This window comes from Leopardus geoffroyi, chromosome C2 (assembly GCF_018350155.1).
Source record: "Leopardus geoffroyi isolate Oge1 chromosome C2, O.geoffroyi_Oge1_pat1.0, whole genome shotgun sequence".
Lineage (NCBI taxonomy): Eukaryota > Metazoa > Chordata > Mammalia > Carnivora > Felidae > Leopardus > Leopardus geoffroyi.
The window spans coordinates 154,051,695-154,122,979 of record NC_059333.1 but is presented as its reverse complement, the minus strand read 5'-3'; the positions used below and the strand labels follow the sequence as shown (position 1 = coordinate 154,122,979).

General features: G+C 51.5%; 1 protein-coding gene across 1 annotated transcript; it reads right to left on the bottom strand.

Moving 5' to 3' along the window:
- Nucleotides 1–16,310: 16,310 nt before the first annotated feature.
- DCLK3 (doublecortin like kinase 3) lies at nt 16,311–65,615 on the bottom strand. Its single transcript, XM_045436634.1, has 5 exons — nt 65,574–65,615; nt 41,011–42,845; nt 22,510–22,642; nt 19,000–19,167; nt 16,311–16,893 (listed from the first exon to the last, which is right to left on the bottom strand). The coding sequence occupies exons 2-5, from the start codon at nt 42,418–42,420 to the stop codon at nt 16,700–16,702; spliced, it is 1,905 nt and encodes a 634-aa protein (XP_045292590.1). The 5' UTR covers nt 42,421–42,845; nt 65,574–65,615; the 3' UTR covers nt 16,311–16,699.
- Nucleotides 65,616–71,285: the final 5,670 nt, after the last annotated feature.

The following is a 71,285-nucleotide window of genomic DNA, read 5'->3' as shown; positions in this document are numbered from 1 at the left end:
CACGGTAACACTTGGGTGAAACTTCCAGTCACCCCAGCAGAATGGAGTTCAGCATTAGAAAACAAGAAAGGTGGGGCGCCTGGGTGGCTCAGTCAGTTAAGTATCCAACTTCAGCTCAAGTCATGATCTCACGGTTCGTGGGTTCGAGCCCCGTATCGGGCTCTGTGCTGACAGCTCAGAGATTAGAGCCTGCTTCGGATTCTGTGTCTCCCTCTCTGTTCCTCCCCCGCTCGTACTCTGTCTCTCAAAAATCATAAGTCAAGACTTTAAAACATTTTTTAAAAAAGAAAAGAAAAGAAGAAAGGCGATCCTCCCCACACACCCTAGTTAAAAAAACTCAGATTCAACCACTCCAAACATACTGACAGGAAGCAGCTTTGCAGGAACCTACCACCAACATTACAGAGACCCAGGAGGAAATCGAAAATGGGGACTGGAGGCAAAGCCTCAGAAGTATGGGATTAAAATCCAAGCGTTGAAAGCCCAGGGCCTCGCGCAGTGCCCGCGGAGGACCTAGACGGGCCTGGTGTGGACCATGCGGGTGAGGGTGACTCCCAGGCTGTTAGCGAGGGCCGCCTGGAGGCATAAATCAGACCTACGGTTTACAGCAACAGGTGCTTGGTGTGGCCCCCTTGTCTCCTGAGATCTCAGCGACGCTGGCCAGAGCATCGTCTCCTACAAGCTGTAGGAAGGACGGTGAATTCCTGGGGTCGCACAGCCAGGGGCTGCCCCTCTTAAGAGATCCAGGAGAACTGACAGGGTCGCTCATGTAAGTCTTTGTCCCTTTCCAGACAAGCCTTGAGACGGTGATTTTCTTTCCCTCGGATACAAATTGTATTACTCCATCCTCCTTAAGACTTAGATCTATAGTCAGGTTTGTCCTCCAAAAGCAATTACATGGTTGTCAAAACTCATCAAGCTGAATACTTAAGACTGGTGCATTTTATTGTATATTAAATAGTCCTCGACTTAAAACACACACACACACACACACACACACACACACACTTGCTATGGGCATCTCTAAAATCTGGAAACGGACAAATATATATGTCATCAAAGACGCCTTCAGTCTATAAAAATGCGACTGCCACACTTTAGGACACTAGAAAGTTGGATTGGGTTAAGTAACACCAAATCTATATAATATTCTCGTTCTTGGTGTGGGCTCCCTCATTCTCAGCACTAGGAATTACCTGGGTAGGAGAGAGCAGATGAGCAGCCCAGAACACAGGGCTGGGATGGTAGTGGGCATACAGTTGGGGCTATCGTGGAGGAAAACATTCATTACGTTTTAATTTTTTTTGTTTTTAAGAACTTGATGGGGATGGGAAAGAGCTAAGCTCATTACCCGCTCACCGTGCCCCCTTGAGCAAGTTTATTTCCCCTCCCTGGGCATCAGATGTTCAAATGTAAAAGAGTTAAGACGCAGAAGGTGATCTCTGCCTCTTAAATTTTATGATCGAGTCTGCATTTTATCTGTCTTGAAGCACTCACGCGGCTTGCATTAAAAATCATATAAGTGAGGCATCCTGTAAGCGACCGTCCCTAAGCAGATGCTGCTATCCCAAGTTTCTGAATGGAAACTCAAGGCCACGTAGCAACTTGAAAATGAAGTGCCTGATGACCGCCACCCCCGTGAAGAAAAACGCACGGGCTGGATTGCCATGTTGCTAAGGGGGAATCATCACCCCTGCATTTTCACGGACTCCTTAGACTGGTCGAGGGCCAGAACAGACCCGTGCCTTTTCCTTAGCACTAGAACTAACCCGCCAACCTACAGGTGTGGGGTTCTGGAGTAGACCAGGGCCAAGTAGCTGGCTGCCTGTGCTTAAGAGGGTCCAAAAATCTCCTAGCAAAACCATCAGCGGTGAGGAAAGGGCCAGGACTGCTTTCATAGGCTAGAAAAAAATTGAATGCAACCTAACGACCAAACCCCAGCCCCGTCACCAGCCTGTGCTGCATGAGGCTAAACTTGGCCCAGATAAGGTTATCCCAGGGAGAGTGTTTTTAAAGATAAAAAGACAACAAACCTACTGCAATGCAACACCGGCAAATTCTATCCAAAGCTGACCCTGCGCTGCAGATTCCAAATGTCAAGAGCGCCACCTGCTGCCCAAGACTGGGAAAGGTCTGGTTTGTCTGTCTCTGCCTGTCTGTCCATGGTCTGTCCAGCAACGTCAAACCGAAAGTTGCTTTCATCTCAAACTGGATGGGATGCTCAGGATCCGAAGGCTCTCTCCCAGATCCGTGAGCTGTTTGTATGTTTGCATGATGGCCTAAAAACTTCCTGCAAACTCATGCCGGATCACGGGACTGATAAAATCATCGAAACAGACGCCTTTGTTTTGCATTCGTGAAGACAGTGCTGGGAAGTTTGTGCCCGGTGCTCCATGTTCATGGAACAGAACAATGGTGGGCTAACTGCTCAAGGAAGTGTTTATACTAAGTAAGGGCCCAAGGGCTCAGCTTCGAACTCCATAGTGATGGTAGAAAAATGGGGTAAAAACAGAGTCATCACAGGGTTCACGATGGTAAGTACACCTAACTCCAAAGAGTGTGGACAGAACAGTAAGGACCGTAGTTGCAGTGAAGGCAATTTAGGGGAAGCAAAACATCACCCATGCCAACAGGTTGCCATAAATTATGATGTAGCTTTATTTGAAGTTAATTTGCAATTTTGTTTTGCTTTTATGGTTGAGTACGAATTATAAGGATAAGAAATGGATATCCAGCGTTGTCTGAAATATTTATTAAATTAAATAAAATGATTTACTTCTGACTCCTAGCTGCTCTTCTCATTTCTACCCCTCACCCCTCCGTGCAGGACGGGCGTGGGCAGAGAGCTGCACTGTAAGAGGCTACAGCGGCCAATGGCTCCCGCCTCGGCACCCTGCAGGCTGGGGAGGGGAACTTGACCTTGGCAGCTTTGGTCTGCTCAAGGGGACGTGATGGGGAAATGCCCAACAAAAAGGAGGCACTCCCATGGCGAGACGGCTCCCTCTATGGACAGAAAGACTCTCAGCCAGTGTCCAGTGTTGTACAAAAGAGACCGGTCTGAGCTGTGCAGATAAGCAAGGGGAAAAATGAGCAGAAGGGGAGAGGGCAGGGGAGAGGGCGGGGGAGGGGCCACAAAGCGTGAAGGGGAGGGGGAGGTGCAGGCGTCCAGTTGTGGAGTAAGTCACGGGGCCGAAGGGCGCAAAATAGGGAATATAGTCGGTGGTACTGTAGCCCCGCTTCAGGGTGACAGATGGGAGCTACCCCAGTGGTGACCCCAACATGGTGTATAGTCTTATCCACGCGTTACGTTGTACACCTGAAGCTAACGTAACATTGGGTCAACTGTGCTTCAATCAAAAAAAAACTCACTGGATCTACAAAGTGACTCTAGTTTAGAAGCAGTGGCCTGTAGTAATTACAATAGGGTACATGGGTTAACAGGTGAACGAAACTCAATATAGTTGACATATATTGATTTATATGCTGATTGATTTCATGCATCAGAAAAACAAATTTCTTTAATCGGATGGGGTACTTAAAAACTGAGAACAAACTGAGGGTTGATGGGGAGTGGGAGGGAGGGGAGGGTGGGTGATGGGCATGGAGGAGGGAACTTGTTGGAAGGAGCACTGGGCGTTGTATGGAAACCGAGTTGACAATAAATTTCATATTAAAAAAATAAAAAAAGTAATTGAATGGGGTAAGTTGAAAAATTATGTCAGGGCAGCTGGCTAGTCACCGGCGGAGGGGGGGGGGGGGAATAAAATTGAATTCCCTACCTAACTCCTTGCGCCAAAACAAATTCTGGATAGATGAAATATTTGTAGTTTAAGTGTTGAATAAAGATATACATAGGAAATCGTTTTAATATTTAATCCTGGCGTTTGGGGTGGGGGGTGCCCTCTAGGCAATGTGTCAACATCAGAACCCAAAACAGACAAGATCACAAGATCGGGGAGCACTGGAATACCATCAGGGTTCTTTGAAAGGGAGGCTCATCACGGGTGTGCCCCTGAGCACCGGACAGCAAGCAGGAGATGACACTCAGCGATGGCCCTGGAAGTGCCAGTTCTCTCCTGCCCAGCCCACTCTGTCCTCTTGGAAAAACTGCCCTCAATTCCTCCTCCAGAAGGTGCCATGTGCCTGCCCCAGCATCGCACACAGCTGACGGGGTTAGGGGTGGACACCTGACCTAAGCAGACTACCAGAATTCCTTTCCCAGGAATTTGGGGACAGATCCCTGTGGCTGAGCCAGCCAGTTCTGAGGGGACACGCTATAAGGTCACGGAGAGTCCGGAGCCAGAGCTGACACAGCACACGCGCCACCGTGAGCCAGCAAGCCCCAGAAGCCGGGGTGAAGCGGGCTGGGACGCAGGGGAGGAGAGGACACCCAGCCAAGGCTTAGCTGAAAGCCCCTGGTCCACGGGGAAAGGCTGGAGAGTCTGTGCAGGTGACCTCTGGTTCCCATGCGACCTTTTCAGCGGGGCCCCCATGACCTTGCGGTAAGCGCCCTCTCTCCCTGAGTCGCTTGGGGGGCGCAGTGCCCTTGCGACATCACGATTCCTGTTGGGGATGCACCTTGCATGGATGTGCATGCTACCCGCTGCCGTGAAGGAAGGAAGGAACGAGTCAGAGCTAAGGGAAGCGGGGGGAGGAGAGGTCACGGCCAGCTCCATTCTGTTGAGGGTGATCAGACCGAACAATGGAGGCAGAGCCTGAGAAGACCAGACCCACATGCAGTCACTCAGAGCCCGCAGAAGGTGGCCCGAGTCCCACAGCCTGGCCACGGAAAATACTCAGAAGCCACAAATGTAGGACAAAACGTCCCACGGTGCTTCTGCTATTTTCAAGGGAGTAGGCAAAGCAGAGAAAAAACAGCAATGTTCGGCCCTCGAATGATTCTTCGGAGGGCTGAAAAGCCGTGCAGGGCAGTTTGAAAGAGGCTGCCTCGCAGTTCCAAAGGCTGGGCCCTCTGATTCCAGGCTGGGGAACAGCCCTGCTGACTTCTCACAACCTTCCCCGCTTTCCCTGGGACTGGCTTCCACCCCCGAGGGCAAGTTTAAAGAAAGAAGCACCATCAAAGGGATCACCCTCCGGTCTGAAGATGCTGGTGCCTTTGGGCCAAAGGCAGGCCTTTTATAAAATCAGAATCAAACTCCTGCGATCACATTTTGGAGAATGGAGACGCTTCTGGAAAAAGGGTTTGCAGTTTTGTTTTTTAATGAGGGCAAAGGGGCAGCGCAGCCACAACCAGAAAGCAAGCAGGTGAGCCTCAAAGAAATGAGGAAGACGGAAGTAAGAACCTTCCAGCAGGGAAGGGTCCACACTCGATCCTGCTGTGATGTTTCTAGCCAGGGATGCTTTGTCAAGTGGCCGCATCTCCGCAGCCAAGAATCTGAGCTGAAAACAATTTGGGCGGAGGTGGGTGAGGATCAAGCACCTTCCTTGTACACACCTGCCCACCAGCTTCTCCGTGTGTCTGGAAACACAGACGGGAAAGCTGGAACGCTTTTGCGATAGATAGAACCCCACCCTCCGCCTCTGTGTGGCTAGATGTGCCTTTTTAAAAAAAATATTTATTTATAATGTCTTTTGAGAGAGAGCGCGCGCACAAGCGGGGAAGGGGCAGAGAGAGGGAGAGAGAGAAACCCAAGCAGGCTCTATGCTGTCCACGCAGAGCGCAGAGCCCCAAGTGGTGCTTGAACTCATGAGCCATGAGATCATGACCCGAGCCGAAACCAAGAGCTGGATGCTTAACCCGACTGAGCCACCCAGGTACCCCTACATGTGCGTTGGCATATTAATTGATGGTTTGTCCTCCCTGAATTGCCCTCCCTCTTTCCTTCAATTCAAGCTGGTTCTCAAGGTACATGGCAAGACAGAAAAGACAAGTAAACCGTACGATCTTCTGGTTTTGTTTCCAAAAGCCATGGTCAGCTGTAGGGGGAGGCAGGTGAGGCTGCAAAATTTAAGGAGTCACCAAAAAAAAAAAAAAAAACAAAAACAAAAAAACAAAAAACTCGGAAATCAGGAAAATTAATATTTTAATGCAATCGTTTAAAAAATCGAAATTAATACCCTAAAAAATCTGCAATTATTAAGGTGCACCCTTAAATTTAGCAGCTGAGATGGATCTCCATTCACTTCACCTTAATCCCAGCCCTGCCCAGGGGAGAATTTGGAAGATCTATGGAGGGTGTAAGGAAGGAGAAAGGAGCTTACAGAGAGAAAAGGAGAATCCCCCTCCCCAACCATTCCAAGTGGTCCTTCCTGGCTTGAAGACATAGAATCCTATAGGCTCCAGAAGCCCCAGGGATCCAAGTGGAGGCCCACTGGCGGGTCAAGACTCCAAAGAAGATTATGGACTGTTGAACAAAGGATTCCCAAGCCCTAGGGTGGCAAGGGAACAGCAGACAGGTGGGCTGGGACGGAGGTGTGTCAGCAGTAACCCATGGGACTGATCATTGAAGCCTGCCGCCCTTGACGTGGCATTTCATAAGCCCCCACGGCTGTGATCAAATGCGGAATGAATGGCTGAGGTCACTGCCCACTGCAGCCTCAGCCAGCAGACTGGGAGGACACAGTCGAAACATCATTCAACTGACAGAAAATAAAATGACGCACATCCCTTGTTTCAGACTAATATTCGTACCAGCTGCCTCCAGATAGGGAAACTGAGGTCAAAAAGTTAATGAAGCAACTTGCGTTACGCGCAGATTAAAAAAAAAAAAAAGATTGCATGAAACTACATTTGATGGAGAAACATATCGATTTCAACATATCAATTTAAAATGACTTCCTGGGGCGCCTGGGCGGCTCAGTCGGTTAAGCGTCCGACCTCGGCTCAGGTCATGATCTCGCGGTTCGTGAGTTCGAGCCCCGCGTCGGGCTCTGTGCTGACAGCTCAGAGCCTGGAGCCTGCTTCTGATTCTGTGTCTTCCTCTCTCTCTCACCCTCCCCCGTTCGTGCTCTGTCTCTCTCTGTCTCAAAAATAAACGTTAAAAAAAAAAAAAATAAAATGACTTCTTTAGTTTTAGCAAGAATGCTTATTAAAGTATTTCCTGTTTCCAGAGTTACCTCCATGATGCTCCTGTATAAATCTCTCTGTCAAAGGCCAGGGAGCCCTGGTGAGGGCTGGCGTGAAACGAGGACAATCTAAGAACCGTCCGTCTTCCCCCACCCCCACCTTCCTCCCACCAAAGTTCTTCTGGGGAGTTGGAGCAGAGAATGTATACACATGCTTCCTTCTTATCAGATCAAGGGAGGGCCCAAGATCTCTCAAGTGAAATCTACTTTCCGATCTTGATGAAGCTATTGGCTTTCTGTTGACATAAATTACACGGATACCACAACAGACAGAGCATCATTTTCCTCTGTGCTGCACGGTTTTTATAACAGCAGCTGGGTTTCTCAATGTAATTTTTCTTAAGGTCAAATATTCTTTTCCAAGTATATTCGGTGATATGAAACTTGTCAGAACAAATCTAGATATATCTTTATGTTCTTGTATTATTCAATTCCCAGATTCTATCAGGAAGATAGACAAGGAGGAAAAAATACACCGTTAACAACAAAAGAAATATCTGAGGCTGCTCTGTATGGTATCTGCGTACAACAGAAAGAAGATAACCCACAGGAAAGAGAGAAATCTCCGCTATTTATTCTAGTACCGCTGCTTTCTTGAAAACAATTAGAGTTTTTACTGCAATTGGTTTCCAGATTCTAGGACACCATCACTGTGGGATATACCCTAGGTTTAATAAGAGCTTTCAAGGGGCAAAGGAGCCTATATTAAATGCTCATCAAGCGTAGAATGCACTCCAATTAAAGAAATGTCACCATATGGAAAAGTATCCCTTTTAGAATGAAAGAGAACAGCCATGGAGATTCTACCTCACAGCGACTCAGCTCTTGGTATTTGCCATTAGAGGGACGGCCACGGTGATCCCACCCTGACACCAAAGGCAAGGTCGTAAAACGTAGGATCAAAATACAGAAAAGGGGAGAGGTCTGCGTTCCCAGGTTCTCTAAGCAAGATGGCATGGAGGGAACGGCCATGGATGGCTTCCACAATTATGGGTTCAGATCCCAGCTCTGCCGCTTACAACCGTGTGACGGGGGTCCTCAGGGTCCTCATCGGTAAATCAGGGGTTTCTTCGTTCATGCAACAAGTATTTATTATGAGCTTCAAATTGTCCAGGCACTGGTCTAGACGTGGATGATACCTTCGGGAACAAAAGAGAGAAGGTTCCGCCCTCCTGAAGGGTATATGCTAGCGGTGCGAAGGATGGGGAGGCGCAGACGAGTAGACAAACTAAGCGCTGCAGACACTGAGAAGCTCCTTTAGTGAACTTTAGCGCAACAGGTGGATGGGACGGCGTCTCGGGGAGGCAGCTTCTCAAGGAGAGAGCATTTGAGCTGAACCCTCAAGGGCTGGAGGAAGATCATTCCAGAGAAAGCAAAGGACCAGTGCAAAGGCCCAGAAGGCGCTGACTGTGCTTGAGAAGGCACGACGACGTCTGTGCGAGGACAGCCGCGCTAGCCCCTGGGAGAGGGGTGGCAGGGAATCGGGAGGTTAGTTTCCTTCCGCTTCCACAGGCCACAGTGAGGAGCTCGGTTCAAAACATAGCAGGAAGCCATTTTTAAATGGCGGTGACATGATTAAATCCCTGCTTCAAAAATTCGCTCTGGCCAGGGATGCAGGGTGAGATAATAAAGCCTCTATCCTGTGATTGTCTGGGATTCGCTGAGAAGACATCAAGGGCCTGTCACAGATCCTGGCTCTGTGTCCGTGCTCCTAAATGCCCAGCATTACTCATTACACACATGGAACTCTGTGAATATCTCCTTCATTCCACTTAATACGCTGCATGAAATGATCAGCTTTGGGGCCTGTCTCCCCCACAAGATGGAGCTTCTTGACAGCTGATACGATCCCGTATTGCACAAGACGCCATTGTATCCCCGGGGCCTGGCACAGGGCGGGACTCAGGACAAGCACCCTTATCATGACAAGCTGAGCGAAGACCTGAGTGCACACATGATTTTTTCCTGATGACTGAGGAAGGAGCCCACATAGTTCCTGCCCTTCCACCGTGAGTGTTAAGAGGCGGGAATTCAGCTTCGCAGAGGTGAGTGGGCCCGTAAGGACGGTTAGTCCTCCGTGCTGGGCACGGGAGATGTGGTAGAATGCCATAGTGGCCATAGATTCTATCCCCCAGGAAGCTCCCACCATTGAGAGGTCAAGACTGTTTCCTCGCCCCTTAAATCCGAGCTGGCTGTGTGAATCGCATCAGCCAGAAATGTAGTGTAAGCGATCGCACGGAGTTCCAAAGCTGAACCTGAAGAGAACGGAGAGCTACCAACCTCGTGCTGGGGACCCTTCCGCTGCCATGTTACCAGGCCCAGGCGGGCCTGCGGGAGGCGGAGCAGCCACACGGACTGAGGAGGACCCAGCCATGTCACCTACTCTAACCAAGAACAACAAAGCACTGCCTAGGTCAGGGCCACCCAGCCCAGCCCAGCCCACGATCCCAGCCCAAAGCCATTGAGTTTGGTTGTTTTGCAGCAACTGTTAACTAATATAGCAGACCTGGGGTAGAAATCCAGGGTAAGTCAGCAGGGGAAGAAAGGCCAGTTAAAAGCAGGAGAAAATACAAAAGGCAGTGAACTCCAAAGCATGAATTCAGTGCCAGACTCCTCTTGGGGCGCCTGGGTGGCTCAGTCAGTTAAGAGTCCGACTCTTGGGGCGCCTGGGTGGCTCAGTCGGTTGAGCGGCCAACTTCGGCTCAGGTCACGATCTCGCGGTCCGTGAGTTCAAGCCCCGCGTCGGGCTCTGTGCTGACAGCTTGGAGCCTGGAGCCTGTTTTGGATTCTGTGTCTCCCTCTCTCTGACCCTCCCCCGTTCATGCTCTGTCTCTCTCTGTCTCAAAAATAAATAAACATTAAAAAAAAATTAAAAAAAAAAGAGTCCGACTCTTGATTTCAGCTCAGGTCATGATCTCACAGTTGTGAGATCGAGCCTCGTGTCAGGCTCCGCACGGAGCATGGAGTCCGCTTGGGATTCTCCCTCTCCCCCCCTCTCTCTCTGCTCCTCTCCCACTCGAGTGCTCTCTCTCTCTCTCTCTCTCAAGATAAACAAATAAACATTAAAAAAAAGAGCACCACGCCTCTTTTACTCCTAAATGCAAATGGCACACCACCCTAAACCATTTTAGAATGGAGCAAGTCCTCATAGCCCCCCGCTTCGCTGAGATGGCTGAATCCTCTCTGCCAGTGCCCGTGACTGGTCGAGTTGGCCAAGAACCTGTCCCTCTACAGCAAAGTGCCCTGCCAGGCCCCTCCTACCTCCCTACTCGTCTATAAACGCCTGAGCTTTATCAATCCTAAGATGTCCATGGTGGCACCTGCCTTTATTCCCCATCACAATGACCAGAATTCCCCTGCCTCGCTGGACTGGAAGAGATAGAAGCCATCATTTTTCCAAGTTCCCCAAATCAGTCTCCAAAAACCATGCAGGCAGAAGCCTCGGGACTCAGTCTCTCTGGGCCACGTGAAAGCTGTCACCAAATGGGCTCCCCTCTGGGGATCGCACGTGCTCTGACTCCACACGTCGGTGGAAATAGACGGGAACCCCAGTAAGCGATAGTCCCGGGGGATAACTGAACAGCAGCCGACAGCAAGCCCCAAAGGCCACAAACAAGTTCCACTGTAATGCCCTGTGGACTTTACGTAAAACCTCTCCAGAGTTACTTTGATCCAGTTTTTTTTGGTCATCTTTGTCACCTTTACCATGCCCCTGCCCCACCCCCCACGGCTCTGGGGGGCTGAAGGGAAATGATGTCGGCACCAGTGAACGTTTGCCGGTGGACCAGCTTCCGCATCCCCCAGCCTCACGCCGACACCACGAGCGCCTTCCCCAAATCCTGGAGGTCCTGCCTCCCAGGTTCCTGTGTGTGGCGGCACCCCCACAGCATCCTGTCAGCGACCCAGAGGTCGCCCACAGTGGCTGCTACAGATGCCACCAGCTTCCTGGGACTCTGCGAGAAGGCATCCCCCGGACGTGCAAGCTTTAGCCCCAAACAGGCCAGAAGTGGCAGGGAGTTAACACATCAGGAAAATCCCCCCACCAGCAAAAGACACGAGCTGGTGGTTAAAACCCCAGCTGTCTTGCCCAGGAATGGACTGATTCTGGCACAATTTACACGGTGCCTCGGGGACCCCCTAGTAGACAAGGCTCAGTTGCCCACAGCAGTCCTCAGGCGTGGACACCTGCTTTCTGGACCTTTCTCCCTTCCCAGACTCCCTCCCCCACTCCCACCACACTTCTTGGGGTGGCCTCCCATAAACTATCCATCTAAATCCTGGTCTCAGCCTCTGCTTTCGGGAACCCCATGCCCCCAGAATTTTCCCAGATGGGGTTAGCCTCCTCCTCTCCAGGCCAGAAGCCTCACCACCTGCTTGAGCTTCCCTTCACTCCACAGCACGGCCCCAGGGCTGGAGCCCAGTTACTCGCACAGGCCCTGAAAGTCTTGCTGACACACTGGAAGTAGTTCTGATCGCCCCCTTGGAAGAACGAAACCACAGTTGAGCCCGTAACCCCGCTCTGAGCTTGCCGGTCAAAGTCACCAGGCTCCACTCATCCGGGACGCCTGGACCCAGAGCCATTCTGTGCCCTGGTCCCCTGGGGTTAGCCTCAACGCGGGCAGCCAAGTATCGGGGGCTCCATTCCAGGTCTGGAGGGGAAGGTCCCCCGATGCAGCTGCCCCCTGCTCTTACTAAACTCACAGACTGTTTCCCAGGAAAGCAGGCTCTGAGGGGAGATGGGTGTGTGGGAAGTTTCCCGGGGGCTGTTCTCGGTATCGACACATTTCAGGGAAGGGGTGTAAGCCACACAGAACTCAGTAGAAGAAAAAATGTGGTCCCACAGGGAGATATGGGAAGGCCCTGAACAGCTGTCCTGAGTTGAAGCAACGGGTCTGGACCTTTGTAATCCACGATGACCAGCCACTGGACACGAGCTGCCCCAGGGCTCACATGAGTGTAAGTGAGGAGATTTAGTTCAGCTGAGGGCAAGTCTAGAAAAGCAAGGGCTAGAGTCCAGGAGCAGGGCTCCTAACGCCACACCGCATCCATCACACCGATGTTAGAATATTCGGGGGGCGGCACGTTCAGAGACTGCTCTGCCACCCGGAGCAGATGAGGGCCACAGTGACTGCCTCATGATAAGCCCTAAGGAGAGGGCACGAGCCACTTGAGAGCCCCCCGGCCCCGGGGGCTTCTGCACCAGAGGCACCTCCCTGGAAGGACCAACCATGACTGCTAAGCCACCTTCAGACCCACCATCAGCTCTCAACCCACCTGCTGGTGGGGTGGGTCTCGTGAGATGCCCCAGGTCCGGGAATACAGGGACTACTTTCAAACGCGGCCTTTCTGCTCTCACGAAGCAGGAGTGGGAGGGGTTCGTGAAGCCTCTGGATGAGTACCTCTGTTGCGGAAAGGAATCTGCCTGGAATCACTCATCCGCAGGCACTGAGGACCCAGCCTTGCAGGATCAGGGCAGAGCGGAGGCTGGGAACTAAAGCGATGGCCCTGGGGTCCATACCTGGCAGCTGGCGAGTGACATTGAGGAAGGGAGGTCACTTCTCTGAGCCACTGTCTCCCAGATGATTAAGTGGGGCTGATAACTATACCTCCCAGTGCTATTGGTTTAAGGTTAGAACGAGATACTTAATAGGCATTCACGCCAAAAGCTATAAAGTGCTGGGGCATCTGGGTGGCTCAGTCAGTTGAGCATCAACTCTTGATTTTGGCTCCGGTCATGATCTCGGGGCCGTGGGATCAAGCCCCGTATCGGGCTCCATGCTGAGCATGAAGGTTACTTGGGATTCTCTCTCCTCTCTCTCTGTCCCCCGCCCCTGCTCGTGCACATGCGTGCTCTCTCTCAAAAATGAATAAACATTTAAAAAAATGCTTAATTCAGAAGCCATGAAGTGCTACCCAAATGCCGGGATAGAAAGCAGCTTCTGTGTTCCTACTTTTCGGGTATGGCCAGAGGGTAACATTCTAGCATTAAAAAACAAAAGTCATGTGGGAATCCCTAAGGGAAAAGAGGAAACTTTCATGGATCTCTGTGAGGAGGTAAAGTAATTCAAAATCAACGTGGCCATATCCTCTACATGTAAGAAATGTAAGTATCCTCTGTGTGTAAGAAGAGAATCTCTCCCGTGTCTCTGGGCACAAGGACACGTACACACAATGGTGAAGGCAGTGTGTTTGTAACAATAAACAACGAACAAGAAACAGCCTTAGGGCCCATCAGGAGGGGAACCAAGGAGGTTAAGTGGCTAGATTCAAGAAACACCAAGGAAGTAAATTCAATGGGGATGGGCTGGTTCGAGGTGGCAGATGGAGGGATCGAGGATGATGCCAGTGTTTCGAACTCGCCCAGCAGACCCGTTCTGTGCGATAGGGAGCAACGGAGAAGGGCCAGGTGTGGGTGGGGTGATGATCACACATGCTGGCCTGGAGGAACTTGAACCTACACCTGGCTGTGTCACCGGGCCGGTAGGACAGACGGTCTGAGCCGAGAAGCCTGGGCTGGAGACATCCTGGGGGAGGCAGGCAGACGCTCACCTGCAAATCTACAGCCAGTGCAGGTGAAGCTGCCAAGAGAGAGTACAGGGGCAAGGAAGAGGGTCTAGGACTGGTCTTGAAGCAACTGCAACTATATTTTTTAACAGCTTTATTGAGGTGTAAGTGACACACAATATACAGCACAAAGCGAAAGTGCACAATTTGTTAAGTTTCGACGTGTATGCGCCCACAGACCCATCATTACATTTGAGATAACAAGCATATCCCTCACCCCCAAAGTTACCTGGGGTTGTTCCTTGGGGACCCCTCCTCCCTCCTGTCCCCGGGGAACCCCAACCTGCTCTGTGGCTTAGTTTTCAGCTTCTAGAACTGTAGGCAAAAGGGATCACAGAGAACATAAGCTGCTTCGGTCTGGCCTCTTTTGTTCAGTCTAATCACTTTTCACGTTTTTCTTTTTGTCCGTGTTGTGGCTCGTAGTGAGAGTTCATTCCTTGTTATTGCTGAACTGTATGCACCGCACAGATGCACCGTAATTTATACGTCACCAATTTATGGACATTCAGGCTGTTTGTACGTTTGAGCTACTACAAACATAGCACCTATGACTATTTGTGCGTAAGCCTTTGTGCGGACACACACTGTAATTTCTCTCAAAAATACCCAGAGGGGGAATGGCTGCATCACACAGTCGGCATACGATTAAAGGAACTGCCAAGTTGCTCTCCAGAGGGGGAGGACCACTGAAAACGCTCCCCTGCCCCTTACGATAGTTCTGGTCGTGCCTGGGAGGCTCAGGGTTAAGCGCCCGACTTCGGCTCAGGCCATGGTTCGTGAGTTCAAGCCCCGCGTTGGGCTGTGTGCTGACGGCTCGGAGCCTGCTTCAGATTCTCTGTCTCCCTCTCTCTCTCTGCTCCTCCCCCACATGCGCTCTCTCTCAAAATAAGTGCATATTAAAAAGAGAGAGAGAGAGTTCCGGTTGCTTCAAATCCTCACCAACACTTGGTATGGTCAGTCTTTTCACTGTGGCCATTAACTTCTAGCCATTCTCATAGGTACACAGTATTATGTCATTGTGGTCTTAATTTGCATTTCCCTAGTGATGGATGATGAAACAGCTTTTGGCAACTGGAAGGAGGTTGAACCTGGTGCAGGAGGCCCAAAGGAGAAGACAGAGAAGCAGGTAAGAAGATCAGAGAAACGTGGCATCACAGAAGTCAACAGGAGAAATGGCTCAGAGACAGTGGTCAGCAGAACCACCTGATACCAACCAACGCTAACGCCAACTGAACCTTCTCACTTGGACTTAGCGCCTCTGGTGACCTTCCAGGAGCAGCTGGGCTCCAGCTTCCAGCCTCTTTCGATGTTTGCAGAACAAGAGTTCATGTACCGAGCAGCATCCCCTCCTCAGGTGTGTGGGTCCCAGCTCGCCCTTCGGAGCCCCGTCTCCTGGGAAGCCAACCGTGGGATGGAGATGGGCAGACGTTGTATCAGGGCGTGGTCTCCCCTGTCACCTCCGAGGACAGAAAGAAGCAAGCCTGGGCCAGGTGGATGCTGGGCTGGGAAGGAGCAGTGTCACGGAAGGGCTCAGCCGACGCCCACGAGGAGCCCTGAGGCTGGGATGGCCCTTCGGCGTTGTCCCCACGGGGGTGCGGGGGCTGAGCCTTCGTCCCCTGCGTGGACCAGTCATTGGACACAGCCTGCCCCGGGGAGGGAGGTGTGACGGCTGAGGGCTGCCAGCCCCACAACCTGTTTGTTCCCTTCGGTCTTCAAGGGGGTTCGGGGCAGCCTACTCAGCATCCGCAAGGCGATTCTCCTCCAAGTTGCCAGGTTCTCACGGCCCAGGCTCTTCCTTCGGTTCCCCACCCAGGATCGGAAGCCGCTTCCTGCCGTTTCCGCTGCCAAATTACTTCAGAGTCTCCCGGGTGTTTTTGTAGGTTTCGATACCCGGTTAAGCGATTCCTTGCACTAAACGCTCTCTCTGGCTCCTCCCGTTTTCCCGATGTGCATCCTCCACCAGATGACTCCAGCATCATTAGGGAAGGAGGGGGCTGGGGGAGAAACCCACACTTGGGGGCTGGTTCTGTGTCCCACTGGCCGAGTTACATAGAACCCAGAAAGGTCCATTCGGGAAACATGAGAATTACGTTTTGCTTTCAGCTCATGCGTATCCCGCCCCCGAGGCATCTGAAAAGCCCAGCGTTTCCACCCAGAAACCTGGACTGAAATAATCAGAGAACACGCATCCCGTGCCCTCCGTGTGTCTGCCCTGCAGGTAGGAACATGCCTGAACTCTCCGAGCAACTTGGAGCCTGAGTGTAATCCATTGACTGCATCGCTGACACATTAATGCACTAAGTGGCTCCCGGGTGATCTGAAAATGTTAACACAGTCACAGCCTGGGTGCCTAACTTCATGTGGAAATGACTCGGGCTCAGGTACACTCGGCTGAAAAACAGAATAAAGGGGTACTGAAGGGGCAAGAATAAATCAACGATTTCTTTTTTTTCCATTTCTCCGACAGCACCGGAATGGATTTTCAGGACACGCTGGACAGCGAGACGAGCACATCCCAAATGAACGCGTCCTGCCAGTTAGTCAAGTGTCCATCACAACATGTATATGTAGTCACATCGGTTTTAGGAAGCGTGTCGAAACTAGAATTCCCAGGCTCCCATCACCAGCATGAAGAAGCAAGCAGAATACAACCCACTTCTGTCAGTCAGAGCACGTTTTATTAACAGAGAAAGAGCACGATTTGCCTTGTTAACCTCGCAGGGGGAGTTCAGATCCTGGTAAGCACCACTCAGGTAGTATACCATGGACTGGCTTACGAGGAGGAGGCAAAACGCAGCATTATTACCAAAAAGTCCTCACCGACAGCCTCCCCGCCCCCCGCCCGCAAAATGGATTAAAGTCTCCAAATATACAAATCTAAAAATATGGTACAACGTGTCACATTAAGACTCAAGTTTGTTTTTGTAAAATAGGCTTTAAAACATACGAAGCATTTCTCCCCCTCTCCTGATTCTGTCTGTCTCCTGGACTTCTAGCTCCTTCTCTGCCCTTGGAAGAGAAGGGGGCTGACCGGTACCCGAGGCGGGGGCTATAAGGCTTTCTCCGCAGACCGCCTGTGCTGGCTCCGGACGTGCCCCTCACTGCTGGGGGGCACCTCCTTTGGTAGGTTCGCCGAGCTAGTCTTTCCCGCCGTTTCAATCCAGGGGTGCTGAAGGACCTGGTGGGCGGTGTAGCGCTTTTTGGGGTCCACCACCAGCAACCGGCTCACCAGATCTTTGGCAGCTGTTGAGGTGAGAGAAGGAGGGGGAAAGAAGTGAATGCAGGCGGCTCCGAAATGGTTCTCCCCACGCAGGAGATAAGAGCACAAACATCCGTGTCAGCACCGCCCGAGCTACGCTGGAGCCACGCTGTCCTGCAGAACTTTCCGGGATGCTGGGAACCTTCTAGGTCTGCACTACCCACTGGGCGTCTGAAATCCGGCTAGCGACACCGGGGGACCGAACGTTTCTTCTGTTTACTTTCAGCTACTCTACGCGTAAAGTTCCGCAGCCACGTGCAGCTACGGGCTACCATGTTGGGACAGCACAGCTCTAGAGGACGACTGTTCATTTCTAGAGTCACAGGCCAGGCCCCACCCGTGATAGCCACGGCGCCCAGTGCAAGGGAACAAATGGGGGCCACCTACCATATGTCCATGGATCTTAAGTTGTGAAATCGATCGTCGGGCTGTTAAGTAAAGTATGTTCAATCTCCTAGGTTGGTAAATATGCCTTCACATTGACAAAACTGAGAAACGTGTGAAAGAAACCGGAGTAAAAAAGAGCACAAATTCAAAATGAACTTCATTTTCTGCCCAAGACCATGACTGCTTCTAGAGAGATGTGGTGGCAACTGGTGGGCCAGGTGGCTCTCCCTGACCAGCTCCCTGAGCCTCCTTTTCAAACACGTGAGAACCTTTCTTGGGGGATGACCCTTGGCTCTCGATCAGCTGCTCAGCCACCAATCAGCCCCGCCTCCACACCCCTGTCCAACCACCTCTTGGGCCTGGAAGCCACAGGATTTCTCCTGCCCCACCCACTTCAAGCTCCGCCCACAAAGTGCCCTGGTACCCATCCGGCCAGCATCACTCCGTCAAGGTCCTCAAAGGACTCAGCGGGGAGCAGGTCAGGTTTAAACTGGAAATTCTCGGACTCACGTGGACAGGTGTGGACAACTGGACACCTGGCCACATGTCCAAGGGCTCTCTACCCCTCTGAACAGGCGCCCCTTGGCTCACTGTGGGGAGTGGCTGGGAAAAGAGGTCTCCCCAGTCTTGGGAGTGGGCCTGAGCCATTTGGCCAGGGGATTCTGGGGTCCTGATTAAGGGATCTAGAAGCGGGGGGAATCTGGGCTCTGGGGAGACACATGTCCTTGGCTCCAGAGTCTCCTCACTCTGTGGGGCAGGTGTAACCAGAGCAGGGCCCTCTAAGGTATGGGGCTCAGGGCAGGGGCCACCATACCCAAATCTAAGGACACTGCTGCACAGAACTTTCTAAAATGATTTTCAGCTCTTCAGTTCCCAAGTCGCCGTTGGCTTGATCAGCTCAAGACCCTCACTCCACCATTTTTTCAGGAAAAAATGAAGCTTTCTCCTTCCCTCATCTCCCAACCCCAAGTAAGGAGGCTGAGGCTGGGGGTGAGGGCAGTTTGATAACTAATCTTAGATGACGTGGTCAGAGGAAAATCGAGGCAAAATAAAGTTATCACTGCTACGTTTTAAGCGAAAGACTCAAAGACTCAAACTCCCTGAATGTCTAGTTCCCAATTCTACAAGGGCGCTGGGCGACACCAACCAATCAGTAGCAAAAAGGGGGAAAGTTGCATTTGAAAGGGCCAAAAAGACCCCACGTGCTTCTGCTCCACTGAAAGTAGCTGAGGCCTTCACGCCCTACCTGCCAGAGCCCCTGTGTCCCAAGTATACCCCTCCAGGACCCCTGGCTGTTCACGAGCAAGATATGCACTCCTCGTCTGTTCAATTCACAGCACGTCTATACACGAGAGGACTTGGATCTTTCCAAATGAGGGATCTGCATTGTCAACATTTTTCCGTTCTAAGGGTCCTCCGTTGCCTTAAGAAAAAGTTGTCTAGTGACTGCAACCAGCGGTCAAACTTTTTCACTGAACCTAAAGCAAGTCATGTTTTCAGAGAGCCACACAAAGAAATCTTCAGGAAGCTTCTAGGAGACAAAGGAGGAGGCACCTGCCAACGGCCCGCGTCTGTGCCCAGTTCCGTAGTGGGCCCTCTGCGCGTCCCATCCCACACCTAAAACCTGCTTTGCGGTCGGAACCCAGGACAGGCTCCAGCTCCCACGTCCCCTCTCCTCCTGCTCGGGGAAGCCCCAATCTCACCGTCAGAAATATTGTCCCAGTAAGGGGCCAGGAACTCGAAGCGGCCCAGCTGGATGATGTTGAAGAGTTCATCCTGGTCCCGCTCCGGGCTGCGGAAGGGGGGGAAGCCACACAGGAGGATGTAGAGGATCACGCCCGCGGCCCACATGTCCACTTCCAGCCCGTAACCTGTGTGACAGGCAGAGACACAAGCGAAAGGGAGGCCAGGCCGGGTCAGAGCAACTTGGCACGACTGTGACATCCGACCGCATGATCGAGGACACATCTCCATGAAGAGAGTATAGACATCAGAGTTCGGGGGTCGTCGAACACACGTGGTAACTCGCACGTGGCATGAGCAGTGATCTAGTCGCCCTGTAGCAGGGTCCCCACTATATTAGAAAAGTTAAAACCTTCACCAGAGATGTTTCGAGAAGGCTTGGTCTGCACCAGCAGCCTCTACGTCCTAGGCATTCATCGTCTCCTCACAGTTAAAAAGTATTTTTACTGGGGCGCCTGGGTGGCTCAGTCAGTTAAGCATCCAACTTGGCACAGGTCAGGATCTCACGGTTCGTGAGTTCGAGCCCCGTGTCGGGCTCTGTGCTGACAGCTCGGAGCCTGCAGCCTGCTTCGGATTCTGGGTCTCCCTCTCTCTCTGCTCCTCCCCAACTCACACTGTCTCTCTCTCTCTCTCTCTCTCTCTCTCTCTCTCAAAAATAAATAAACATTAGGAAAAAATTTAATATATATTAATATAAAATTTTTTACTGACTCTCTTCTATGATTATAAAAAGACTGACATGACTACCTGTATCTCCCATGAACACACGTCTCACACTTATATTTTCTGTAATAAAATTAAAATCACATTGTCCATATCTTATACCTTGTTTCACACACTCAATATATCATGGTATTTCCTATATAGGAATTTCCCATAAAGAACATTTAAAAATCTTTAAGGAACATGATTTCTAAGAGCTGTTAGTATTCCTTTGATATAATAAATCCTCTCTGATGTAATGTACGTGTTCCCTCATATTTTTACACTGTAAGTAATTCCGTGGCGAACATCCTTACCTATTAAATATTTATGCACCTCTCTTAGTATATGCTTGAAATAACTTTCTGGAAACTAAATGCGCAAAGAAATAAACAATAACGGTTTTTGCTAGAACTGCCCAATCGTCGTCACAACACTCCGTAAACAGCAGTATATACATCTGCAAACACTTTGCAACTTTTTACCTTTGGAAAAGGAAAACTGTCGGCAGCTGTAGGTTGGAAGTTATTCCAAATTAATAATTCTTATGAATTCATTCTTAAGCCCCAGAGCAATGTTGTCAAGACAAATCAGCAGAAAATTATTAGAGAAACAAATCATTCCTGACCTCTTTCTGGCCCACTTCACTGGTCTTTTCTCAGTTCTGTTCTAGAATTCCTGCTCAGGAGGGTCTGGTTCGGCTCAGCCTCCCAGCCTGAAATCTGCCCCCCGCCCCCCCGCCGGCCTCCATGACCTAGTACTTTCCTCTTCCTCTTCCTGCCTCCACTGCCTTGTCCCCCGCTACCCCATCCTTCTCTCGCTCATCCCCCAACTCCTGGCCTCCCTCCAGACTCTTCCCCCAGATGCCCTTGCTGGTACCATGAGGGGCTCGTTACCTCGCCCGCTTGGGCTGCCATTCCCGAGTCGAGGAGTCTCAAAAAGGCACGGTCAGCCCAGGGCTTGACCTCCCCGCCAAGTGGACAACCCCAAGTGTCCATTCTCACATCGCTACCAAGTCGGTGCACCCCCCTCTCCCCAGGCAGCTTTCTTTCTAACACCCGATCTTAGCTGGTACCAGCACCAATGCCGAGGTTTCCCTAAGCGTCCAGGTAGACTATCGCTTCCCTTCTTCTCTTACCCAGCTCATCGACACCTCCACTAACATTGTCTCTTCTGCTCAGCATTCTCCTGTCTGTCTCCACACCGCCATGGCTACTCTGCCTGGCCACGCTGAGTCCAAATTCCTCTCCTCAGCCTCCCCGCTTGTGGAGACCCCAGGCTCAACCCCATTAAGCCAACTGAACTTCCCTCTGCAACACCGAAAAGACCAGTCTTCTTAATGTCTCTACCACCCAATCCCCACGCACATGCCCATCTCCTTGTCTTACCTTTTCCCCATGCTGCTGCTGGGAAACTCTCTCCCCTCTCCCCACCGGCCCCACAACCCGTCCAGAGTCTCCCCATCTTCCCCACCAGCCCCACAGCCCGTCCAGAGTTTCCCCATCTTCCCCACCAGCCCCACAGCCCGTCCAGAGTTTCCCCATCTTCCCCATGGACCCCACAACCCATCCAGAGTTTGCCCATCTTCCCCACCAGACCCACAGCCCGTCCAGAGTTTCCCCATCTTCCCCACCGGCCCCACAACCCATCCAGAGTCTCCCCATCTTCCCCACCGGCCCCACAACCCGTCCAGAGTCTCCCCATCTTCCCCACCGGCCCCACAACCCGTCAAGAGTCTCCCCATCTTCCCCACCGGCCCCACAACCCGTCAAGAGTCTCCCCATCTTCCCCACCGGCCCCACAACCCGTCCAGAGTCTCCCCATCTTCCCCACCGACCCCACAACCCGTCAAGAGTCTCCCCATCTTCCCCACCGACCCCACAACCCGTCCAGAGTCTGCCCATCTTCTCCACCGACCCCAAAACCCATCCAGAGTTTCCCCGTCTTCCCCACCGGCCCCACAACCCGTCCAGAGTTTCCCATCTTCCCCACCGACTCCACAACCCATCCAGAGTTTCCCCATCTTCCCCACCAGCCCCACAGCCCATCCAGAGTTTCCCCATCTTCCCCACTGACCCCGCAACCCATCCAGAGTTTCCCCATCTTCCCCACTGACCCCACAACCCATCCCGAGCTTTCCCATCTTACACGCGGGGCCTAAATGGATCTCTCTCAAAGTGCCATGGGGGCTAAATGGTCATTCACATATTTGGAGCCATATAATAATAATAACAGTCTCCTTTTATACACTTTACAGAATGTGTCACTAAAAACCATTCACTGGATCTTCATACTGTATATACAAACTGGTAATAAATATTACTCACGGGGTTTGAAATGGGACACCTTGTTCCTTAAAATGCAAGGTTGGTGGAGAAATTTGTAAGCTGCTTACCATAAGAACCACTTCAATTTTCTCCCATTAGAGGTATCCCGGGGCCAGTGGCATAAATGGCCTTGCTCGCTTGAGTTCCCCAGCCAATTTTCCATCATCTCACGATCCTGCCAACATACACACACACACACACACACACACACACACACACGAATCCCTCCTCTACGAGGGCTGCCCCGATGAGGAAAAAGTCCACGTGCTTTGGTCAAGATCAGCTTCAAATATTCCCGTTAAAATCCAAGTGCCAGCTGAGTGCCAACACGCTGAGATTTTCGACTGCTCCGTATTGAGAAGTGGAAAGTATGAAATATTAAAAATAAAACATTTGTTAGTAAGGGAGCTAGCGTCCCACAGAGCAACGTATAACACCTACCTTTCTCAGAGAGAATTTCAGGAGCTACATACGTTGGAGTCCCACACACAGTGAATATAGGTCTCACGACATGCTTTGCAAGGCCAAAATCAGCCAGTTTCAAGGTGGTAGATTTGTCCTCATTTCGCTGAACCTGTCAGGACACAAAACCCCAAATCACCAAAACTGTGAGGAGAGCGAAGAAGGAAAGCAAATGAGACAACAACCGTGCAAAATCAGGATAAGCAAACAATCAACCTAGAGGAGCTCATCGTTGATAAGCCCAACCTGACTGCAGGGACAGGTGCTCGCTCACCTTTTCAACTAAGAAACGAAGGAGTTAGACTCCCCGTGCTGTCCAACATGGTAGCACCATATTGCCACAGATGGCTATGAAAATCAAATCAAATCGAAAATAGAGTGTCTCAGATGCACTGGCCACCTTTCAAGGGCTCAAGAGCCACGGATGGTTACTGGCTACCATATTGAACGGTGCAAATACAGAGCGAACATTTCCATCATCACAGAAACTTCCATGGGGCACCACTGAGTTAGCACAAGGATCAATGATTTTTTGAGCTCCGACTAGCTTTAGGGAGGACTAGAGAATTCCTGGCGGGTAATGCAGAGTCTGGGCAGAAGAAAAAAAGAAAGGGAAAGAAGTAAGAATTGGAAGGAGAGAAGCAGACAAGCAGTGGAACAGGCTAAGTACAGGCCCTAATTTGGGGGCAGTGGGAGGCGTTAAGGACCAAACAGACCCGGAGTCTTCAATTCCGAATCCCAGACTTGCCGCTGGATGGTCATGGACTGATTTCTTTACTAATCGAAGCCTCTGTTTTCTCATTTGTTTAAAAAGAAGGGGGGGGTGGTGATCGTTTCCAGCAAGAAGGCTTATGTCAGGAGTTCCATTCAGCGTCCATAACCTACCTTGCAAAGTTCTCATCGAGAGTAACCAACGGTCCCAAGCTGCCGGGGGCTGAAGGGGCCCCAGGATGTTAAAACTGGGACAGCCTCGGGCAAATCAGGACGAGGTGGTTGTCCCTGTCTGCACGTAATGCAGAATTAATGCTACTGAACTGTGATTTATTCCTACGTATGTGAACCGATACACTGGGCTCTGTTAACGTTTTTCCCGAAGGCAAAAGAAGTCAGCTCTGATTCTTCCTGGAGACCCCATTTCCATCGGGTTTTAGAGAAGGGCAGAATCAGTCATTTTGAGAACACAGAAAAGACGGCCACCCTCACGACTTTGAAATGAGTGCGGAGAACCGCTGCCCTCCTCTGTCCTCGTCAAAGGGGATCCCGCCTGAGTCTCCCTCTTTCAAACAAATCCTGGTGACTGGCTTTCTGATGGCTGGTAAACCAATTCCCACCGCCAGGTCAATGAGTCCTGTCCTCCTTCACCCTCAAGTTCATATGCGTGCTAGATGATGTGTTAGGAAGAGGCGGGGCTTCACCTGGAAGAAATGAATCTCAAGAGGTGAGCATAGCAGGTGTTTGGACCACCCCGCAAGACCGGATAAAGGTACAGACATCGTGTGAGGGGGCAAAGCTAGCCTATCTTGCAGCAAGTAAACGATGCATTGGTTCCCTCCATGCTATGGAGGCCGTTTTCCACTTTGCGGAAGGGTTAAATCGGGCACAGCAAAACTCCAACCTTCTTCCATACGCGCTGGTCTGTTCGACAAACACATCAGACAATGTTAAGACTCAAGCAGTGGCCTTCCCCATAGGAGTCTCACCTTGACGAAGTCCCAAGCCACCAAGAAATAAAGGCACAAGCCAAAGGGTCCCCACAGCCCCTCATTCCCAGGAGGTGGGGAGCGAAGCACGCCTGGGCGAGACCTGCCTGCTTCCCACTCTTCCGGCTGACGCGGCTCGGGGCCCCGCTCGGGCCCCGCTCTGGGGCTCCCCCTGGCCGCCTGTCTGTGCGCACCTGGAACATGCTGCTCCCACCTCAGGAAGGTGTTCCGAGCCCCTTTAGCAGCCTTGCCAGCCAGCGATCACTCTGACCTCATTTTGTCACGGCAAGAAGCCCGCACGGCCTCCACCGGGGAGCTCTGAAGGGCGGATTCTGCGAGCGTGGTATCTCTTCCTCCGGCCTCGTCTGCCTCTTGGGAAAGGTGCCGGCAGCCCGCACAACTCCTGTCACCACATCCCGCCTGGCGCCCTGCCTCCCAATAGAAAGGACAATACTTGGGGCTGTCAAGGTCTCAGGCCCAGAGGAGAAGTCATCCACAAGAGGGAAGAGAGAATAGTGGAGTCTTGAAAAACAAATGGAAGGAGTCCAGCTCTTACAAAGAGTAGAAGAATGGTCGCCAGGGACCGGGGCGGGGGGGGGGGGGGGGGGGGGGGATGGGGCACCGGGAAAGGTGGTCCAAGGGTACCAACATTCAGTCATAAGATAAATATACTCTGGGAACGCTGGGTGGCTCAGTCGGGTAAGTGTCTGACTCTTGATTTCGGCCCAGGTCACGATCTCACGGTTTGTGAGTTCGAGCCCCGAGTCAACTCAGAGCCTACTTGGGATTCTCTCTCTCTGCCCCTCCCCTGCTTGTTCTCTCCCTCTCTCTCTTTCTCAATCTCTCTCTCTCTCTCTCTCTCTCTCAGAATAAACAAACTTTAAAAAAAAGTTGAATATGTTCTGGGAATCCAATGTACAGGATGGTGACTGTGGGTAACAATTCCATATCGTGTACTTGAAATTTGCTAATAAACACCCTTACCAAAAACAAAACAAAACAAAAGGTAACTCTATGAATGTGGGGATTAACTGGATTGTGGGAATCCTTCCACAACGTATACATGCATCAGATCATCACGTTGAATACTTTAAGAATATTACTATTTTATTTGTCAATTATACCTCAATTAAGCTGGGGGGAGAAATTAATGCATAGTTTTAATTAAAGCGTAAGTTTTATTAAATATAAGATTACATACACTTATATTTTGGGGCTTTTTTCCAAGGCAAGTTCTCAATAAAACTTTCATTTTCCACTTAAAAAACAAATTAAAGGGCGACCTGGGTGGCTCAGTCAGTTGAGCTTCCAACTCTTGATTTTTGACTCAGGCCATGATCCCAGAGTCGTGGGATTGAGCCCTGTGTTCAGCTCTGCAATGAGTGTGGAGCCTGCTTACAATTCTCCTTCTCTCTCTCTCTCTCTCTCTCTCCCCCTGCCCCTGCTCACATGCATGCATTCTCTCTGTCTCTCTCTCTCTCTCTCAAATTAAAAACAAAACAAAACAAAATTCATGGCCCCTATTGCTGTCTTGAAACCCAGATAGCCAGCCAGTGTTCTGGGGATCTTGGTCACACAGCAGAAATGCCCCAGGGACACAGCCCCTAGAAGCACCCTTCCTGGACCCAGCGCCATCTAAGGGGTCCATGGCAAAAGCCCTTTTTTGTAACAACTTGGTAAAATTCAGAGTTGAGAGACTAGCTCTGCCCCCTCCTGGCAGAGGTGTGCCTCTGGTCCCCCTGCCTCTTGGTTCTGCGGGGCGATGGCAGGCAGGGGGGTGATGGCAGGCAGGCGGGGGGAAGGCTTGGGTGGGCTTCCTAATGGCCTGCATGGAAATAACCCTTGGCGGGAAGAGTCAGTGTCACAAGCACAGACTCTGAAGCCCCCCTGCCAGGGTTCAACTCCAGCTCAGCATTTACTGTGTAACTGGCTAAGCAACCTGCCCTCTCTGTGCATCCACTTCCTCATTTGTAAAGTGAGGGGTGAATGGGATGTGTAATGACAACTTAGTGAATTCAGATTTCGAAGGTGCAGGGTGCCTGGGTGGCTCAGTTGGTTAAGCATCAGACTTCGTCTCAGGTCATGATCTCACGGTCTGTGAGTTCGAGCCCCGCGTCGGGCTCGGTGCTGACAGCTCAGAGCCTGGAGCCTGCTTCGGATTCTGTGTTTCCCTCTCTCTCTGCCCCTCCCCAGCTCACGCTCTGTCTCTCTCTCTCCTTCAAAAATAAATAAAAATTAAAAAAGTATATATATATATATATTTCTAAGGTGTTATAAACAGCGCCTGGCTCCTACGAACCACGACACGAGTGTTTGTGAAGTAAACCCTATTGTTTTCGCCTTCGTGACCTCTTGGAGAGCAGGACTGACTTCTGGCAAAATGGAAGTACCAGAAGCCGTCCTTGATATTTTCCCTCTCCAAACCAGGCACGGCTCTGGGCCATTCTCGGCTCCACCCCCGGTCCCCACTCTTACATAGAAGCTGACTGCTCAGGGCACCGGCCAGCTGAGCAGTTAATTACCGAGTGACAGTAAAACAGGGGACAAGCCTGGCTGGTACCACCCCAGGCAAGAGGCTCCTTGAGGCCACCTATAGGAGCTGTAGGAGCAATTATCAACTTGTTTGCGGGCACGGGCTCACACATCTCTACTGGAATAGGGGCGAAGGCCCCCAGTGCTCCCAGCAGTGTTTGGGGGGTGCCGAGGGCAATGGGAAGATTCCAGCTCTCCCTGAGCCCCAACAGAGCCAAGGGCAAGGCAACACCGAAAAATCCGGGGCAGGCAGCGCTCCCCGGTTCCGCCAGCATTGAGTAAGCCCTCTGAACTTGCTCGGGATCCTGCCAGTGAGCTTATGTCTCTGTAGGCAGAACGTGTGTCTTAATTACTGAGCCTGAGTCACCCCAGGGCCGCCTAATCAATGCCTCCATAATTAACCTAACCGAAGGGGAAGTCACAGACGTAGACAAAAACTCGATTCGGTTTTGCTCTGCGCATCGAGATGGATACAGCCCGGAAGGAGACAGGGAGGTAATTATCAGAGTAACCTAGACTAGAAAATCTAGTTTGGAAGGGAAGGACAAAACATAGTGCGGTGCCGAGAGTTTCCAGATGGATCATCTACATTAATCACATTTGCTGGGTAATCGCTGAGAAAAATATGTCCCTCACAAACATTTGTAAATATTCCCAACCAAATGATCAGCAATAAAAGCATTTGGTTGATTTAATAGCCCACAATGAAATATGTAGCCCCACGTGAAAGAAACTATCCCCCCCACCCCAACTCCAAAACCTGGCCCAACTGAAGGACCCGCCAGATTCAACATGGTGGAGACGCCATCTTTTATTCTGGACATTTATTATATTAGATGTCCAGATGCTGATGCCGACAGTTTCATACACCAGATCTGTGTTCTACGTTATTTCGTGGCCTTTCTGAAACATATTATGCCGCCCCTGGCCTCTTCCCGGTTTCGTGCCGCTCTCTTGGCCACAGCAAGGATCATGCCCACAGCACCACCAACAGCAGGCGCTGGGACCCGGGCGTGGTTAAGATCTGTGGGGCCCCTTGTCCCTTCCAGAAAGTGGCTCGAGACCACTCGTGGTTTTAATTCCCGGTCTCCAGCTTCTGCTGTCAGCAGGGATGTCACAATCCTTCAGTCGCACATCCTCAGTGGGACTCGAGGCTTCTCATGTATGTCACCTACATGAGCAGCTGAATCGCCTTTAAGATCAGGCACTGACTGTGTGAGTTTTGTTTTGTTTTGTTAACAGGCACCTACCCTTCTTGGCTTCCGAGCAAGACCTATCATAATCTTGAAATCAAATGAGTGACATCCTCCCGGGATGGTTCTTCCTCCTGGCCTCTGTGGGACTTCTGAAACCACCAGATCTTTCCACCCAGACAGGAGCTTGTCCCAAGGACTGTTTGCCTCTGATTGAAATCTCCACCCGGAAGAGATTCCACAACTTGATCCGGCAGTTCAGCCCATTAATGGCCAGCGTGACTTGTGAAGAGGTTCGCCCCTCCGTTGATTCCGAATTCCACCCCCTACCCTGTTTTCTAAGCCTGCCCTCGGGGGTGATGCTGAAGAAGGGCACGGTCCTCCCAAAGATGGGAAACCAGTATCACGATCCCCAGGTCACCTCTGCCTTCTCTAACTTCACATCTGAGGACCCTCACCTGATCCTTATAAGACCTACCCTCCTGGCCATCACCCCTTCCTTGCTCCCTCCCACACTAAGTTCACTGCTTGAACCAAGAGCACTGTCATTGCCTGAGGGCTGGTTAGAAATCTAGGCTGCCCCAGATCCATGCATGTCAACAAGACCCCAGGGCGGTTCGTGTGCACAGTCAAGTTCTGGACCGTCTCCCATTTCCTCGATGCCTCTTTTAACAAAGAACACCCAGGAATGAACACTACATGCCAGGTGTGTTTTCATCAGGACAGTAGACCTCAGGCCTCTCATTGGACGGGACACTGGGTTGCCATAAAGACGGCCAGAGAGGGGCACCTGGGTGGCTCAGTTGGTTAAGCATCCGACTTCGGTTCGGGTCATGATCTCATGGCTCAGGAGTTCAAGCCCCAGGTAGGGCTCCTTGCTGATAGCACAGAGCCTGCTTGGGATTCTGTCTCTCCCTTTCTCTCTGACTCTCTCTCTCTCTCTCTGCGTGTGCGTGTCTCTCTCTTCCAAAATAAATAAACTTAAAAAAAAAAAAAAAAAGACAGCCAAAGACTCCGCTCAGTGTCCCTCTCTGATGCCCCTTCCTCAGAAAGCCTTCGCAGTGGATCAGAACACGTTACCTCAAATTATGCCACCTTGACGTATTGCTTCTCTTGAGCTGAAGACCCTTGAGAAACGGCAGGGGCAAAAAGTACTCTCTGACCTTCCCCTTTCTACTTAAAAGCAGGACACAAAGTCTCCGGTGAGGAAGGTGCCCTCCCCGCCCCAGGGCAGACCACTGTAAATCACCAGACGCTCTGGCCAGGCCAGGGAGGCGCTGAGAGAAGACTGTGCATAGAAACCTTATTAAACGACTCCTGTCTCCCGCTGGTTCTCCCACGATTTTACTTTCCGTAACTTGCTGCTCCTAAAAGCCTAAAAGCCCCTTTTCCTTTATCTTGGCACTTCTCTGAAGTCTCACTGTTCCTTTAAGATGCTTCTAAAAGCCCCTAATTCCAACTCGCCATTTGGGTTACTCATCGCTGAATTTCTCCCACGTGTGAATGATGCACACAGGCCCTCTGTTTTTCTCGTTAATCTGTCTTTTGTCAACTTAATTTCCAGGGCCCTGCCAAAGAACCCAGGAGGGTGGAGGAAGAAAGGTTTTACTCCTCCCCTACACCTCAGGGGGCGAGGTTTGGCTGAGGGCCCACCACAGCCCCAGTGCGCACACCTGAACTTGTCTCACCCACATCTCCATTTCTCTATATTCTGGTCCATCGAAACCCACGGCCCCGGGTCGTGTTCCTTCCCGGGCTGTGTTTTCAGCCGCCCTCCAACCGCCAAGGTGTTAGGGATGAATTTGCATGGCACGGTGCCATCTGGACTGCCGATCCATCTGCATCCGTCACCTCCTTTTCCAGCCACGCCAAGGTTCCCCGATTTGAATCCAGGTGGCCCATGTTATTTACATAAGCAGCCATAAACCATCTGGATGGTCTCAAAGATTCAAGAGAAATCCTTCTTTTTCCGAACAATGAACAGCCTCCTCCCCTTCAAAATGGTACCTCCATTTAAATGCGATCTTGTAATGTTCACCTCAGAACAGAAGGTGGCAGCAGAGTACAGATGGTAAACAGAAAGTAGCTGCCATAAGAAAAACTGAGAAGGGGGTAAGCCTACTTATCTTCTTCTTGATCCTTCAGGGTCCTTCTGGCCTCTTCCCTCCAAGGTTCCATCTTCGACTGGCTATGTGGACTTAGATAATCTTAAAAACCAATTCACACTGGAATACCAATGCCTAAAATCAATTTACGTGTCAACAGCAATACAAAAGAGTGACTGAAAACGTTAGTGAAAACAAAGTCTTTCCTGGGAACTGTCATATAACAGGCCAATGATAGGCCTTCATCCTAGTTCTTTTCTACTTAATTAACATCTGATATGCATCCAACAATTGTCTGGATGCCTACTGTGTGCCAGGTACTGTTCTAGGAACTCGGAATAGGGAACGAAACAGATAAAGTCCTCGCTCTCATAAAGCCTTCTTTCTACTAATAAATAATGTTCAAATGAATATGTGATACGTGTTATGATACGTGTGATATGTGAAATGATACGTGTTATGAAAAAGAAAGAGTGAACTAAAGGCTGTGTTGTGCAGTGTCGTTTCTACTAACCACGTGTGGCTATTTTTAAACAAGATTTAAAGCTCAGTTCCTCAGACACCCAAGGTCCATTTCAAGTGCCCATGCAGTGGCTACTGTACCGGGCAGTGCAGGGATAAGACATTTCCATCATCACAGAAAGTTCTACTGGACAGTGCTAGAACTGACAGTGACAGGGGTTGGTATTTTAAATAGGAGAGTTAAGGCAGAACTCACTGAGAAAGGGACGTCTGAAAAAAGTCAAGCATGAGCCATAATCCGAGGAGAAAGCTTTTTGGGTGGAGGAAACAGCAAATGCAAAGGTCCAGGGGCATGCTTGGCCTGAAGGAGGGACAGCAAGTAGGGGCAGAAGCAGAGTGAGTGAAGGCATCAGTGTTCGGAGTGGAGCTTTAAGAGGAAGCCAAAGGCCATGTCGTGCAAGACCTTGGAGGCCACAGAAATGAACTTGGCTTTTATTCAGAGTGTAACCGAAAGCCAGTGATGGCCCTAAGCAGAGGAGTTACAGGGTCCGATTTACATTTGGAGAAGATCACTCAGGCTCCTTGAGGAAGGTGGCCTTTAGAGGAAGAAGGAGGACCAGCAAGGAGGCTACTGCAATAGTCCCAGCAGGAGATGATGGTGGCTTGGTCTCGGGTGGTAGAGGGGAGGTGGGGAGAAATGTCCCACCTAAGGGTGGAGAGAAGACTTGAACGGGGAGGGTGTGGAAAGGGGCTCCAGGGCGACTCTGAGGTTCCTGCCATGAGCAGCTGGGTGGGTGGAGGCCCCATCTTTGTCACAGAAAAGGGTGGTTTCGGCACAGTAGGGGGTGAGAGCCTGGTTGGAGCTCAGGACAGAATGGAACATGGAAAACTACAAATGGTGAGTACAGACACGTTTCAGGGTGTGTGTGTGTGTGTGTGTGTGTGTGTGTGTGTGTGTAGTTCATAAAGTGGGGTAACAGCTGAAGGGGGATGTGGAGAAGACAAGGTTTCGCTTTCTTAAGTTGGGAGAATATTACGTATGTTTTTGTGATGACGGAGCCAGCCTCTGGGTTAGAGAAGTCCGGAGAGAAGCAGGTTCCGGGTGCCCCAGCTTTTGACACCCTGGGAGTGAGACGCCCATCACATCAGACAACCAGGTGGTGACCTGAAGTAAGTGGCTAAATGGGAGCCCACCCCGTGTGACCCAGGAAACATCTCCGGCTCACCAGCCACTCCTCCACCAGCGGGGCGGGCCACATCTGAACCAGACACTGGACCACACCCCAGGTTCCGCGGCCAGACGCTCTCAGCTGGGGGACCTCCCGCAAGCCCCTCAGCCTAGTGTAGCCTCAGTTTCCCCACGTGTACATGCAAGTAACGAAGCCTTCCTCAGAGTTGACCTGAGAATTCTGTGAAACTGCAAGATGCAGAGAGCAGCGAGCAATGTGCTACAATCACGTGACAGGAAAGTTCTAATGGGGTGTGGGTTCCTGGGGGGGGTGGGGGGGAGCACAGAGCGAAGAATCAACGGCAGGGGGGTCCTCCACCACCACCGCCCCGGAGATACCTGACTGTCTGGAAACATCTTTGCCTGTCACAACTCGGGGGATGCTATTGGCCTCTGGCGGGCGGATGCCAGGAGGCTGCCAAACCTACGATGCCCAGGACGGGCCCCCACAGCACGGTCATCCTGCCCAAACGCAGGCACAGTGGCACAGTTGAGAATCCTGGTGGAGAACGACAGAAATAGGGCCACAAGCACCAGGTTCAGACTAGAGTGATGACGCCCTGGCAGAGGACACGACGGAGGTAAGCAGCAGGATATTTCCAAACAAATGCCCGGACTAGCGTGTGATTTCCGCACTCTGCTGTCTGTTCGTATGGAAACACGAAGACTGCGCTTCTCCCCACCAGCTTCTCGGTCTCCCCGATACCGGAACCCACCCAGCTCCCCGACTCTCAAGGAGCAAAGTCCACACTCGGGCATAGAACCCTCCAAGGAAATCATTCAATCCGAAGTCAAGCAACGGAACTGTCGAAGGTCTTGCAAAGATGCGAGAGACTGCATGCGTCTCGCAGAAAAGCTCAGAACTAGGACTGAAACTTCCTAGATCTCGGTTTTAGCTCTGCTGCCTCCAGAAGAGCCAGACGGCCTCCACCTTGCCTTTTGCTGAGCCCGTTTAAGCGAAAGCAGGCTGAGAGGAAGTTTTGGGAAGCATTTGAGAGACGCCTCGCCCCACAGGACGAGGAGGCCCAACTTTCCGTGAAGTTGGGAGCCTCCCAAGAGATCCAGAGAAATCACCCATGAAGTTTGGGTGATTCTAGAAACAGAGGTCTGGCGGGCACGTCTTATCTACGGCTTCCTGAAGGGTATAGTCTCCCAGATTTGCCCTACAACCAGCAGTCCCCGAGACCTCCTAAGAGGACTCAGAATCATCCCTATAATCCCACAACAGAGATGGAGAAAAGAGTGAGGGAGGCCACCCCAAAAATGGCCCTGAACCAGCCCCATGCTGAGCGGCGGAGGGACCCAGAGGGGCCCACGTGGGTGGTCCCCCCTCCCCCACCCACTCCAGGAGCACACTGTCTTCAGTGACCTCAAGAAACAGCTGGCGGGTGGTTTCTACGTCCCCACCCAAACCCTCCAAACAGGGAAGGGTACCTAAGGGCCTGGCCACCGGGCAGGGTCCCCAAGAGAAAGCACAAGTGAACATCTCCAAAGTGTCCTAGGCTAGGAAAATGGGCGTTTTGAAAGTTTCTCATGCCCCATTCACTGGACCTGGTCGGGGGGCCGAGGTGAGGCTAAAACACAGGCCACGGCGTAAGCAACAGGGTGGAAACGTGTAGTGGCCAAAGGACCATACTCCCCGCAGGGCCATGTGACACGGAAACATAGACAGCCCTTCCCTAACTGGCTGCCACAGGAGGACACACAGGCCGGCAGGGCCTGATGGCTGGGTCACCTCCTCCCTAGCTGTCCTGCCGGCTCTAGAAGACACAGAAGTCTGCAGAGGCAACGCATCACGTGTGCACCCCCGTCTCCAGGCACCGCTGGTTCCCAGGCCCACTCTGAGCTGTAGGGAGGCCACGGCTCGTGCCCCCCCTCCCGCAGGCTCCCTTTCCTTCCCACAGAACCCAGACTCCACCCAGCCGCCGGGCAACTTGCACGAGGAAAGGTGGGCCCATTGTGACTGGGCCCAAGTCCATCACTGCGACCATGCCTCTTTTCCAAGGGGGGGCCCCGTGATGCGTCCTGGCCAACGAGCTAGAACGGGGGGTGTGCCCAGGGGGCAGATTCTCTTCGACTTTCAAAAGGGAGAAGGCCAGCAGGAGTCTACCCCCTACTTTTCCTGCCGTTTATGTGGCTGTGACGATGCGATCCGTGGAGAGCGGTAGACATTTGGGGGCCCTGAGAGAAATGGCAAAAACGGCCTGGACGTGCTTGACCTGCTCCATTAACCATCCCCGTAACCGCCTGTCTCCAAGCCTCTGGTCACGTGAGACAACTAGAGGCCTCCGCTGTCGGGGCCCTTGCTCCGCAAGGTGTGCTCTTCGGACCCTTAGCATCCCCTGGGCCTTATTACAACTGCAGCGTCTCAGGCCCCTCCCCACACCCACGAAATCAGCATCCGCCTCTCATCAAGATCCAGGTGACTCCGGTGACAAGACGGGTCGAGAAGCGCTGGTTTACCCCACTGTGGTCAGGTGGTCCTGCCACAGCCGGAGGGCAGGTCCGCTGTCACCAGGAGAGCCAGTCAGGGGGTCCTCTCCGTCTCTTCATCCGCTCCTCGGCCCTTACGCCGCGTCTGGCTCCCCTGGACGCAGACGCAGGCAGTACCGCAGGGGCACACGTCTTTGCGTTCCTGCTTCCAACTCCCTCCCAGAAAAAGCTAATGAACAATGTTGCAATGTTGCAATGTTGCAATGTTGCAATGTTGCAATGCAAATTTGCAACCAAGCTAATGACTTGGTTGCAAAACACCAAGCCCACAATGACAGGGCCACGCACGTAATTTGTCAAACTTCGCACGGTCGAGGTCCTCCCCAGTAAAGAAAGCCAAAGTTATTAGAAACAGAATTATTATTGTCATGGTCGCCATTATTTATTCGTGGGCCTCCAGGGTACCCTGGGATCTGACAAGGTCAAAACATCAGAGACGGTTCCCAGAGGGCCAATTTAGCATCTTGACAAGGCACCTGGGGCCAAATGCCTGGGCGTGCTGCCCTCATAGCTTCTTAGACACATCGTCCTTTAACCTGATTCTGTATGTTCTATCCAACCGGCTGAAAGGATTCGAAGGGTTCTGTCCAGACACGGAAAAGCGGACTCTCCTCGCCGATGAAAGGTTGGGGAGGGATCAACAGTAGCCATATGCACACAGAATGTCCTGAAGAGATTTACCAACTCGCTTCCCCAGGGGAAGGGCATTTCGAAAACAGAGATTTTTAAGAAACTTCACGTCAGACCCTCAAATGGCTCACAGGCCATCAGTCTCTTGGAGCGACAACAACACACATGAACACAAGTATTGAGAGGACAACAGACTGCTGTAATATTTACCTTTACTAAATGATTTGAACTTCAGGACCCTTGGGGGGAATGAAGTCACAATTTTAGAAGAGATTCAACAAGGTTGATAACTATGAATCAGGTTTTAAAGGTGCCTCCATTACTGATAATCTACTGTCCGCAGTATATTAGGAGACATCGACCGTTGTAGGTGACTCTTTCAAAAGGAACAGACGAAAGAAAACCTCGGTTATCAAAATGACCCAGTATCGAGAATTGTGACGACTTAAATCTCCTGAAACTTTCGGCTCTGTGGTCAAGTCACATATGTGGGTTCACTCTATGGACACTTTTTATTTTCCTGGAAACTGTTCACACGGAGGCCGAGAACCACTCTCATGGATACAAACCTGAAGTCGTGACTCTTGATGTCTCCTGTGGAATTCACCCTGGGGTTCTTGAGAGGAGTTGTAGCTCTTATAAACCCGTCTTCTCACCGATGTGATCAATACTGGCCAATGGCCTAAAGGCTTGTATCACTGTGCTTTTGCTTTAGTGACTTCGTGTGATTGCTGAAATCCCCATTTCTTTAAATTTTTTTTTTTCAACGTTTATTTATTTTTGGGACAGAGAGAGACAGAGCATGAACGGGGGAGGGGCAGAGAGAGAGGGAGACACAGAATCGGAAACAGGCTCCAGGCTCTGAGCCATCAGCCCAGAGCCCGACGCGGGGCTCGAACTCCCGGACCGCGAGATCGTGACCTGGCTGAAGTCGGACGCTTAACCGACTGCGCCACCCAGGCGCCCCTGAAATCCCCATTTCTTGATGGTGCTAAGTCTACCTTAACAAGATACGCTTCCTAGTCCTCCAATTTTTAATGAATGCAACGGGCGTATAAATGCATGTGTGAATGCCTGGACCATTAAGGAGAGGACCTGGACGCCCGTCTCAGATGCTATGGGGAAAGGAGACGGAAACTGGAGCTGGGACAGCGAAGTCGTGTTGCTGGCAAGGGAGAACTGCGCACCGTGTAACTGCTGGCAGAGCACTAATCGCGGACTCCTTCTTGCGCATCAAAGTAGAAGTGGGAAAAAGAACTTAGAGAACTAGAGCACACAAAGTGACTGGACAGGGCTATTTCCGAGGGAAAATGGGCAAGATGTGCGTTTGCCCGTTTTTTTAATGTTTGTTTATTTTTGAGAGAGAGACCGAGTGTGAGTGGGGCAGGAGCAGAGAGAGAGGGAGACACAGAATCTGAAGCAGGCTCCAGGCTCTGAGCCATAATTTTTAACCTTCCATATCTTCCTTACCACCCTTGGGGACATCGGTCTCTGAGCTGTCCTAGTCACATTCAGAAAATCTAGAAAAGTCTGTTCCCTTCCCAGAACCCACGAGAGGCCAGAAAGAGCACAACCTTTATCCTTGATGAGCTGGGACCTGTCCCCACACCATTTCCCCTGGACTCTGAGGGTCTCTGCTCCAAACACTTCAGGGCGACAGTGCCTGCCGCCTGGCCCCTGCCTTTCAGCCCGTTTCCAAAGCCAAACCCTGCCCTTCTGTGGGACAGATGACCTCAAATGGCCTGTGCTCACATCTGACATCCCCTCAGTGTGTCCCCCCCAACACCCTCAGCTTTCTTCGCCGCGGTGTCTCAGTTGTTGGCCGGAAGTAGCCAACAGTAGCCACTCCCCAGGCTGTGTGGGCTGCTCCAGTCCTCCTCACCTCTCTGGCTCCTGTCTGCCCCCTCCCCTCCTCCCAGGGCCCAGTCAACACCACACAGCACATCCCAACCCCACCAAGGGAGCATACGCTGGCAGAAGAAGCAATTAACATTTCTGCAAGCTGGAAATTCTCATAATTAAAACTTCTCTTGCAAGATCTCAGGAGTCGAGATAACCCAAGAGGAAGAGGCGTCTTCTCAGGGCACGTGATCGGTAGAGATGGATAAACTCAGTAATACAGGCCTAAAATTGTACCCTGGGGCCGAATTATTAGACACAAATATTTCTGTTGATTAAAATAACATGAGAAGCTTGCTATAGTCATAAGGAGCTCTGGGCACATTCAGAAAGTCTCTAAAAGAAGCAACAGTTATAATCACTCATGGAATCCGAAGTTAGGAAAGCGCTTTCACGTTAGAACTAACTTTAGCAAAGTCAGGTCTTAACTCAGACAGTAGCCATCCGCTGAAGGACAAAGAAAGAATCACTTTGATAACGCAAGGCTCCGTACAAGTGCAAAACACTAGATAAAGGGCACCTGAAGAACATTAATCGATGAACAGTGGCCAGCCTGGTCATATTCAGGAAGAGTAAATCTTAGAAGACCAGGCAAGTTTGTGGCGTGTTTATCATACCAGCAAATTTAGAGAAGACGACCTTCTAAACCCAGACCACAAGTCCACCATCAGATCCAGCGCTATCCAGAGCTCTGTCTGAAAAGCCAATAAACACTGGCATTAGAGACCATTTAGACTTCTGACATCACAACACGTTGAACTTGACTCACCCAGAAACAGAACCAATATGGCCTATAAATGCGACAGACCTGTTCATTTTCAGATAAATGCAACCTGACAAACTGCAGGACAGAAAAGATATTAAAGTATTTCACAAAAGATGGCTCAGATATGTATCTTCTTGCAGTTTCTGAGGAGCCATACGACCACACACACACACACACACACACACAAAAGGTTTTATTTAAAAAAAAAAAAAAAAAGAAAAGAAAAAAAAGGGAGGGGCACCTGGGTGGCTCACAGGTTAAACGTCCAACTTCAGCTCAGGTCAAGATCTCATGGTTGATGGGTTCAGGCCGTGCGTTGGGCTCTGTGCTGACAGCTGGGAGCCTGGAGCCTGCTTCGGATTCTGTGTCTCCCTCTCTCTCTCTGCCCCTCCCTGGCTCATGCTCTGTCTCTCTCTCTCTCTCTCTCTCAAAAATAAATAGACATTAGGGGCGCCTGGGTGGCTCAGTCGGTTAAGCGTCCGACTTCGGCTCAGGTCATGATCTCGCGGTCCGTGAGTTCGAGCCCCGCGTCGGGCTCTGTGCTGACCGCTCAGAGCCTGGAGCCTGTTTCGGATTCTGTGTCTCCCTCTCTCTCTGACCCTCCCCTGTCCATGCTGTCTCTCCCTGTCTCAAAAATAAATAAACGTTAAAAAAAATTTAAAAATAAATAAATAAATAAATAAATAGACTTTAAAAAAACATTTAAAAAAAAAAAAGAAGTGGGCTTTCTTTGAAATCAGAAAAGAGAGAAGGGTCTAAATACAAGTTACAATCCACACCAAGAAGTAAGTCATGTACTGAGACTGAAAAATGTGCCTCTCAGAACACACACACACACACACACACACACACACACACACACACTTCACTGCCCTTAAGGGCACTAAAAACACACCTGTACGGACACGTAAATCCACGAAGGGCTGCCAAACGACTTCTCAGAGGCAGTTAGCCTGTCCATGCGAAACATTCCTCGCACTGCTTCTAATTCCTCAAGGAAAAACTTCTCCCTGAAATCTAAACCGCTGCTTTCTCCATTTTAAAAATTGCCAATGAGCAGGGGCACGTGGGTGACTCAGTGGGTTGAGCGTCTCACTCTCGGTTTCGGCTCAGGTCACGATCTCGCAGTTCGTGACTTCGAGCCCCCCGCATCTGGCTCTGCGCTGACGGTGCAGAGTCTGCTTGGGATCCTCTGCCCCTCCCCCACTCACTCGCTCTCAAAAATAAACAAACAAAAAATAAAAAAAAGTAAAAACTGCCGACAAGTGAGTCCCTTGACACAAGTTAAGAGCCTCTGTGGCTCAAGAGATGAGCTGGTTCAACACATGGTTCTGGGACCTTGTTGAGAAGACGCGAGCTTAGATGACTGACCCCAAAAGAAAACAATCCTATAGGATAAATTATGTCAGTCCACATAATTCAAGAACCTGTATCAGCGTTAGAATGCTTTAGTAGGCATATGCCCAAAATGCTCAGCTCAGGGGGACCCACCCGGGCCTCTAAGCAGAATCTCTTCTGCTTAGACAATTCAGTAAAACATCAGAGGCGCATTCCAAAGCGTCCATTATAAACAGCGCACGGCACACCACACACGGAGAACACCGGGGCTCAGACCCAGAAGACAGAAGAAACAATCAGGAAGCAAGTGAAGAGAGGAGGAGAACACTTCCCTAACGCCGAAGGGAGATTTCTTCAAAGGGAGCCATCGGATAGTAATGCAGATCTCTCAGGCGACCAAATTGCTTCTTCAGTTCTCTTAAATTCCGGCAAAACCAAGGTTGCTTGACTGGGTGGTCAACACAGACCTCATTTCGCCAGCTAATTGGCTGGATTCACTCGGTATTTCTGTTGCGTGTGGGAGCAGTTTACAGACAGATGAATGCCCCATGGCAGCACGTTCCCAGGCTGGGTCTACGGCCACGAAATGAAAGAAAGCAAGCTCACGTGCTGCCAGAAAGAAAAAATAACGTGGCTCATCGAAATCGTGTTCCCCATTCCCAACTGCTCTATCTGCGGCAATGTGGCTTTGGATGCCTGCCCCTGACATCCACCTTAACATCCGAGTCACTTCTAAAGCACGACAGTCGCCACCACTGATGGAATGCTCGCTGTTGTGCGGGCGGCGTGCTATGGTCCGAGTTCACTCATTCATCTAAGATTCAAAGAAGGTCCACCACGGGACAGCACTGTTCTGGGTTTGGGGGTAAAGTCTGAATAAAACAAAGCTCCTGCTGGCATAGAACGAGCTTTCCAGGAAGAAGAGAAAGAAAACAGAAGAATAAATAAGGGATGTATCAGGGGGTGACCAGGGCTACGAACGAAGTAGGATAAGGGTCCCAGAGGGTGACCGTGTGAAAGCATGCTGTCCTAACACAGACCACCGGGAACACACGTGCCGTTCAGGAACACTGCATTTACTAACTCGCTGCTACAAGAGAAAATGCACACCACGGGGAGCCAGGCATCCAAATAAGAGGGTGTTCAAAGGACTTACCTTAGGATCTGGCTTGTTAGCTGACTTGGGGGAGGGGTCGAGAAAGCAGGATTTTGCTCTGAATGGGACACTGTCAGGAAGGGAGGGTCGTTCTACAATTCGGTGTCTTAGTAATTCTTACCAAGGAGACGGGAGGAACGAAATGAGGCAGCCCCTCCTACTAGCTGACGGGGGCCTTACTTGTGGTTTGGGCAATCTTGGTTTTACGTGCATTTGGACATGATTATAAAGGGTTCTTGCTTTTGTCTTAACCCATCTTTATCGGACGGTGGTGTTTTGGGAGCCTATTTACGTGAACCAGGAGACCACCACGGCCGAGCTGAGCGTGCGAGGCCAGCTCCCGGCCATCAGGGCCTGCTCTTCTCTTTCCTGTGCCCCGTCTTCCTCCAACCCTGCCAGACAAGTACTATTGCTATTTCTCTTTCATAAATGAGGAAGCAAAGGCCCAGAGAGGTGAAAGACTTATCCTCCGGCAAGCAACTCAGAAAGCCAGGATTCAAACTCGGGTTATCTGACTCCAGGGTCAGCCTCTTACATCCGCCTCACACAGGGGCCCCCCCGCAGCGCTGAGCCTTTTGAATACCCTTGACAAGCTGTTACCTTCCAAAGGGCCAGGGGGCATTCCGGTGGGAGGGCGATGCAAAGCCCGCGGGGGAAGCTGCCGCCGGTAGACACCCCCCCACCCCCACCCCAGACCAGGCGATGCGCAAATGCCAGAGAAATTAAGTCCGCCTGGTCACTGTCAAGGTGAAAGCATTTTTCTCCCAGGAATGAGAAAGCATGTCCCATTTTATCTAAACTGGAAGGTTTCTTTTTCAATAATCATCAACCCCAACGCATCTCAGCAGCCTGTGACCGACGACCGGGCTTTTAAATACCGGAACGAGAATGCTAAGGCAGCACAAGGGCCACGTCCCAGGATGCGGGGGAGAACCGCTAGGAGGCGTACTTGCCGACCGCCAGGCAGTCAGGGCTTACCAGCAGGTTTTCGGGCTTGAGGTCCCGGTGGACGATGCTCTTGTCGTGCAGGTGCACAAGCGCCCTGCACAAGTCCATGAGCATGAGCGCGGCGTCGCGCTCGGCGAACTTCACGCTCTCGATGATGGCGTCGAAGAGGTCCCCGCCCTGCACGTACTCCATGATCAGGTAGATCTCCGCGTCGGTCTCGTACACCTCGTGCAGCTTCACGATGTTGGGGTGGGAGAGGCTCTGGATGATCAGGATCTCGCTGTCCACCATGTCCTCCTTGCCCTTGAGCTTGGACTTGTCGATGATCTTCATGGCGTAGGCCTGCCGCGTCTCGCGGTGCCGGCACTCCTTGACCACGGCGAAGTTGCCGTCCCCGAGCACGCGGCCCGCCTCGTAGAACTTGTGCACGTCTGCCGCCAGGAGGCCCGCGGGCCGCCGCTTCCGGCCGCCCCTGGGCTCCCGGTCCCCGCGGGCGGCCGGCTTCCTGGGCCCTGACGCGGCCGCACAGGTCTGCTGCTCCCGGTGCGCGTCCGGCTCGCCCCCGCGGGGCCCGGGCGGCGCCTCCGGGTCCACCGGCTGCTCCCTCCGCGGCCAGCCGCCCTGCCTGCTCCCGCAGGCGCTCCTGGCCTCCCTCCTCGCGTCCCGCAGCCCCTCCTCTCTGACCGGCGGCGCGTCCCCCGGCTCCCTCCTGGCCTTGGCCGCAGCCTGAGCGTGCCCTTCCTGACCTTCGGGGTCTCTGTCCTCCTTCTTGTCTGGGTGTCTGCCGGGCTTCCTGGGCTCCTGGGTGGGGTTCCTGGGGCTGCTCCTGTGGCTCTCGGCCCTCCCCCCTTCCTCCCCGGCTGCAGGGTGGGCCTCGGGCGACCGCCGGCAGCTCCTGGTCCTCACCAGCTTCTCGGCCGCCGCCTCGTACCTGTGGCTCTTCCCCAAGTCCAGCTCGCTGGTCCCCAGGGTCAGCCTCTCCCTCTGCAGGCCCTGCTGGAGCTCCCTCTCTCGCCTGCACTTCTCACACCGGATGATCTCACCCGAGGTCCTTTCGATCTCCACGCCCAGGTGCTTCTCGCCGCTCGCAGGTCTGTCCAGAGCGGCTTCCCTGGGCGGCCTGCTGGCGGGCTCGGGCTCCCGCTTGCCCCCGACCCACTTCTTCTGGGGCCTCGCCCTGTCCTCCGGCGCTGGCTCCCCGGGGGCCTGGCCCCGATGTCCGGGGGCCGCCTTGGACGCGCCAGCCTCCCCGCGGCCCTTGGCCGCGTCGCTCTCCCCACAGTGGTGACCCCCTCTCAGAGCCCTGCTATAGAGCCTGCTTCGCAGCCTCGGAGAAGGGGCCCGGCTGTGCTGGGTCAGGGTCAGGGCCCGGGCTTTGCTGGGGTAGAGTTCTTCTACGGCTACCTGAATGTTCTTCAGGGTTAACGGTTCTTTGCCCATGGCTATGAAAGCATCCCCTTCCCTGAAGAAATCGGAGACGCTCCTGATCTCCTTGCCCTTGAGGTTAAAGAGCTTCCTCACGCGATCGTTCTTCCATCTGGGAAAGCCCAAGGCCTCGGAGATGTCCGCCAAGAGCTGCTCAAAGCTCTGCACCGACCGTCTGTTGAGGAGCAGGGTGACCTTCCGGAGCGGGTGCCCGCCCAGCTTCACCACGGTCACCACCCTGGGCTTCAGCGGGCTGCTCTCAGCGTGGACGGGGTGGAGGCCATTCTGAGGGCCGAGCACGGGCGCGACGGAGCCCCGCGGCCCCAGGAGTGGTTTCTCCAGGTTCCCGCGGCCCGCAGGCAGCCACGTGCCTTGCAGCTTCCGCACCGTGATTCTGGAGCTTAAGGATTTTAGAGAATGGTCACACAGGCTTCCGCGTCCTGCAAGAGGAAAATGACAACACTGTGTCAGTCGTGATGGGTTCAAGGGGCCCACTGGCCTTCGCCAAAACTTTACTGAAGGTCACGGGTTCTATTATGGTCTGTAGGTGTGATCGTGGAGGGTCTGTTTGAAACGATGGAAGCCTGTGCACTTGGGACCTTATCCCCAGTCTCCCCTGTAAGAGACGAGGAACGCCGAACGGAGTCAGCCTTGGGCCTGGGTCACTCCTCTATGCCTCCCAGGAACCCCCAGAATGGGCCACACGTGGAGAGTTCTCACTAGGCTAGGCCTGACCCTGGAAACGAAGCCTCTGCCCCCCTGAAGTGAGCCGACTCTCCAGGATACACAACGGAGATCACAGGTCCAGGGTTTGCCACCCAGGAAACACCAACAAGTCAGAACGTTCCGGAGCTGGAAAGAACCCAACTTTCCCCCACCTCTTTGCCAGGAAGAGTTTTCTCAGCTTGACTTTCAACTCACTGGAGGTGAGGTGGTACCTGAAGGGGTGATGACCACCGACTCTGAGACAGACCTGGATTTGAACCCTGGCACGGCCACTGACTACTTGTGTGAATGTGGGCAAATCACTCATGCTTCTGTCTTTTCAGCGAGGACGTGGGGATGCAAAGGGTGTTTGTGAGGGGCAAATGGGAAAATGACTGCGGTTCACTCAAAGGGGTGTTTGGCACACGTGGGGGCACAGTAATTGCCAGTGGTTAGCACCGTCCTTAGAGTCTCAATATCTCTTTTCTATGGTATTTTCATTTTGGTAGTAATATGTTACACTGGGAAGGCAGAATCCACTTGGCATCACAAGAACTCATGGACCAGCACGACAGGGCGGGTATTTCTTAAAGCTGTGATTGAGATTCTCTTACACCTGGGGTTGCGGAAAAGAAAAGAAGGTGGGAACAAGTTCGGTGTAGGTACAGAAACTTTCTTCTCCAAATGGCTTTTCCTCTCAGAAAAAGGGAAAGCTTTAATAGTGAAAATACGCTCATTCTTGGGGCGCCTGGGTGGCTCAGTCGGTTAAGCGTCCGACTTCGGCTCAGGTCATGATCTCACGGTTTGTGGGTTCGAGCCCCGCGTCGGGCTCTGTGTGGACAGCTCAGAGCCTGGAGCCTGCTTCGGATTCTGTGTCTCCCTCTCTCTCTGCCCCTCCCCCGCTGACACTCTGTCTCTGTCTCTCTCTCTCTCTCTCAAAAAATAAACATTAAAAAAAATTTTTTTAAATACAAAAAAAAAAAAATGCTCATTCTCTATTTACTCCTTAACCACATAAATGAATACAACAAGACACTGTGTTTCCTGATCAGTTGTGCCCAGCCAGAATGAAGCAGTTGAGGCAAAAGCAGTTCAATTTCCATTTCTGTCCAGGTCAGGAAACAGGAAAACGACAGAATCTGTCACGGAGTTCAACCATGAGGGTGGACTGTGGCCTACTTACATTACCCCCAAAGGATCCCTATGTCCTACCCTCCATGTAGGAATCTGCCATTTATGCTTCCTTTAAAAAGAAGTTAAACAGGGGCGCCTGGGTGGCTCAGCTGGTTAACCGTCTGACTTCGGCTCAGGTCATGATCTCACGGTGCGTGGGTTTGAGCCCCGCGTCGGGCTCTGTGCTGACAGCTCGAAGCCTAGAGCCTGCTTCCGATTCTGTGTCTCCCTCTCTCTCTGCCCCTCCCCTGCTCACGCTCTCTCTCCGTCTCTCAAAAATAAAAAAATGTAAAAAAAATAAATAAAAATAAATAAGTAAATAAATAATAAAAAGAAGTTAAAGATAATCCTTTCTATGTGCATTTGAGTTGTAGCCGGAACCCCAGTTGTGCCAAGATGCGCAATTTGGCCCAACATATTTACACGGAATGCCTTTTGTTTTTCAATTACAACGTACAATCTGTTCTGAGATGATTTCCATCTAGACACAGGTGTCAAATTAGATGACAAGCACTGGCTGGGACCGACTGACCTTCTCACATGGCATGCATTTGTAAGTTTAGCACTCACATTTACAGTGAGACTGCGGACATCTGGTATACCATTTCTTCTCATAATCTCTGTCATCTGCCTCCATTGTTGTCTGAGAGAGTTTAGAGAGACCTACAGAAGCAATGCTAGTCGGCATTTCCTCATGGGGAACATTAAGGAAGGATGCCAAGGAAGATGAGCGTCTCAAAGAGAAGGACCTGCTATACACATTCAGCACGCTAACTAAATGGAAAAGAGTTCTCTATTCCAGGGAAGGGAAAGGAGAGGGGCTTTCAGGGAAGAACCAGAAGTACACGGGAGCATTTGGTGAATACATTAGGGATGCGGGAAGAGTTTAGCACAGAAGGGGGTTCAGGAGGGTCCCAGAGGAGGGTCCAGATGGGATGTCAGGGAACCCTACAAGAGTACTCATGGAACAGGACAGACGCTGGTAGGGCTGACACACTTAATGGTGACCAAGGATGACAGGCAGGTATGTCGTGATGGGACCTGGGGCTTCAAGGTCCCAGTGAAACTATGGAGTTTGGGTATGGCCCTGTGGTACCCAGAGTCGGAGTGGGGGGGGGGGGGGGGCATGCTCTCTGGGATGGCTGTGCCCAGCCAGATTCAGCAGACCTTACCTCAGAACCAGCCCTGATTCCTGGTGGCTAGAGGAGCAAACTGGGGTGCTAAGAAAACACAGCCTCCAAGTGTAAATATTTTTATCCTCTCTTCCACAAGCCCCCTTTTAAAAATCCTTAATCCAGAGCAAAGTTTTCTTCTTTAAGGGTGAGAGGATAACATCAGCAGACTCTGAAGGCCTGGTCTTTAAGCACGGGGAGCAAGCATTAGGGAGAGGAACAACATAGCTCGACCTTGGGGCCCTGGGTTCAGCCTCCAGCAACAGCCTCACCTCCCGAGCCTCACCTCCCACAGCACAGTGGTCCATTTAGGCTAAGCATAAGCAGCGGTGTCCTGGTACCCACCCCCCATCCATCCGAGCAGAAAGCCAAAGACCAGGCTGTGTCTGCTTATCTCCAACAATTTACAGAATCAACTAAAATGGAACCCAGTGAGATTGCCAGTCCTTCCATCTTGACCGGCAAAGAAGCAGAAATGTCATGTGGCTTAACCTGAAACGATCTAGGATAATAACCCCTACCCTGTCCCCACGTCAACCACAAGCAGTTAAAGAAAGTACAGAGAGTAAAAAGTAAACACCCTAAGGCCCAGTCCTCGGTCACCACGCTTGGAGCTTCCCGGAAACGGACGCAGAAAAGGATGCTCTCGTAGCCCTGTTTTTCTAGGTTCCTACAGCGACATCAATTGGCCTTGATTTGACAATACACTGCTTTTGCCTCATATACCCCAGACACAAATATGTGCAGGGTCTCTCCCCAGGGCCAATCTAAACCCCCACACACAGCAGGACAAACACTGCTTTCGCCGAGTCACTCCTCTGCTCAAGAACCTACGGTGGCTCCTTACTATCTTCCCGGAGGGCCAAACCCAAACCCCTCCCCTGGATAGGTAAGGCCCTCCGTAACGCGGTGGCCTCCGCCCATCCCAGCCCCACACCACCCTCGGTCCTCACAGCCACCGAAACCTCACCATGTCGGAAGACCTGGGACCCACGGCTACCACCAAACCTTCCCTGACCTCACTTTTACAGTCCACTCCCTCCTCGGAAGCTCGGTTCGTTCCTTAAAGCAACACTTGGCAGGGATGCTCGGGACCCAGTACCGGCGCTTGGCTGCCCCATACCCGGTCTCCTCTGCGGCACGCCTCGGCTACTTGTTAGTTCATCTTCACAGGAGTAAATACTCTCCCCCTCGACTGAAATCAAGCCCCCTAAAGACAGAGACACCACAGACTGTGTAAATCCGCCCGGCACCCCTGCACCCCAGTCGGTACTGCAGATCTGGGGAGTCGGTTCCCAGTCCTCACATCCAACACAAGGGCCGAGTCTCAGTCTGCCGGCTCTCCTTGTAGACAACGGAGTGTTGCTCCTTTCAGCTCTGGCAGACACCACACCCCAGGCCTCCTAAAGAGACTGGAAAGGCGAAAGAAGACACGATCACAGACACCCACTTTACTTCAAGGAAATCTGCCAATGCAGCATTTATAAAGAGGGACTGATACAGGTAGGGGACAGCAGTACATCTCTGCAGAGTTTGTGACAGCTTCGTTCCAGAGGCGTGCAAAGAACACTGGACACAGGGTCAGAGACCTCATTGAAATCCTGGTTCTAGCAGGCTCTTACTTGCCATGCGACCTTCGCAGAGTTATAGCATCTCTCTGAGCCCCAGTCTCCACATCTGCCAACCACGATACCTCGGCCGTGCTGAAGGCGCTCAGCGTGTGTTTGTTTTCTTCCCTCTCCAAAAGCAAACAAGGTCTTGTAACCCTGGCTTTCCCCCAAATCCACGTAGATCTTAAGAGCAAAGAGAACACGATGCTAAATGTGACTCAGGGGGTGAATTTGTCATCCAGGTAGTGACTAAAATAGGAGACAGGAGGGACAGGGGTCTAAGAGAAACACTCCAGCAAACTGAAGCATACAGCAATTCTGGGAGGATAAGCCAACTTCCTGCTCACTGATCCTAGGTTCTCCGACTGGCGTCAGCCAGTAAACGCGGCAACTGCATAGACGGTTTGCTGTCATTGCCTCCAGTGGGTGTGGCCCCTGACAATCCTGTCTCCTATGGGCTGCCACGATTCATAACCTGATTCTACAAGGGTCAGCCCTACACCTTATCATACTGACAAGGCTACCAAAATGACGGGACGTCACATTAATCCAGTTTCCTGTGTGATCATTTAATAACACTTTGTTTGGGCGGTACCAAGATTAAATATATATATATATATATATATATATATATATATATATATATTGCTAAAATTAATCTTTTACTTGTCTTTTTTAATCAGAACAAAACGAATCTACCTTTTCCTACTCATTTTTAAATCACAACCTGTACGTCTAACAAAGAAAAACTGTGTCTGAGGTCAGCATTAACTTTGGAATTCTCACCTTGGTTCCTAGAAGGCTACAATGACACATCAAGAAAAAGAAATGGGAGAATCGCATCCAAATTGCCGTCAGGCGTAAGTAATCCATAATCACTTTTTAAGCATTGACGCATCAGGAGTGCTGAAAGAAACGGAAATCGGTGTTTCAAAGCATCTGGTGACACGCAATGCAACAACAAAAACTGACAGGAAAATAAAAGCCAACGCATCTAGTGGCACGCAGTCCCCATTCCTCGCAGAGACGCTTCCCCTGAAATGTGTTCCCTTTTATCGACCTCGTATTTCTGGCTGGTTTCACCGGATTGATCACGTGTGGCCCCAGGCTGCAGTGCTGCAAGGCTGTTCGCTTCCATCCTTTTGTAGAAGTTGAAGAGGGATCGGCTGGATTCATTTTCCTTTCCACTGAGTAATCATTTGTCCTGGGTTTTTTCCAGGGGCTGTTTGGGAACACACTCATTTTGCTCATATGCAGATTATGAGGCAGGAGAAACATTTGTGAACTTACGTTTGATTATGCAAACATCCCAAGGAGGGTTTTCTAAACGAGTAAAAAATTGGAATGCAGCCTCCAGTCAGTAAGCCTCAAAAGTGCTACAGTTTCCTAACTTGCGAGCCTGGCCAAGGTCTGTATCGCTCAAAGCTGGAGACGTTAATAAAGGTAAGGTAATACGACGAACGTGCCGTGCCATTGATTGGCTGTCGCTGCTGATGACCCTTCAATCTCTAATTAATGCTGTCGCTACCTAATCTTTATTACCAGCAGGAGGTCAACTGAGACACCAGGAACGGAGTAATGGAAAAGACCTTTCCAGCTCTCATCTCAGAGGTGCCCCTGCTCTGGGTTGTCTTTTAATCTGCTGACCTACTCATGCCAATTTCCCTACGTGCCTCCCAGCTTGTTGGCACAGGAACCCTGTTTGGTCTCTGACTGAAGGATATTTGCCAGTCCTTGTAATAGCCCGCCTGACAGATGCCTGATATTTGCTTCCTAAGCTGCTCACTGATTTAAAGATGGAGTTTGCTAAACAAACAAAGAGCAGAATCAGACTCACACGCGCAGAGGCCAAACTGACGGCTGCCAGAGGGGAGGGACTGGGGGGAGGAGCAAAACGGGGGAGGGGGAGTGGGAGGTTCAGGCTTCCGGTTACGGAATGAATAAGTCACAGACATGAAAAGGTACAGCACAGGGGATATAGTCGATGATATTGCCATAGCGATGTACGGTGACAGATGGTAGCTACGCTCGTGGTGAGCGCAGCATAACGTATAGATTTGTCAAATCACTATGATGTACACCTGAAACTAATGTGACATCGTGTGCCAATTATACTTAATTAACAACAACAAAAAAATCAATAAAAAAGAAGAAGGTGCAATGGATACCGACCAGGCAAACAAACAGTTGCCTATATAACCTCGTTATGGGTGGAATTGTGTCCCCCTCCCCCACCCTTAAATTCATACAAACTCCCCACCCCCAGGCTCTCAGAATGTGACATTATTCTGAGACAGGATTTTCACAGAGGCAGTCAAGTTCAAGGGAAGTCCCTGGGGTAGGCTGTAATCCAACATGACTGGTGTCCTTACAAGGAGGTGAAATTTGGACACAGACAATCACAGGGAGAATGCCATGCGAACATGGAGATGGTCAGCTACAAGCCGGGGAGAGAGGCCGACACCAGCCCTCAGAAGGAACCGCCACCGCCAGCATCTGATTTCAGACATCTGGCCCCCAGAACCGTGAGACAGTACATGTCTGGAACTTTACCATCGCAGCTACTTTGGAGTCGCAGCGAGTGAGAAAGGGATTGGAAAGTGAAGCTTCCGTATCTGCTCGCTTTCGAAGCTCATCCCAAACCCCCTCAATAACACTCCTCCTCCCGCCCTTGCTTTTCCCAGCACCCTGCTCTCATCCTGCACACCTACCCATCTCACCGTCACATCGCACTTCTCCCTTCCTCCTCTGCTGCCTGTATTTTGTCTGAAGAACCTTCACGCTCCATGCAAGCCAGAAAGCCTGTTCCTCTCTCCCCAGACGTCCCCCGGGACACCCCGTGACGAAGAGGACCGATGACCAAGGGATGGACTTCTCCCCACCGTCACTGACGTGCCTCCTTTGGGCATCCCGCTAAAGTGGCAAAGTCAGCCTCTCCCGCTGCCGATGCGCTGTGTTCTCACATCTCTCGTATGAGGGCGCACACACCACCTGGGGACCGCATTCACGTGCAGGTCCTAAGTCAGCCAGTCAAGGTCGAGGATAGCTCCTGAGGTTCTGCCTCTCCGACAAGGGCCCAGGCGATGCCCATCTTGCTGGCACATGGACCCCACCGTGAGACACAAGGATACAGGGACGAGTTCCAGAGTATCCTTCTGGAAATGCCGGTCACCTATCAGCAATTTCTAAGTGGACCCACACACCAACTCCTTAAAGTGGTATTACAACTAACAGTACCCTTATTTTCGTAACGCGAGTAGGAAGATGATAGGTGATTAAAACACGACATCACCCGTGCAGTGAAACAAAAAGTCCGGTCAGGATTTCCTAGCCAGGGTTTTCCGTTAAGCACAGCAAACAGAAATGAAGGAGGCGGTGACCACTATGACGACCCGAGGGGGGCCCGCGGCACAGCACCCCCCCCCACCCCGCACAGCTTGTTGGAAGTGCAGGATCGCAGGCCTCACCCCAGACCCACCGGATCCGATTCCACATCTTAACAACACCCCCAGGGGGGGTCTGACGCGTGCTGAATCTTAAGAAGCACCGCTATAGACCATCTCTTGCCTCTCCGAGGTGGCCAGTGGAACCAAAATATGCAGACCACGACGGGAGAGATTACGAGGTCCTCGGACTAGTGCATCCCCCTTCGACCAACCCCGAAGGCATGGCAGCGTGACCCAACCCAAGCCAAAGTGGGATCCAGGGTTGGCCTTCGCCCAGTGGTGGGTTTATTCCCCTGGAATCCACATGCGCTGGCTGACAAACGGGCAGGCCAGGAGGGGAATGTAGGGGGAAGAAGGAGGCATTTCATGCAGAGGCATCAGACGCCCGGAGGAAGCAGCAGGATAAGAGACAATGACAAAAGAGGCAGTGGAATGGCATCTGCCCCTGCCCTCCCAATCCTTGGAGCACATTTTTAACAAAGGACACTAAAGAAGCTGTGTGTCTTCATATATATATATATATATATATATATATATATATATATATATAAAATTTATTGTCAGATTGGTTTCCATGCAACACCCAGTGCTCATCCCAATAGGTGCCCTCCTCAACGCCCACCACCCACCCACTTTCCCCCCTCCCCCACGTCCCATCAACCCTCAGTTTGTTCTCAGTAGTTAAGAGTCTCTTATGGTTTGCCTCCCTCCCTCTCTGTAACTTATTTTCCCCCTTCCCCTCCCGCCCTGGTCTTCTGTTAAGTTTCTCAGGATCCACGGATGAGTGAAAACATACGGTATCTGTCTTTCTCTGCCTGACTTATGTCACTTGGCGTAACACCCTCCAGTTCCATCCATGTTGCTACAAAAGGCCGTATTTCATTCTTTCCCATTGCCGAGTAGTACTCCATTGTATACACAAACCACATCTTCTTTATCCATTCGTCAGTTAAGCCCGTGTGGGGCTCTGGGACCCAGGTGACAAGGTTCAAAGGCAGCCGCCCAGCCTTCCCCAGCACAGCACAGAGGACAATGTGGGGCCTCGGGGACACACTGACAGCAGGGGCGGGGGAGTGAGGAGTGACTCAACCACTGGGGAAAGAACAGGAGCCACCGGGTACCTGAGGACAGTGACATCCTGTCCTGGGGACTCCGAGGACGCTGGCTGAGGTCCTGTGTAAGCAGGTGGGGCCACCGGGCCTCCAAGCCGGGCATTAATATTAAACACGGCCTCGTTTGCTCCCAGGGCTCGTGAGGCCTCAGACATTCCAGTGACCGCAAGAATGGCCATCTCACTCCAACACCTCTTCCCCCAGACGAGCCCTTCTCCTCCCGCTTTCCCATTGTTGCCTCACGTGAAGCTTTTATGCTCCTCTCTTCCCCTTCAGCTCTGTGTACCAACGTTTGCTGAGCCTTGCCCGATGCCACCCTGTCGCTCACGTCGCCCTTCTCGGCGACATCCAATGCTGGTTTACTTTGACACGAGCTTCCCCTGGGGACAGCTTGTCTTTCTGTCTCACCCCTGGGTTTAATGTTTCCTCCCGACACGCCCCAACTCACCCACGAGCCCGTCCCTGGGGTGTCGCCTCTCGCTCAGTAAAATTCCAACAGGACACGGCCCCCAGGCCGGGCTGTTGTGTTCCATGACCTGGATTTTTAATCCCGATTGTCTGCTGCGGTTCCATAAACGTGACTGGGACTGAATTTCGCTCTTCTCGGGGCCTTTCAGGGAGGCTCTTTGGGTGTGTTCATTTGGAAGGGAAGTATAGTCTCCAGCCGACTCAAGGCCAGCAAGACCTCCTTTTTCTGGTCAGCCTTTTTCTGGCTGGTTGTCACTCCCGAAGGCCTTCCCCGGACCACCGGTCTCCACTGGCCTGTGTCCTAATAACACGGAAACACACGGGCTAGCTAGAGCTGCGCCTCGGTCCGTCCCTATAGGGGAGGCTGTCGAAATCATTCTAAAAGCAAAGGCTGTGTTCTTTTTTTCTAGAGAGACTGAGCACAGCTATCTCGTGTCTACGCCTTCGTGCTTAGGTTTGGATGGATCTCAGATTGATCTAAAGACCGCTGGAATATTTGACCCACCGCCTGAAAGCGCCCGGCCCCACAGACTCTCACCCCTCATGTATCAGCTGCTTATCGGAGGGGCCAGGGGATACCTCCACTAAGCATTACTAGACAGTGCTAGGGAGGCAGGGAGCCTGTGGATTCTTTAGAAAGCCCTTTTTAAAGGGGTTTGGCCTCTTGATGAGACAACCACCACGTACAACATGTAATTAAATAGCAAGCACGTAAAGCAACTTAAGGGGAGACATTTCCGAAAAATTTATAGTCTTCATTCTTATTCAGGAGCGACGATATACGGTGTTCGAAAAATACCGGGGCCGCTTCTATGAAATAACGATAAGGGAATACTGTGAATTATCCTATGCCAACAAATAAGACAACTTAATAAAACGGATGGATTCCATGAAAGATACATCTTGCCCAAGTTTCCTCAGGAAGAAATAAATAACCTGAGTAGCTCCATGGTGCTATTATCTGAGGTTCAGGTACACCACCCAGAGGAATAACTTGCCATAAATATTCAGGACATGGCCATTACGTGATTGATTGGGCTTACTGGTAAAACTCCTCAGAAATTGCTTCTGGTGAAAAATGCATCCTTTGGATGCCTTTGGCCTTGGATTCCTTCTAAGAAGGACGCAAAGGGGATCCTAAGGATGTGTGGCAGCAAAGGCTGTGTGAGTGAGAATCTTTGTATGTTAGAACTGAAAGGCCAGGAGCCTCAATTTTTAGATGTAAGTGTAGACAAGAAGGGGTAAGCAGTGGGTCCAAGGCCACACAGCCTGAGAGTAAGAACTAGAACAATCGATGGCTTCAGACAAAATCAGGTTGCCATTCGTAACCATGGAATAACACAAAGCTCACGGGACCAACCAGAGGAAACAGAGCAGGACACCAACTCATCAACACGCGTCGGTCCCTAAGCAAAGCAGCCTCGGTTTAGCTGTGCCCTGACTGTTGACGCAGCCGGCATCCCAACTGGGCAAAATAAAGTCACACGGTGTTCCCGCAGCAGGCAATAAACAAGAGAGCTGTTCCCTGACATCCCCGTAGACAGGCTGATCTGAAAACACAACTCCCCAAAGTGTGTTAGCATTCCAAACAAAGAAGAGGGAAGCAGATCAAGGTACACGCTTTTCTGCCGTTAGGGAATTCAACCTGGGTTTGGTTATCCTCTAATCTAAAAGCAGCAAAGTCACCGTGCCAAGAACCTGACTGCAACAGGCATCCAACGGGCACCACAAAGGGGGCCCCGGCACCCACCCCGAGTGCTAGAGCCAAGAGGGACCTCATTTTCAGCCCTGCTGGCAGAGTGTCTGGTGGTCCTCATCACCATGGGAACCTGCATGGCCACCACCAGCCAGCCTCCCAGGGTGGCGGTAAAGACTGCAATGAGATGACAGGTGTAAAGTCAGCTGCCTATGGAAAGCACTCAGTACATCGTGCTTAAACCACACTGGTGAGAGCAGCAGCAAGGCAAGCCAGCTCCTCTGCTAAGAAGCCAACCTCAGAGGGCAGAAATGCGTATGGTTCCCTCAAAGAGCCCAAATGCTGCATCCAGGTCTTTTGAGAGCATCATTTATAAATGTTTTGGCGAAGGCTGTTGCCTTCAGAGCCTTGATGTGAGTCAACTTTGGCAGCTTCTGCGGTTAAGCTTCTTCGGGATCCCTTGCGAAGCTCTCTCCTGGCATTTGCCAAAAATATAGCATTGGCAAGGACAGTGTCTAGTAAATAAAATGGACCTTGCTTGGCTGGGTCCACAATCATCAGGTTGTCCTGGGTGACCAAAGCAATCCTGCGCTTTCCATCTGTTTCTGCCCCCAAATCTAACTAAAGATACCCAGTCATCCACATTCTCTAGGACCAGCACAGTCATGGATGCAGCAGGAGCCCAACGCTATCCCCCTACCAGGCGGCGGTCCCCACCCACCAACTCTCATGAGCGTTGGCTGTTCAAGGGCCACCGCTGCTCTAGTTTCTGGAATTACCTTCTGTTGACTGGAGTCCCTCACCCAGGAGGTTCTACACCCATCTCCACCTCCTCAAGTGCAGCCCATGATCCATGACTGATGGGGACAGAGAAGGGTACCAAAGACCAAGCGGTGACCCAGGGGGGACCAGGTCTGTGTGCGGTGCAGGCTCCAGGACTCCCGTGGGCTCGGGCTGAGGTTGTCTCCAGCTGAGACCACACCCTTGCTTAGCCATGTCCCCCACTGCCCTTGCTACCCTACCTCCCGTCCCGTGGCAGCTCTCCCCTCAAAATCACACACACAGGGATCCCGATCTCAGGTTCTGCTTCCAGGGAACATGGACCCACACTATCGCCTAAAGAATTATGAAAGTCCTTTAAATCTCAAAACAAGAATGAGCACTGAGGGTTTTGTGGCATGTTTTTTCGAATTCGCACGTAGAAGGCATTCCATCGTTCGTGTGTCCTTAAAAACCAAAGGCAGTTAATTACCCAGAGATGCCTAGAGTGTTCATCAAACTATTTCTCGCACACACGTTTCTCGCACTTCCTACCTTTGTTCAGGTCTGCAATCGATCATTTAATATCCTTTCTCCAAGAGGCCCTCCGTGAAGACCCTCAACCCGTTCCATCCCCCTCACTCACCAACCCTCCTGCTCCTTCCTCCCTTCCCAGCTTACCACGACGGATGTTACAATACCCACCTAATGCTCTGACCTCCATCGCTCCAGCTCTTTATGGACAAATACAACAGCCTCCAGCAACAAAGGGCTATTTGCACTTTCAATTTAAACAAAGATTACTGTGCCTATGGCAGGTGGCATAGGAGATACTCAGCAACTAAATGTGAGCGAATGAAAAACTAGTTTGTGGTGACCATCAGTGATTTCTCAACGTCTAAGTGGGTAACCTTTACACTAAAAACTGATTATTGTCAAGGGTAGGAAAAGAACTGTAAGAACCTTTGAGAAAAAGTTCCTTAAAAAGCCACGAAAGGATATGACTGTTACTGGTTCAATTTTGAGAGGGTGATAGTCAGCTGTAGGTTAAGAAAACACAATGCCAGCCTCCAGATGGAGGCAGCCGGCTAGCCAGAAACTGCTGAGAATTTCTAACAGTTATTCAAGACAGCAAGGACTTTCCTTTTTTTTTTTTTCTTTTTTTTGTAAGTTTTTATAAAACTTTCCTTTTTTTTTTCCTGGGATGGGCAGGTATTTAAAACTCCACTCCCCCCTCACAGTAGAATAAAACCCCCCTCATGTAGGTTTTTCCTTTGTTAACATCCTCAATTAAGACTATTTAAAAGCCCACACAACGTGTTTATGGCCACGCAAACATGCGGTGGAGGGGGGGGAGGAAGGGGGAAGGGGCAGATAAGTCTTTCTCCTTACCCATCCCCCCTCCACTTCTACATGACACCGACACCGCACTTTCCTTTCTAAGAAAACATCTTAAGAAGACACCTGCTTTGTGCTCATGATGAAGAAAGCAAACTAAGAAAGAGAACCCCGGCAACCACTGCTGTCTTTGCTTTGTAATGTAGACAAAGCGAGTGGGGGGAAAGCAAATAAATAATGGAATGTTCCTGGGAAGGTGGGAACCCCGGGGGTTTTTCAATTGGTTCTCAGAGTTTTTCATTCATTCTCTATTTCTCCTTAATGTGAGTGTGGACTCCTGTTTCCCTTTCACACTGCAGGACATCTTTGGAAAATACCATCTTCAAAACCAGTAAAACATCTTCAGTTATGCTGTCCTTGTAGGAAAGATCAACTCCTTTGAATTCTAAATTACTCCTAATGGCATTAAAGAGAAAGCACTCCAAGGTTCAAATAGCCAGCACCTGAGCAGCTCCCCTCCTGGGGAGGTCTGGAACCACTGGGCATTGGTTGACTCCAAGTTCCCAAAAGAAAACGGAGCTTCAATCTAAAGAACTCAACTGCTTTCTCTTTTTTCTTTTTAAATTACTAAGTCCAGGGGCACCTGGGTGGCTCAGTAGGTTAAGCCTCTGACTTCAGCTCAGCTCCTGATCTCGAAGTTCATGAGTCTGAGCCCCGCGTCGGGCTCTGTGCTGACAGCTCAGAGCCTAGAGCCTGCTTTGGATTCTGTGTCTCCCTCTCTCTCTCCCCCTCCCCTGCTCATTCTCTCTCTCTCACTCTCTCTCTCTCTCTGTCTCTCAAAAATAAAAATAAAAAAATAAAAAATAAATTACTAAGTCCAATGATTTTGGCTTTCTGAACTCCAACACAAGGTGAGACCCTGACCAGGGCTGCGGTGTCCTTTTATCTTGTTTTACATTAACGACTCATACTAGGCCTGTCTTTTTATCAAGACTCACGGTATAAACATGCTGTTACTAACAAGTGTCTATCATAGTGACAGTCAGAGACACTGACAAGCAACTTTTAAATTCACGAGAGATTATGTCTCAAAGAGAAAACATACTGAATGCAAACTGTTTCCACAGCATCTATAACTCTGCAAGTGGACGGGGCAGGGGGGGCAGAGGGATCCTGATTCCTACCACATGCCCAATTCCTTTGTATACCTTTTCTCTCTACCCCTTTTTCCGTCTTCTTTCCTGAACTTCTTTCAACTCAAGAATCTATCTATTTATTCTGAGTCACCTGGAAAGGTAATTTGAGCCCATGGAACCTCATGAAATAGATTTTGCGTTTTTACTTCAAAATATAATTCGAAACTGGCCAGCTATGAGGCCAGAAATTTTTTCTAAGTATACATATTTATATTATATTTATATTAAGCTTTCCTATAGAACAGCCATAACCAGTTGGAAAATGTACCAGTTTAAAACGTAACACAATAGGAGTGCCTGAGTGGCTCAGCAGGTTGAGCGTCCGACTTTTGATTTTGGCTCAGGTCATGATCCCAGATCATGATCCCTGGTAGGATCCCGCCCCTCACTGGCTTCCATGCTCAGTGTGGAGCCTGCTTAAGATTCCCTCTCTCTCTCTCTCTCTCTCTCTCTCTCTGCCCCCCTCCCCCCTCTTGCACTATCTAAAATTAAAAAAAAATAATAAGTAATAACATATATAATGTCAACATATAGAGAATTTCTAGGAATAACCTTAGCAAGCAATGTAAGGAAACTACAAAACTCAGAGAGGAAATAAAAGATCCATTTAAATGGCTATCCATTCCAGAATGTGAAGTCCCAGTCAATGAAACATATCAGTTCTAATCATAATTTGTAGGTTTGATGCCACTTAAGTACTGATGCAATTTTTGAGGGAGGACAGAAGAGAGATGACAATGAGTAATGAAGACAGCAAAATATATTACAAGGCTACAATTATAAGATCTTGGTGCTTACCCAGGAATAGCTGGGTTTTAGGAAAAAGAAAATTGCAGCCTCAAAATAGATACTACTTGAAAGGAGCATTTAATGTATAATACAAGATCATTACCAACTCATCAGGAAGGTGGGAATCATTTTTATTCAATATTGGAACAACTGGTTAATAACTGGAAGTAAAATAAACTTGGGGCCACCCGGGTGGCTCGGTCAGTTGAGCATCCGACTTCAGTTCAAGTCACGATCTCACGGTTCATCAGCTCGAGCCCTGCACCTGGTTCTGCACTGACAGCTCAGAGCCTGGAGGCTGCTTCACATTCTGTATCTTCCTCTCTCTCTCTCTCTCTCTCTCTCTCTCCCCTCCTCCACCTGTGTGCTCTCTCTTCCTCTCTCTCTAACTATAAATAAATAATAAGTTTGTATTTTTTTAAGTTTATTTTCAGAGACAGAAAGAGAGAAAGAGCATGGTGGAAGGACAGGGAGAGGGCAAGAGGGGACCCGTGCAGTCAGCATGGAGCCCGATGTGGGGCTCGATCTCACGAACCCTGAGATCGTGACCTGAACAGAAATCAAGAGATGGACGCTTAACCAAGCTGGGTCACCCAGGCACCCCTACATCTGGATTTTTATTTCTCCAGTATATACCAAAATAAATTCCAGATGACTTAAAAGCCATGGACAAACATAAATAAGTTGTACTCTAGTATTTATCAAACCACTGAAGAGGGAACGAGTTTGGAGCCTGGAAGCACAGGTAACGGATCCCAAGTTCCCCTGCTTCAGTACAGGATGGGGAAACGGAGGGTGGGCCGGCCTCAGTGTGGGCCCCCAAAGGGACAGGGCTGGTGCCACGTGGCAGGCAGGGAGGGGCCTAAACCGATAAATGCCAAGCTCAGCAGCTACCGTAAGAGTTCTTGCCCATATGAATTCCACGTGGACTAAGCAGCCCTGCTCCCTCTCAGACCCTCCGAGGTGGCCGCAGCAGCGGAACGGTCACACCTGAGTGCCCTGGCTCTTACCCGCTTTGCGTGAGAAGTGACACACAGCATTCCCAACCAGAGTCTGAGGGCCCTGGTCAACCCAAAAGGGTCTTGGGCTTGACTCTCCCCAAAGTAAAGCCTGGGATAAGGATTTGGGTTGAATTGAGAAGAGCTCTTGGGAAAGTACTGGAGAACAGTAAAGAACGGAGGCAGCACAGTGGCACGGGTGAGCTGGTCACTGCTGTGGGCAACCTGGGCTCAGCTCTGAGAGGAACCTTCCGGAAGAATGGGGAGAACCCTGGCCGAGGGTTGTCTCACCAAAGGGGCAAGGGAACTGTGATATTTATCCACCCATTCCCCTCCATTAGGGGTTGAGGGCGGCTCCCAGGGGCATTACCTCCCCAGCACTTCTGGCTCTCGCCAAGAATGGGGGAACCATTCCCCTACAGCCAGAGAAAGCCCTCAAACAGGGCTGCAGTGGGTTGCAGGGGAACCATAAGAATGGGGACTGAGGGGGGGATGCTGATGGCATCTGCTAATGCAGGGGGTACATGGATATCTGGGGAGCATGAACAGTCTGCCACAGATGCAGAGACCCGAGGATTCTGGTTCCAGTGCACGTGACATCAACACAGCATCTGAACCAGACTGAACAACTAGCTTCATCCAACCCATGCCTAGAAGAGACGTTCCGCAAACCAAGCTGTTGTTGCTGGGACATCTGCTCCTCTAACCCAGCCCTGAGGTCTCAAGATGGTTCTTAAAGGTGCCCTGGACTAGCTCATGGGTGTGGAGACAGCTCTCAGGAAAAATGCTTCACTAGTCTAGCGGGGTGGGGCGGGACGGGGGAGGGGGGGAGGGGGAGGTCCAAGATGAAGAGACACGACGCCTGTCCTCCAGTAGCATGTGGTCTCTACAGGTGACAGGTCAGCACTTGCTTAAAGACCATTTGTCCCAAGTGCCAAAGAGATGTAGTGGGGAGCAGAGGGGGAGGACTACATATCCGCCCCCTGGAGGACCTCAGAAGCTGTGCCATGAAGGTGATGGTTGTACCGAGGCCAAGAGACAAGCGGGAGTCTGTCATGAGCAGGAACGAGCAGGATGGAAGCTGCTTCTGGCAGCTTGCTCTAGGCGTTTCCACCAGGGTATATTAGGTTAATAATTCATACAAAGGGGAGAGGCCAAGTTACCTTTTAAACTACTCTGTGCCAATAACCTGCATTAATACAAGACTCCACTCTGGCCACCACAGAGATTTGCTTTCAGTCTGGGACCTTTTTACCTGTCTGTCTGTTCGGGTGCCCTCGTGTTCTCCCCTCTCTGACTCCCCAAAGGGCACAGCTTCCATAATCCTTGTTACGTAATTACCTAGAGATCATGTAACCCGCACCACGTCTGTTCTCTCCTCGGAGAATTTTGAGTGTCTGTGTCCAAAAAAACAGAGTTGGTGCTCTTAAAAACTGAAGGCGCATAACTCATCTCCCCTTATATGGTATGACAGCTTCTCTCTCAGAACCATCCACAGTTTTCTCAAATTGTTTTCGCCTCCTTCAAATATGTAGAAGGCAAAAAGTATGCGCCTGATTAGGCAAGAATGTTGCCAGAACCCACTCCAACGGGTCAGAAGCAGCAGGCACGATGGAAAGGCTCACAAAGCCAATCGTGTCGTCCAAATGAGCACTAATTAAATGTCCTGGAGAGGAAAAAATAGATCCTGCAAGATGCTGCAGTTCCTGAGAGACTGGTTCAGGAAAGATCAAGTCAGGCGGGAAAGGCAGGCTGATACATATGGGCGCAGAGCCTTAGCCTAGAGCGCTCCTGTTCTTTCCACGGACACGCGTGGTCCTCACCCTGGTCAGCAGCACCATCGGCCCCCCGAACCCATGACAGTAAGCCATCTCTGGGTCCTCTTCCCCTCCTTCCCCTCCCCCGGCCAATCTCCCAGCCCCGTGGATCCCACCCCCCAATCTCTCTCAACTGTAGCACCTCCTCTCCATGGCCTCTACCATCTACTGCCTCGGTGCCCACCCTCGCACATCTGGCTTGAACCACCTGCCTCTGGCCTCCCCACCCGCCCCTCACCCACCCACACCTGAACACGCAAGGTCTCTGGACCCCAAAGTTGGTCACCGGCCTCCTCCATTAGACACCCCACGGGCATTTCCACTTGCTTCTCAGACTCTGGAGAATCCTCAGACACATTCCGGGCCGGCTGCAAGTTCTCTTGAAGCGGGTGTAACTTTGTGTTTCAGTCCCACGAAAATCTTTCTGAAGCCGAGCCACAGAAAAGCAACAGAAACACATTCTGGATCGTGTGCACGACCGTGCTATGACCCAGAGCTCCCACGTCGTCTCACGACGCATATTCCCGCATTTACGATACAGCAGGTGACAAGAAAGGTTGTGTCACAGGCTAGTAAGAAGGTAACAAATCAGACTTAACCCGGAGAACACCGAGGAGAACTGAGCCATCAGGCGACCCATGTGGCACGGCCCATAGCTTACCAAATTCGCAGGACCTGAACAGCTGTTTTTAGAATCAGAAACGGTGGTTTCATTGTAGCTAAAATAACCATCCATCACACTAAATTCATCAAGCTGATCTGAATTTCGCCACGTGCAGCCGTGTTGATATTTTACGTAGACATTTGTTTTGGTTTTATAGTCACACGAGAGCCCTAAGCATAGAGTATAGACCCTTTTAGGGCGACTACGTGTATGAAGTCGTTATAATCAAAATAGTTCAAGCCACCACGAGGACTCTCCAACATTTTGTTTCCTTTAAAGGAATTCACACATTGCTCCCATTTGAGAAATTCCGGCCTGCAGAGCGAGGCTCAAGGCCCACTCCGAGCCATACGTGGGAGAGACAGTGATGTTCTCTGAACTTCTGTCCACACCGCCCCCATCGTGTCCCAGCCCCCTCGCGGTGAGTTGTGACCAATGAGCTGTGGCACACGGAGCAACGAGTCAGCGCCAGAGGAGCCACCGGGCGACTCTCCCACCATCTCCTTCTCCCGCGCTGGCGGCCACGTAGGCCACATTTTCCAAATGGCATGTCCGCACAAAGGGAAAAGCTCTGCCTCCTTGGCCCTCTCTGGACTGTGAGGGGCACCGAGTGTGAGTGAGAAGTGACCTTGACCGGGTTAAGCTTTGAGGATTTGTCACTGCAGGAGAGCCCCGCCCGTCCGGACCGCTACATCCCAGCGACGGAGCTCGGCCTCCCTGCCCCAGCCCTTCTCATCATAGGCTCCAAACAGCTCTTGGTTCGATGAGCTGGACACACCAAGCTGTTTCATGCCACTGTGCACATGCTGTTCCTTAATCCTAGAATGCCATCCCTCATACGCTTCTGCTCTCCCCGCACCCCCCCACCCCCGCTGTGATTCGTCCTTCAAAACCCAGGTCAGGCGTCGTCACCAGCGAGAAGTCTTCCTCCCTTTTCCAACCCTCTGACCCCCATGGCCATCACCCATGAACCATGTAGAATGTTTATCTCACCACGTAAAAATCACACATTTCCATGCCTATCCCCGCCCTCCCCCAATCACACTGTAACAGCATCCGTGGCTTACTCATCTCTACACCCTCAAGACCAGCATGCAGGGGGAGGAGGCACCATTCGGCCAGAAAGAGCTTCCTCCAGGGGGCTGGTCCTAAGGCACCTGAAGGAAGTTAGACCCATCACCCCTATAGGGAACACGTCCCAGCTGTCTCTGCCCCCGCCCCGCACCAGACCAGACCTGCCTAGGAAGCCCCAACCCTCCCCATCATCTCCCCAGCCCTAAGACTGGCCTATGACCTAGTACTCAAAGTGTGGTCTCCAAACAAATGACACTTACAGAATTTAGGAGCCAGTGAGAAAAGGAGAATCTCAGGCTGACGCCAGACCTCCCGGATCAGAATCTACGTTTTAGCAAAATCCCTGGATGAGTCCTACGCCCAAAAATATTTAAGAAGCACTGGCCGAAGGCACCCAAATAGCATCTCTTCGGAGTAAAAGGTAACTTTAATAATACTTTCCATTTCGGGGCACCTGGGTGGCTCAGGTCATGATCTCGTGGTTCACGAGTTTGAGCCTCGCGTGGGGCTCTTTGCTGACAGCTCAGAGCCTGGAGCCTGCTTCCGATTCCGTATCTCGCTCTCCCTCCCTCTGTTCCTTCCCCTCTTGCGCTCTGTCTCTCAAAAAATAAATAAACGTTAAAAAACATTTTTTTAAAATACTTTCCATTTGTAGTAATCGCCGTTAAGCGCTTTAGGTCACTAAACCGTCAGAATAATTTGATCATGCCCTTTTTACCAAAGAGGAAACTGAGGCTCAGAGTAGCTGGGTACCCTGCTGAGGACTATACAGCTTCGAAGATCAGGACCAGGATTTGGAGGCAGCTCTAGATGGATCAAGAGCTCCAACCCCCATAAGGACGCACTGCCATTTGCAAAGTTTTATAAACGCTTAGGCTTCAAGGCCAGCCCAAGCACCCCGGCGGACCTCCGTACCCCTTCCTACAGCCACTGAACCGGTGCCTCTCTCCAGCCCATCACCTACGACCTACAGCACAATGCCCTCACCACACACCACCGTCCCAGAGAGGCTGTCCGTTCTCCCTCGGTAAGGATCTTATGGACTCGCTCGGTAATTGTTTGGTAAGCCAATGAAAACATTTCCCTTTTGATCATCAAACAACCCTCTGAGGTTAGACCGTTATTACTAAGTAAAGGAAGTTGAAGGGGTTCCTGGGTGGCTCAGTGGGTTAAGCTTCTGACTCTTGATTCCGGCTGGAGTCATGCTCTGTGCTGTCAGCATGGAGCCTGCTTGGGATTCTCTCTGCCCCTCCCCTGCTCCTGCATGTGGGTGTGTGCTCTCTCTCTCTCTCTCTCTCTCTCTCGTAAATAAATAATTTAAAAAAACAAAGAAAGTGGAAGACACTGAGGTTCCCAGAGAAGTTTAGTCACTGGTCACCAGGAAGCCACAAACCTCTGAGGAGGGAACCCAACGGCCTGACTCCCCAACAGGAATGTCTTCCTTCCCCACTTTTCTACTCTCCCTGCACTGCCCCCTGCCGACCTACATTACCAGGCAATGAACAAACATCCATTCCAAAGAAGTCCCCCACAGACACATCTTCAAAAGGGGCTCTGGTTCACCACCAGAAGGGCCAAATGTAGAGGTTAAAGGGGGCCACCAAAGGAAAAGGGGGAGGGGGGGAAACCATGGGTACCAGATACAATGAGCCCAGCACCGAAGCCGGACAGCCCAGCATCCCTCTCTCCAAGCTCTGCCCAAAGACTGGCCATGTTAAACTAAGACTTCCTCTGTTAGTCTGAGTCCTTATGGGGTTCTCATGCGGGGATCCTCCCCCTTCTCCTATTCTTTCAGCTTGCCATCAAAGAACATGGCTCAAAGACCTTTCAAACCGAAATGAAGGGAGTTACTGAGCATCTTTGAACAATCCTCTTGTGCTTCTCTGCTCTTTCTCCAGGGGGGCATTTTACGGCACCACCCAAAGCAAGCCAAATATCAAGTTGAAATGCTTTCTTGAAGTTGGGCTGCCCCGCACGCCCAGCATCCCTTTACTTTTTTACTTCCTGGGGCCCCTGCCATTTGCCACCTTGTCCCTTAAGAAAACGCACAATGCTTGACTACGGCCGGAGCTGCCTCCTTAGTTGTGATGGCGACTGTCAGCTCGACAGCGGCCCAGCAGACCACGTCAACCCAGACTGACTTCACAGCTTCTAACGCGGTCGCGGAGGCACGGGACCACCCCATGCCAAGATGCTTCCAGAAACACAGTGATGGTAGCAGGACCGGCTTCCATTTGACCGCTGTCCTCTTGGACAACACACGGAGGAAAGGAAGGAAATGGAGTGCAGGGGGAAGGTTGAGGCAGAGGGACGACTAGCCTTGGGGGTGAATACTGAGTTCCCTCCACTTCTCCTGACCCCCCACTCCCAGCAGAGGGATCCTCGGAAAAGGTGTCCCCAGCCGCCTCTGCTCGGCCCTGGGGCAGTCTCCTCTCCCACCTCCCAACACCTCACCCCCAGAACCAGACGTGGAAGGCAGTGTAAACGAGGTCCTAGATTCAAAATTAAGTGATGGGGGATTTCGGGAACTCATTTGCTTCTGCGAATTCCCCGACGCTTCGCCTGTCGCCTTTATCCCGAAGGTCTTGAGTTCTTCCGTGTGTCTCTGTATCTAATTCTAAGGAGTTCCCTTCCTTTTAGCTGGGTCGGAGAGCTCTGGAGACCCGGGTTCAAAGCCCAGCTCCACGGCTACCCAGCCCAGTGACCTCGGGCAAGTCGAGAGTTCCGGGCACCGCTGCTTCTCTTGGGAGAAATGGGGATAATTCCACTTTCCCTACAGGTTGTGAGAAGGGGGGCGGGAGGCCAGCTCCAGGCAAAGCCCTGGCGCCCTGAGGCGCTCACGACGTGTCCCCTGCCTGCCGGACGCCCGCACTCTTCCGCAGCCCCACCGCGCCTCGAAGGTCGCCCACGCGTTTCCCGGGAAGGCCCCTCTGGCTGGCGACGGAGTGGAAAGCAGCAGCCGACAGCGTTATCCCCCTATCCCCGGCAAGCGAGTTCCAGTGGGTGTAGACGCGCGCGCGCACACACCCAGACACACGGACACACACGCGCGCGCACGCACACGCAGCGCTCGGGGCACCCCCGCTGGACCGGCCCGGGGTCGCGACGCCCCCCGACCCGCTGGGGCCCGGGGCGCGCGGCACTTACTTACCCGGGGCGGGCGGCGCGGGCCGGGCCGGGGGCGGCGGCGGGCGCGGGGTGGGCGCGGCGGCGGGCATGGCGGGGCGGCGGGCTCGGGCGCCCGGGGGGCGGCGGTGGGAGCGCGGGGCCGCGGCTCGACGGCCGAGCGGGCGCGGGGAGGCGGGGCGCGCGCGCCCTCTCTCTCTCTCTCTCTCTTTCTCTCTCTCTCTCCTCCCCCCTCCCGCCCCCCGCCCCGAGCCGCGCCGCGCCCGGCGACGGCCACCGGCAACGTCTCCGGGGGCGCCGGGCTTAGCAACCGCGCGGCGCCGCAGCTTCGCTCCCCGCGCCGGCCCGGCGTGCGCGCCGCGCCGGGCCCTGGAGGCGGGGCGGGGCGGGCGGGCGACCGGCGCCCACACCCCTGCTCCGCCCGCGAGGGCCGGGCGGCGGCCCTCGGGGGGCCCCTGGGCGGCCCCGCCCCCCGCGCCCGGTCCAGCCCCCTCCGCGCGCCCTCCGCGCTCGCTCCTTCCCCGCAGGGCGGGATCCTGCTTCGGGCCGGAGGCTCGCCCCCGTCCTCTGGAGGCGGCAAACCGAAGACGTCCCCAGGACCCCCGCAGCCCTCGCGCCTCCCGGCAGATCGGCGTCCAGACTTCCCGCAGCCCTCCCTCCGTCCTACCCCACTCCCACTCCCCCTCCCCTAGCACCCTGACCCCACGTCCTGCAGCCACCTACATCCTGGGCCCCCCGCCCCCCCAGATTCGGACACCTGCTCACACTCTGACCACACCCCTGGCTTCTAAGGCACAGCCTGCCGAACAGCCCTCAGCCTCACGTCTCCCCGGCACCATCGGAAGGCTGCTCCATGCCCCTTGCCTTGTTATGCCCCTTCCAAGCCCCGTACGCCCAGTCCTCATCTTTGCACGTATCCCAGGTGTGCCTCACTGTCCCAGGTGACGCGTATCCTCAAGCACTGGCTCGGCCCCTCCTGGGAGACATGATGAATACAGGGGACCACCGTGCACGCACCTGTCCACATGGCCCCTGACAAGATGACAGAAGTGGTCTTGATTTTGCCCTGATCCATCGGGTCACAGAGTGGCCTTGTCCAGTGCTGGTGTTCTGTGAAATTGTTCAGGTTCAACAGAACCCCGAGGCTGAGCGGATCGTCCCAGGCCAGGTCCCAGATGTCAGCATCTGTCTTTCTCTCTCACACATACCTAGTCTAAAAGAAGACTGTTCTGCTGCTCAGGGATGACCTCGGCACCAAATCTCTTTCCAGGCTCCCACAGGCCCGCCTTCAACATGCTGCCCCTTCTCCTCAGACTCAGGCTGTTGCCTGGGGGTCCCAGAATGGCTGCCGCAGCCTTAGGAAGCCATTGAGCAAAAAGCAGCTTCTGCTTCTGGCTGGTTTGATGACCGGACAACCCAAAGCAGTCATCGAGGACCATATTCAGTAATCCAGTTCACCAACAACGACCAAAATGACAAAGGACCTGCCTTCAAGTCACTTACGTTCTAGTGGGGGGAGACAGATAATGAAATAATCAAGTATCATTATAAGTGATATGGAGAAAGAGGAAGTAAGGAAAGGGGGATGTTGTTATTTTAAGCTGGGCAGTCGGGAAAGGCCTCACTGACAAGGTGGTATTTAAGCAAAAGCCTGAAGGCAGAGCCTATTTGGAAATTTCTCTAGGTGGTAAGTGCCCTTCAGCTACTTAAATACTTTCTTTTTAGCAGCCTTGAGCAGTCACTCCTCCTGGCCCTATCATTTATATTTTAAGAGTAAGTAAAATTTAAACTGAGTCTGAGAAAAAAAAGCTTTAACCGGTGGAAGAGAGATCATATGACTTGTATTTTCTTCCTTGCAAAAGCAACAGTCCAGCAGTGTTTAATTACTGGTTAGATAATCATCTATATGTGCATTAGATACACACATTAAACAAGCACAATGAACACCTTCACCGAAGTTATCAGATTACCCTGCAACAGTAAGAGATAAATATGATACGTCTTTGTCAAACACTTTGCAAGACATTATCAGTTTCCTCCTTAATACTTCTCCCCTCTCTCTGACCTAGAAACAGACCTCAAAGTTTAGCTGAGCACATTGCAGCCTGGAATAAAGAATAAATATCCTGGGCTCCCTTGCATGCAGGAATGGCCATATGGAAAGTTTCTGGCCAATGAAATGGAATAGGATGTGTCGTGTGGGAGTTTCAAATGGGCTCCTTTAAAGACTCCGATGTGGTTAACAGGTACAGTCCTTTGTCCCTCTCAACCTGTGTCTCTTGTCCAGTGTTTCACACATGTCTGTGGTTGGTTGGATTATTATTTCAACTCTTCACCCCGCCCCTTGATAGAATTAAACAACCCTAACAGAATTAGACAAGTACATGGAATGTACTTCCCAAACCCAGATTTTAGACTTGACCGTTTTCCTGACTTTGGCCAATGACATGCTATCAGACGTAACGTGAATAGAAGCATGGAATGTACTCCTGTGGTTTGCTTTGCCCTTGCATGCTCCTGCCAAGGGCCCAGGTGGCAGCTGGTCCAAGCAAAATGTCCGGAAACATGCAGCAGACCTAAAGCTGGACCTGCTGCTATATTCAGCCAACCTGCAGACCAAAGCAGAGCTACCCCATCAGACATTCAGACCTAGGAGTGAACAAACAAATGCCCATTGCTGTACGCTATGGAGTTCGGGGCTGCTTTGTTCCTCAGCATTATTGCAGCAAAAGCTAGCTAACATGATGGTTGACGATGGCTGGAGCTTCGGCAGCCATCTGGGGTCATGTGCTCACCTTGAAAATGGAGGCCATGCCTTCAGAATTGCAGAGCGGAAAAATAGAAGCCTGAGTCTCTTGCAACATCATGGAGCTACCATAGCACCCCTCAACTCTCGACTTTGGCCTTTCCTTTTAAGAGAGAGTAAATCCTCGCGTGTTTCAGTTACCATTCTCGGAGTCTGTTGTTTTGGTTGCTAAGGGATGATTTGTATCCATTGGCTCCAAAGGGAAATCATTTTAGTTTCATAGTAAGAGAAATACTGACCACATACATTTGCAATCTTTGACGTCAAATGGTCAAACGGAACACAGAAAAGAATCATCATGCTTACGGGTGATCTGCTTCAGGAGCAACTCATTTAGCATAGCTGAAGAGAAGGGAGTAACAGTCCCCGTGGGCTGGACGAGGCCTCAGAGCTATTTTGATTGCAAATGATCAAAAGTCAGTCAAGCGGCTCAAGGCGGCAGGCAGCGCAGAATCCGAGGAAATCTCACAAACATCCAAAAGCAGTTTGGCTGCCACCTCGGGACCCGACTCCCGAATGTCCCCTGCAATTGCTGCCCCTGAGAATCCAGTTTGTCCAGGAAGGAATATCCTCAGCCCAGCTTATTTATTCTGACCAGGCTCCTTAAACCACTGGCCCACCATTGGATTGGCTGCTTTGGGGTAAGTGCCCATCCCTGGGTGGCAAGAGCCACGGATCTGCGGGAAAGCAGCTGGAAAGGAAGCAGAGGCTGAAGGTGTGGAATGGGGGCCTCTCAGAGGCTGTGCCTAGAATATTCTAAGCCTGGAGGGGAAATCGCTAAGGGCAGGGAGGCTGACTGACAGATCCAGGACACCGGGTCGGCTTTGCTAAGGAGGTAGCTGGGAACATTTCCGGGAGGTCAAGCCCAGGTGGGGTATCACTGCCAGACAAGCTTGCAGGAGAGACCTACATAAGGGGGTGATGAAGCCTCCAGGAGCAATTGTTCCGCTTCCCAGCGTTGCCCGGGCTGACGCCAGACTGAGATGGAGGAAAAGGAGAAAAATTGAGAATCTTAACACAGACCACGATTCCAGCACATTTGCAGCGTGCGTTCTCCAGGGACACTTTGCACTTCTCCCCATCACATGGAGAGGACGTTTCCAGGCACCTCCCCCCCGCCCCCACCTCCTCAGACCCGCCGCAGTGGGCCTGGTTTCCTCTCTTTCTGCCTTGCTGATTCGACTACCCCGCTAACGACCTTGTCCGCCAGGCTCCGTGAGCTCCACACCGTCCTCGCTGTGTTCATCGCACTGCAGCGTGCGACCGGCCTTGAAACTCCCTCCTCTCCTGGCTTCTATGGTGACAGTTGCTTTTCATGCCATCCCACCTTCCCAAAGCAAACATCTTTACCGCTTCGTGGGTCTCTCGTCCTCCATTCAGGTCTTAAATTGCTATGGCGTGGGGCTTTGCTCTTGGCTTTGGGAGACTCACCCCAGGCTTGATCTGATCCAAGCCTTAGTTCTAACTTCAGGCCAGTTTCGCCTTGCCTCCCCCAAGATCAGCTCAGTGGCCTCCTGGACAGCCCCTCAGGGGCCTCTCATTGGCACCCCTCCCAACATGTCCAAAACAAAGCTCATCGTCCGTCCCCCCAGATCTGTTCTTCCTGCTGGATTCTTGGTCTCATTTAATTCAGTGTTCCAAGCCATAAGCCCAGGAATGACTATCAACTCCACATCCATTCACTAAACCCTGTCCTCTCACCACCACCTCCCCGCCATTGCCTTGGTCACACTCTCATTATATCCCACCCCAGACCACCCCGAGTACCTCCTCCCTTGCCCTGCTACGCCGTTTCCATCCTTATTCCCAAATCACCAGCCTTACTGGAGCCAAGGAAACCTTTCTCCATGGGGCTCTAGACGTTACGTAATTTCGCCACTAAAAATCTGCCCGTGACTCTGAGTGCCCAGAGAACTAAGTTCCCAGCCCTTTAGAATGATCTTCAAGGCTCTTCAACCTCTGGTCCTATCTACCTACTAACTCTCATCTCCTGCCGTTCCCCCAGGGGCACTCTGGGCCCCAGCTAGTGCACATTCCTTGCTTTGTCTTGGCTGCCATGTTTTTCCATACACCGCCCCATCTGTCCCTGAGCAGTCCTTACTCCAGCGTCACCTCCCCACAGTAAGCAAGCTGCCAAGCCATGACTCAAGCCCTAACTCGTCGGCCCCCTCTACCAGCAGAAGAATAAGAAAGTAGGGTATTAGAAATGACTGCAGCATGGCCACTGTGATCTCGCACCCATGCTGACAACTGACCCAGGCACCGGCACATTCCGTTCAGCCAGTGATTCTTATCTGGAATCAGAAATTTGGCCATTCCAAATGCCTCCATCTGGTTTGGCCTGAGTCAACACTAGTGATGGGTTTCAAAAGGGAATGAAGTCAAACCTGCTGCCCAAGACAAAATACAGGATTTCCTGTGGATGTCCTTCATGCCTGTAATCTCGCTTCACCCTTTAGTCCGCTTTGTGTCACCCTTTGTGTCAGCTACGTGTAGACGTGATTGGAGGAAGAGATCCAAACTGTTAACACATTTTCCGGATACAAGCTCCTGCTTTTAAATGAGTGTCTTTCCAACGTCTGCTAAAATCTCCCTTTAGGCCCTCCGGATGCCCAAGAATATGGCACTCGGTGCTGCATTTTCACAAAAAAAAACAAACCCATTTGTGCGGCGCCTGGGTGGCTCGGTCGGTTGAGCGTCCGACTCGTGACTTTGGCTCAGGTCATGCACCCAGGGTTGTGGACTGTAATCGAATTAGATTACAGTAGCTAGAAAACTGGACTGGGCCTCAGTCTGAGAGAGCTAGACTGTAGCACAACAATATGTGTAATCTGTATTGAATCACCACACTTGCCTTCAAAAAAAAGAAAAAGCAGTAAGTAAATGACATCCAGTCCTAAGATTCCAGAATAAGACACGTGGGCACGCAAA

Coding starts and splice junctions, on each gene's coding strand:
- DCLK3 (XM_045436634.1), bottom strand. CDS start 42,420: ATGGGCAAAGAACCGTTAACCCTGAAGAACATTCAGGTAGCCGTAGAA. Junction 22,643..41,010: donor TCAAGCCCGAAAACCTGCTG/GTAAGCCCTGAC, acceptor GTGTCCTGACAG/GTTCAGCGAAATGAGGACAA. Junction 16,894..18,999: donor CTGGGACAATATTTCTGACG/GTGAGATTGGGG, acceptor TCACCTCAACAG/CTGCCAAAGATCTGGTGAGC.